The sequence below is a fragment of the Silurus aristotelis genome, assembly GCF_946808225.1.
Source record: "Silurus aristotelis genome assembly, chromosome: 15".
NCBI classification, from domain to species: Eukaryota; Metazoa; Chordata; class Actinopteri; order Siluriformes; family Siluridae; genus Silurus; species Silurus aristotelis.
Window position 1 is genome coordinate 14,280,782 of NC_139588.1, and position 71,295 is coordinate 14,352,076.

The following is a 71,295-nucleotide window of genomic DNA, read 5'->3' on the forward strand; positions in this document are numbered from 1 at the left end:
AAAAAAAAAATTTTTTTACCTTGTCTGTGTCGGGGCTTGAACCAACAAGCTTGCGGGGACCTGCTGACAGTTAAACCAATGCCTTAACACAGTGAGCTATTCTCTCACTTTTGTGCAAGCAGTCAATAAGCCCAATGAACCAACATGGCTTCTTTTCCATACTTCACTACAATATAACTCATAATAAAAAAAGGCCAAACAAGTCTTTCAAAAAAGACAAAGAAAAAAGCAATCGTTTAAACAGGTCTTTTTAATTATCAAATAGATTTTCAGTTTAATGTCACAAAGTAGACAAACTATTAGATGAAAAAAACATTTTTTTTTACCTTGTCCGTGTCGGGGCTTGAACCCACAACCTTGTGGGGACCTACTGACCTTCTCTCCCGTTTGTGCAAGCAGTCAATAAGCCTAATGACCCAACATGGCTTCTTTTCAATACTTCACTACAATGTAACTCATTATAAAAGAAGGCCAAACAAGTCTTTAAAAAAAGACAAAGAAAAAAGCCATGTTTTAAACAGATGTTTTTAATTATCAAATAGATTTACATTTTAAGTAGACAAAAAGTAGACAAACTATTAGATGAAAAAAAGGTTTTTTTTAATTTGTCTGTTTCAAGGTTTGAACCCACAACCTTGTAGGGACCTGCTGATAGATAATCCCACGCCTTAACACATTGAGTTATTCTCTCCAGTTTGCGCAAGTAGTCAATAAGCCTAATGAACCAACATTGCTTCTTTTCCATACTTCACTACAATGTAACTCATAATAAAAGAAGGCCAAACAAGTCTTTCAAAAAAGACAAAGAAAAAAGCAATCTTTTAAACAGGTCTTTTTAATTATCAAATAGATTTACAGTTTAAGTAGACAAAAGGTAGACAAACTATTAGATGAAATTTTTTTTTTTTTTACCTTGTCTGTGTCAGGGCTTGAACCCACAACCTTGTGGGGACTTGCTGATAGATAAACCAATGTCTTAACACATTGAGCTATTCTCTCCCGTTTATGCAAGCAGTCAATAAGCCCAATGAACCAACATGGCTTCTTTTCCATACTTCACTACAATGTAACTCATAATAAAGGAAGGCCAAACAAGTCTTTCAAAAAAGACTAAGAAAAAAGCAATCTTTTAAACAGGTCTTTTTAATTATCAAATAAATTTACAGTTTAAAGTCACAAAGTAGACAAACTATTAGATGAAAAAAACATTTTTTTTTTACCTTGTCCGTGTCGGGGCTTGAACCCACAACCTTGTGGGGACCTACGGACATTCTCTCCCATTTGTGCAAGCAGTTAATAAGCCTAATGAACCAACATGGCTTCTTTTCAATACTTCACTACAATGTAACTCATTATAAAAGAAGGCCAAACAAGTCTTTAAAAAAAGACAAAGAAAAAAGCAATCTTTTAAACAGATCTTTTTAATTATCAAATAGATTTACATTTTAAGTAGACAAAAAGTAGACAAACTATTAGATGAAAAAAAGTTTTTTTTTTATTTGTCTGTGTCAGGGATTGAACCCACAACCTTGTGGGGACCTGCTGATAGATAAACCAATGCCTTAACACATTGAGCTATTCTCTCCCATTTGTGCAAGCAGTCAATAAGCTTATAAACCAACATGGCTTATTTTCACTACTTCACTACAATGTAACTCATAATAAAAGAAGGCCAAACAAGTCTTTCAAAAAAGACAAAGAAAAAAGCAATCTTTTAAACAGGTCTTTTTAATTATTAAATAGATTTACAGTTTAATTTCACAAAGTAGACAAACTATTAAATACATTTAAAAAATGTTTTTTTTACTTTGTCAGGGCTTGAACTGACAACCTTGTTAGGACCTGTTGATAGTTAAACCAATGCCTTAACACATTGAGCTATTCTCTCCCATTTGTGCAAGCAGTCAATAAGCTTATAAACCAACATGGGTTCTTTTCCATACTTCACTACAATGTAACTCTCAATAAAAGAAGGCCAAGCAAGTCTTTCAAAAAAGACAAAGAAAAAAGCAATCTTTTAAACAGGTCTTTTTAATTATCAAATAGATTTACAGTTTAATGTCACAAAGTAGACAAACTATTAGATAAAAAAAATATATATATATTTTATCCGTGTCTGTGTCATGGCTTCTTTTCCATACTTCACTACAATGTAACTCATAATAAAAGAAGGCCAAACAAGTCTTTCAAAAATGACAAAGAAAAAAGCAATCTTTTAAACAGGTCTTTTTAATTATCAAATAGTCACAAAGTAGACAAACTATTTTTTTAGGTAACAACATTTTTAATTAGTTTTGTATTAATATGTATGTGTATTTGGCTGTCAAAATTCTAATTATTTTAAAGGGCACTAAATGTACTAAATGTACTAATTTAAATATTTTAAATTAGTAAACTTTTGTTTATTTCTGTGCCAAATCTCAAATCAAAGACCAAATCCACCATGTTTTACACAATTTACCCTCTTTTGTGGGTTTTTCCCTCATAATGGTGACACGAACTTAAATTACTGTCTTTATTGTTCGTACAGATAAAAACAATACATCATTAAAATCTGTAAAATGTCTATGATTATAAATATATAAAAGCTTCTTAACTTGACTTGAAGAGGTGCACTTTCTCCGGTATCACCTTATTAGCTGTCCGTGTGGAAACATAGCAAAGGCTCTTAATGATGTCCACACATCTCTGCACTGTTATAGCCTTTATATTTAATCACTGTACATATGTTTACATAAATATCACATGCTGTACATATGCTACATATTTATCTGCACTATTTGCACGATTGCTAATTTTTGCGCTTCTGGTAGATGCCAAACTGCATTTCGTTGCTGTGTACCTGTACAATGCAATGACAATAAAGTTCTATCTATCTATCTATCTATCTATCTATCTATCTATCTATCTATCTATCTATCTATCTATCTATCTATCTATCTATCTATCTATCTATTAATATGATGTGAGGTCCAGTTAACAGCTAAAACAGGTAGCAGTAATAACTACTTTTTACTTAAGTACATGTCAGAGCCAAGACTTCTTTACTTTCACTTAAGTAAAAAGGAATAATCAGTACTTCAACTTTTACCCGAGTATTTTAAAACATGAGTATCTCTACTTCAGTAAAGGATGTGTGTACTTTTGCCACCTCTGGTCACAAAGTAGACAAACAGTTAGATTGTTGTTACCTTGTATGTGTCAGGGCTTGAACCCACAACCTTGTGGGGACTTGCTGACAGATAAACCAATGCCTTAACACATTGAGCTATTCTCTCCCGTTTGTACAAGCAGGCTTCTTTTCCATACTTCACTACCATGTAACTGATATTAAAAGAAGGCCAAACCATTCTTTTAAAAAAAAAACAAAGAAAAAAGCAATCTTTCAAACAGGTCTTTTTAATTATTATCTAGATTTACAGTTTAATGTCACAAAGTAGACAAACTATTAGATTAAAAAAAAAAAGAAAAAAAAAAGTTTTTTTACCTTGAACCAACAACCTTGTGGGGACCTGCTGATAGATAAACCAGTGGCTTAACACATTGAGCTATTCTCTCCCATTTGTGCAAGCAGTCAATAAGCCTAATGAACCAACATGGCTTCTTATCCATCCTTCAATACCAAGTCTTTCAAAAAAGACAAATAAATAAAGTAATCTTTTAAACAGGTCTCTTTAAACTGTAAATCAATTTGTTAATTAAAGTGACCTGTTGAAAAGGTTGCTTTATTTATTTGTCTTTTTCGAAAGACTTGTTGGGGCTTTTATTAATAAGTTGCATGCATTTGAAGTATGGAAAAGAAGCCATGTTGGTTCATTAGACTTATTGAATGCTTGCATAAGTGGGAACTGGTAGCTCAATGGGTAAGATTTTGGTTTACCAATCAGCAGGTCCCCACAAGGTTGTGGGTTCAAGCGCCGGTAATGTCAGCGTAAAAAAAAATGCCAGCGAAATCTAATATTTTGTCTAATTTTTTATTTTAAACTGTAAATCAATTTGTTACATAAAGATTCCTGTTTAAAAGATTGCTTTACGTATTTGCCTTTTTTTTGAAAGTTTGGGCTACTTTTAATGAGTTACATCTGGTTAAGGTATAGAAAAAAAAACCCTGTTTCTTCATTAGATTAATTGACTGCACACACACACGTGGGACCTGGTAGCTCAGTGGGTAAGGTGTTGTTTTACCAATCAGCAAGGCCCCACAAGGTTGAGGGTTCAACCCCCAGCATAACCAATGTACTTTTTTTATTTCTCTTTCGAAATCTGATAGTTTATCTACTTTGTGATATTAATTTGTAAAGAGAACTGTTTAAAAGATTGCTTTATTTCTTTGGGTTCATTGAACACAGACACTGGACAGTCTGCTACATCTGACAAACATGACAGCAGAGAATTATCTTTACCCGTTTCTTCAAATGTGAAGGTCATGATGCTGAATAAGAAAACGATTGGTGGAAGCAGTTCACAGTGTGGCTTGCTTGAATGAGAAGATAAGCACTTACAAAACACCATCTTTAGCACTGAAGCTGAAAAACAACCTCAAGAAGATGGCAAATATTATTGAATGTTAGGCGATGTCAGCCTTTTTAATCCTACAAACACCCTTAGCAATGTGCAAGCCTTCAAACAAATCTGTGAAACTAAATGGAGTGAGTGTGTCTCATCCCAGGCCCTCCAAAATTTGAGCTAGGCAAAGTGGAACTCTCTGCAACTTCTTCCCTTTGCAGAAGATCAGAAAAAAATGCATCAGTATCTTGACAGACAAACGAGAGCCAAACTAAACTTGAAAAAGGTCCAAGTAACAAGCACTGGGCAGAAGTTGCAAAAGTGATACTCTGTCAGGTGATCGTGTTTAATGGTAGAAGGAAAGGAGAGGTATACAAGCTGTCTTTACTGCCTTTACAATGAGGGACACCTTACTGACTCATCCAGATGTAGCGCTCGCTCTGACAAACCTTGAAAAGAAACTGTGTAAGCACTTTCAGAACATTTTGAAAAAAGGCAAACGTGGACAGAAAGTCCCCATTGTTCTCACTCCTGATATGGTGACCTCAATAGAGTTACTTGTAAAGCCATAACTGTGATGTGCCGGATGAGAACATGTTCAAGTTTGACCAACCACAAGCACTGATTGATCAGACATTATTCCTCAGATTGTTTGAAGCTGTGGAGCAAAACACCCTGAAGCATAATTTTCCACTAGACTAAGAGAGCACATGGCCACTATGTTCAAAGTCCTTAATTTGAAATACAATGAAATGGATGACCTTGCTGACTTTTTGGTACACGACATCAGGGTGCTACAGCAGTACTACAGGCTACCTGAAGGTAGATTACAGCTGGGGAAGATAAGTAAAGTTCTTCTAGCCATGGAGGGAGGACAACTATCTTAATTCAAAGGAAGGAATCTCTATGAGATCCAGATTGATCCACAAGGTAAAACAGGCCTGAGTTAATAAAGATGTTTTAAAAATCTCAAATTCCATGTTATGATTAATAGGAACACCACCATTGGTTATAGATTATTTGATGGATGTTGCAGTTTAAAAAATATTTTTCCACTTATTTAGCTATAATCATTTTCTCTGTGGTTGCTGTGTTTACTAAAGAGAGTACTGATGGACAGTAAAGGATCAGACTCTGAAAACAAGAAAGAAAACGATGCTTCACCTCCCCCCTTAAATTATGCAGGTATGTTGTCAGAAAATGCAAGGAATTATTGGATTATATTATATGTTATGAGTCACTTTTATTACAATTACTAATTACTTTTAATTTATTCAGGATCTTCACAAAACCCACGGAGAAAGTGGTCTACAGAGGAGATCCAGGGTGTGGAAAAGACTCTAATGGACTACATCAGTTCTGGCAAGGTTCCTGGTAAAGGCCAGTGCATGGAGTGCATTAAAAAATCCCCAGCAGCACTTTAAGGGAGAGGTTGGGAGGCAGTCAAATTTGATGTAAAAATTGCATTGATTCCATGAAGCGAAAAATTTACAGGTAAAATAAAAGCTTTTGATGAATGCTTTTTTTATATGTTTGTTAAAAGCAACATGTTCAGAAACATTTTAGTTTAAGTTTTTAAGAGAATTAAGATGTCACAGATTCTTGTTTTTGTGGAAATGCCCAAATGTCCAAACTTTTCAGGTGGTTGTTAATCATGGTTGTACATCAAATATATTTTTCTTCTACCTAATATTTACATATACATATACATTATACACATATATATATATATATATATATATATATATATATATATATATATATGTGTGTGTGTATATATATATATATATATATATATATATATATATAGATCTTGCAACACGGTTGATCACATGCATGTTCTGTTTTGAATTAAAAAAGATTCCAGTATGCACAGATCATTATTTATTTTAGAACATGATGGTGTAAATGAACATGAACATTTCCTGCTTGTCATATAACATGAGTGTTCCAAAATGTGAGAATGTTCAATCAGAATTGAAGAGAATTGAATGTGTTAAATAGGAATTAAGGTAAGGCTTTTTTACTGTTTACTTTTTTAGAAATTGTCTATTCAAATACAAGAGATAATGGGAAATAGTGAAAAGCAAAATAAAATAAATAAATAAAACCAGTTAAATTCTCCCTTTTAATCAACACTTTAGTTATGGTCTGAACTTAATCTTAATGTTCCTTAATGTTATACAGTTATAATTGCATATAAATTGGATAATCTGCAGATAATTTATAATAGGGACACGTAGAGGTGGTTGGTGGTAAGACAAAATAGGGACGTCCCCACCAGAATAGAAAAAACAGACAAAAATTGAGCTCTCTATACTTGTGTATTTCTGAAAATAAAGATGTTATTTAAATGTTTAAATAAATGTTTACATGAATCATCAGAATGTAGAAAGAATGTGTCTAGGGACGAACGCACGGAAGGATAGGGATAATACTGGGTGCGCTTTGGGGAGGAAGCGCAGCCGTGAAGAGAGTGTGGAGTCCGGGAGGAGAAGACCGTACCGGGATACGCATACGAACCAACACATAACAACAATAACGGACAAGTAGTGCGGGTGAGTGAGGGCAGGGCCGCTGGAAGTAATTTTGAACAGGGGGTGCTGTGAATTGATTGATTTATTTATTTTTTGACAAAAAAACCTATGAGCCTATGGGCCTAATTAGAATACATTTAAAAAAATAACATAGGGCTGTGACGATGGCACTTTTTTTTTTTTTTTTAACCACCGCGGTGGTAGTGGACCAAATACCGGCGGTGTTGCGGTGGTTGGGGGGGGGTTGTTTTGAAATAAAAAAAAATAATAATAAATTAAAAAAAAACCAAAGAAACAACACACTAAAGCCTGTAAAGCATTAAAATAAATATCAGTAAATACTGGTAACTTACATAATATAATAAAGTTGAATTCATTAAAAAAAAAAAAAAAAAAAAAAAAAAAAAAAAGTTTTATATTTCCACACAAAGACGCGTTATAGCCTATCGCTCTGCGCTTTGAGAGGGATGTGGAACACGAGCAGGAAAGAGACCACCGATCTCTTTTTCTGATATCTTCATGTTGTTGTAAAAGGTACGAAGAGCTAATTTTATCTTCCACAAGGGCAAGGCATTTAGGCTATGTTTGCGCGCTGACAGAGAAAGCCAAACTAAAATCACCCGCGCGTGTGAAACGCGCTTTACAAATGAACTTGAAAAATCAATATAATTAAAATAATTAAATTAAAATCCTACGTGTGTCAAAATCATTTCTTAAAATATTCATAAGGAATTTATAAATTGTGCAAAATATTTTTAATAGACCTACATTAAAAAAAATCTCTCTCTCTCTCTCTCTCTCTCTCTCTCTCTCTCTCTCTCTCTCTCTCTCTCTCTCTCTCTCTCTCTCTCTCTCTCTCTCTCGCACCCCCACTTCCATGAGTGAGGGGTTTAAATAGGAGCTGGGGATGAGTGATAATGAGCCCCAGGTGTGCAAAATTGAAGTGGGGCGCTTCAGAGAACGCGGAGGCATGACAGTGATGTATATGAGTGATGTGTTATTTTCAAAAGTTTACAGATTTACTGTGTATTTGTGATATATTCAGTAAGCATTTTGTACTTGTTACCCTTGTAGTATAGTTTTATCTATAATAACTATGCAAAGTACGGCCTAATGCTATAAGCATAATGACATTATAATAATTAACCTATTTTAACCGAAATATGTCTTTAATTAGAAGTAAGCTACTGGGTTGATAGTCTGTTATTCCTCATGTAAAATATTATTATAATGTGTGAAAATGTTTTAAAAAGAAACAACACTTTTTTTTTAAGTAAAGAGTCAAACAGGATGTTATTGCTTCAAGAAAAAATATTTTATTTTAATATAATGTTGGTATTGGACTTCACAGTATGTTGTTGTGCTGTGTAAAGTGGTCTTCAGCAGTTTTAATTGTTGGCCATTGTTTGGGAAATCCAGCTGGTGAAGAGACAAACCTGTAGGAAGAATGAGAGGATTATTTATATAACAGAAACATTTAGTTTCAGTTTAGACCAGATCTGATCATATTTTAAAAGTGCTTGATTTTACCTTGGCATAAACACCAGGGTGATCTTTCTCAGCACAGCCATAACCCCAAGACACAATACCCTGCAGCTCACCATTGCATACCACAGGACCACCAGAGTCACCCTGAATGAGGAAAAGTTAACATTTTATTGCTCATTAGGCCAAAAATGTAAGCAGAGCACCTTTTGCTTCTCATCATACTTTTAGATCCCACATTACCTGACAAGAGTCCTTTCCTCCCTCCAGGAAGCCAGCGCAGAACATGGCATCAGTAATCATACCAGGGTATGAGTTGTTACAATCACTGTCAGAGATAATAGGCACCTGCAGACACTGAAGCTTGTTGCGATCAGCAGCTACAAATTGATCACACACACAAGGCAATATTAAAAAATGTATGTCAAACAGTATTATCTTATTATATACTACAAACATAGAATGCATTTTAGAAAGAAGATTTGAAACCTAAGATATGATATTCAGCCAGTGGTTTGTGGCTCATAATAATTCCAAAAAACATTGTGACATCATCATGCATTCTAAACAAATAATACTGCTGGAACCTACATCATACATTTCAGCATAATTTGTCACATTTACCACAAACAATGAAGTTATACTGGGTAAAAAAGAAATTGGACTGTACTTACTGGAGCTCATTGTGTTTCCCCATCCAGAGACTGTGCACAAGGTTCCTGCAGGAGGGCAGCTTTTAGGCAGTGCAACAGGCTGCACATAGTTGTTAAGAGTGGCAGGTTGACTAAGCTTAATGAGCATGACGTCATTGTCAATGATCCAGGAGTCATAGTTTGGATGGCGGATGACTTTGGAAGAGGAGATTAACTGCTCAGAACCCTCATTAATCTGGATGTGGTGCTCACCCAGACGAACTTCAATACGACTAGAGATGGGGCAAAAATGTTTCTAAGTTCAAGAGTTGTGTTTTTCATAATGAATCCCTTATTTATTATAAAATATTCACTTACGACTTGTAGCAGTGAGCAGCAGACACAACCCAGTTCTGATTGATCAGAGAACCACCACAGAAGTGATAGCCAGCATTCAGAGACACTTGCCAGGGCTGGGAGTTGGGTTTACACTCATACCCTCCAACAATCTTGTCATCCTCCAGAGCAACTGCAAACAGAATAAATTATTGTATATTGGAATATATTCAGAGTATGCTATAAGATCATATTGCTCAGGAGTCTGTCAAAATATTTATACTCACAACAAGCTCCCACCAGCAAAAGCAGGACCAAGGACCTCATGATTACTGTTTGTCACCTACACTGGGGATCTCATTCTACTCTCCTATTTATGTAAACCAGCAGTACCATATGGACCAATCAAGTTTTGGTACTTCAGAATAATCAAAAGTCTGATAAGTAAAAAACTTTTTTTCATTTCTGCCAAAATCTTGCAATCAGTAAATTGTCAGGGTCATTGGCAAACCTCCAGACAGACCTTTAGACCAGTAACTTAGTTGACTGAACTGGGGACCCAGGACCCTGTCACATAACTCCCACAAAAAATAAAAATTAATAATTCTATATTCAGTTTCTTTGTTCTCTATTCTGATGTTAATTTCACTCATTTTAATTTTTGTTTTAACATTAAAGTCACATTATATTTAGAATTAAATCTCTCTCTCTCTCTCTCTCTCTCTATCTATCTATCTATCTATCTATCTATCTATCTATCTATCTATCTATCTATCTATCTATCTATCGTTGTTTAGAAAACCTGATAGCGGTTGCTGTGTTTGAATTTCAGCCAAATATATGTGAAAAGGACATAACTAAACTTGTTAACATATGTGCAGATATTGCAGCACTTTATAGTTGAAAATTGTCAAAATATATGATGGGTTTTCAGATTGTACCATACTATAATAGCAATAAATAGATATGGCAACTAGAAATACTAAGCTATATGATAAAACAGCACAGTGTGGGATAATTAATTTATTTTCCAGTTGTTGGTCTGATAATCTACATAACCTTCAGTGTGTTTTCCAGCTGGGAGCCTGACAGACTCTTAACAGGTGAAAATGTTATAAATAACCTCTTGCCTCCTGCTTTTCTACCGAATAAACAAGACTGTGTGTTTTAAACATCTGGGTCCTGCTTAATTAAAGTTTAGAGTATCATTGAATACAGAGTTAAATATTATACACGTTTACTTAATGTGCCTAATGTCCTTTAATAAACCTAATAGCATGTAGCTAATGTACATACCTTTCTTTTTCAGCTCAAAGTCTGGTGAGGTCTTTATCTTCTAAAATTCAAGCAGGCATTTACAGAAAAGTATTTGCCATCAAGTATTAAAAATTACAAATTCATTTAAGAGAATGTTAGTTTGTCCAGTTTTGTTTGGTCACATTTAAAGATAGGTTGGTGCACTTGCCGCACTTGACCGCAACACAAGTAAAAGTACTGTTATTTTAATGAAATTTTACTTAAGTACAATTAAAGTTACTGGTCTGAAAATCTAATCAAGTAAAAGTAAAAAGTAGCTCATTAAAAATGTACTCGAAGTAAAAATTACAGTTACATTCTTAACAGTAGGGATGGGGTGTGGGATTCTAGTGAAGTTCAAAAAAGGACAATGGGATATAAATCTCAAACTATTATTATTATTATTATTATTATTATTATTATTATTATTATTATTATTAATGAAACACCTTTACAAATGAAAGTTAAATTTTTTTAAAGTTGTGAAGTGGGCGTGTATTTGATATTTATGCCTAGCCAGTGTATCTATCTATTATGTTAGCATTCACACAGATAAATATTTATGTAACAGTATATGACCTCATATACCTATTTACATTTAAACAGGTCTTCATTTCAATGGGATCATTAGCATTATAAACTGGGTAGAAAAGTCATATTCTGGCTACAGATTAGACAAACTAAAAAACATTTGTGAATTTGTTTACAAATTTTTACTAATATTTTTTGTTTATTTCAGTAGCAAAGAAAGCAGGCAAAAAAACCCACTACAGTCCATGACTTGTGTCTAATGTTTTATGCACTTTTGCAGCAAAAAATAAATAAATCTCCTGTTATATCATTTATGATAATGAGAGACATTGCAAATGCAGATTCTGAATTCAGACAGTGAGCTCACTCATTTAGAACAACTTTGGCTTTTTCTGCAGTGACGAATCAAATACTCTTTTTTGACACTACACGACACTAAAAACTTTGATTGTACACTACATTCTCAACAAAAGTATGTGATTGGTTATACCATAATGCTCAAATCTAATGCATACTTAGCAGATCTACTCTAAATTATAACACTTTTTCTATTAATTTCATATGGTACTTAAATCATGACACTGGTAATAGAGCTAGCTTAATTGTGCAGACAATTCCTCCCCAGTCCCTGCTATATTCCTAATGGTTTATACGTACTAAGGGCAGCAGGGTGATAGTCTTCTATTTGGATGGTTAGGATGCTAGGATTTGAACTCACATCCTTCTGGTCAGTAATGCAACATCTTAACTATTGGGATTGTAATCAGATTCCCAATAACGCCTCAATTAATGAATTAATTACTAAACAGAGACATCACTCAGAGCATCAGGTAGACTTGGTAGTTTATTTTACATCCACATTAGCTTTACCAGTTTTGGGCAATAAAGCGTTACTAGTAACTCGTTACTGTAACGCAGTTACTTTTGACAGTAACTAATACTGTAATGCATTACTTTTTAAATAAATTAACTCCTTTACCGTTACCGTATGGTGCGGTGTCCGTTACTTTTTTTAAATAAATTAATTTCGGCTAAAGTGTAGCCTACAGTCTAACCTGTTTACAGCAGAGACGCATTTTAGGATTGTAGGATGAACCAGTGTATACACGAAGAAGACGCACTGTGGGCGTGTCTCGGTTTATTCAGGTATGTGCGGCAGTAATGGCGAGTCGAGGCGAGAGCAAGACGAGTTTCTCAAAGTGGAAATATGATCATTACTTCACTTTAGTTGAGCATAAAGACAAAAACTTTTTAGTCAAATGTAAGCTGTGTTTTTCTGGTTCGAAGGTCATATCTACTGCGATAGCAGCAACTCCAATCTGTCGAAGCTCCTCCAGAAACTCCATGCCTCGACAAAGCTAGAAGCTAACCCAGTGTTATGTTGTACACTGTTGATAGTTTTTATACTTCAGCTGTGAAAGGAACATTTTAAGAGCTCAACACAACAGCTTTTATGATGCAAAAGCCACTTTAGTTTTTGATTCTGAATATATTATTCAGCTTGTTTTGTTATTTATTTCAGAAATCTGTGTGATATATTCAGTTTGTGCTGCTCTGACTTAAATAAAATAGTGTTTAAAAATTACTTTGTGTTTAAGTCAGTTTTGTGTTTGTATAGACAATAACGCATTAAAGGGCATTAATGGGAACATTAAAGAACGTTCTTTAAAAAAGTAACTAAAAAGTTACTTTTAACAGTAACGCATTACTTTTTGGTGTACGTAATCAACAAAGAAATTGAGTTTTCTTCTGTAGCACCTTGGTCTGGGTGGAACACTGTTTCATTTCAATGTGTACTGTACAACCTGTATATTATTAAACTGTCAAAAGACCCACATGGCATATACACAGACCGATACTACATAAAGTGCGCAGGTCCAAACAATATTTGTACAAACAACACAACATAGTACAATAAGAAGTGCTGCACCAACCAGTACACAGAGCTAATGTGGATGTGGAATAAAGTGCAAATATATAAATAATATTTATATATTATATATAATATATAATAATATTTCTTATTTTTTTGCAGGTTGTCACACTTTAATGTTTCAGATCACCAAACTATTTTTAATTTTAGTAAAAGATAACAAGAGTGAACACAAAATGCAGTTTTTAAATGAAGGTTTTTATTATTGAGGGAAAACAAAATCCAAAAATACATGGCCCCGTGTGAAAAAGTGTTTGCTGTGTTAAAACCTAAAAGTTAAAACTGTGGTTTATCACACCTGAGTTAAATTTCTCTAGCCACACCCAGGCCTGATTACTGCCACACCTGTTCACAATCAAAAAAATCTGTTAAATAGGACCTGCCTGACAAAGTCAAGTAGACCAAAAGATCCTCAAAAGCCTGTTAACAAACAAAAATAAGAAATCAGGACACTTTTTCACACCACTGTGTGTGTATATATATATATATATATATATATATATATATATATATATATATATATATATATATATATATATATATATATATAAGAAGGTGTTTATATTGTGTGTGTGTGTCTGAGTGTGTTTATGTACTCCAGTCTCTCTATGTTAATGAGTCTGATGACTTATGTGAAGCTTCCTGATTGTATGCTGATGAATGATGGTGTTACAGTAAATGCTAAGCTGAAATCTATGAACAGCATTTGTACATACTGTAAGTTTCTTTTTTGTCCCAGTGGTTGAGGGCCAGCTTGATTGTGGTAGCAATGGTGTTGCCTATAGAATTGTTTCAGTGGGTTAAGTTTGACTGTAGTCGTGGTAAGACACAGAACCTGGTCATGTTGGAATGCAGAATTCCAAAATGTTTGTTTCTTTGTTTTCTTTTGCTAGTGCGTTTTAAACTTGGACATGAACATAGAGTTTTGTTGGTTGCAGTTTGCAACTGCGGCATTTGATTTCTCATTTATTTAACACTGAACAAAAATTTTGCTGCAAACTGGTGAGTACCAAAAGAAGCTTATGCTTTGTTGTTTTTGGGGTAGTCATATGAAATTGTTGAATATTTTTCTTTTAAATGCATTTGTGTCTTTGATTACCAGGTTCCAGTGTGTTAAACAAAGGGAACATAGACGTTAAGTTCCCACATGAATAATGAAAATACTGCATCAACAAATAAACTTGCAACATTTATAAATACACCAGGAATATTTTAGCAGAAACACGTTTAATGTGTTTTTAGTTTTCCCTACAAATACAGGATTAAAGTGAATGTATTTTTATCAAGTTAGCTGAATGAAGAGCCATTTTATATGGTTGTACTCAATATTCTTTTTTTTTTTTTTTAAATAACTTCAGGTGTTGCGGAATTGAGCTGGAACAGATTTAATTGCTGGCCATTGTCTGGGAAATCCAGTTGGTGAAAATGCAGACCTAGAGAAAAAGTAAAAGGATTGTTAGTGTATCAGAAACGTTTGCCATACATGATGTATATTGGGTCTTATTACATTGCAACAGACAAGAGTTTGTTTACCTTGGCATAAACACCAGGGCGATTCTTCTGAGCACAGCCATAACCCCAAGACACAATACCCTGCAGCTCACCATTGCACACCACAGGGCCACCAAAATCACCCTGAGTGATAAATATCAGATTTTTTTGTTTATAAGCCTTTAGAATTTAAAAATAATGCCATTTGCTTCTGCTAGAATACATAATAATAATATATTATAATTATATTATAATAGATTAAAAATTTTTTTCATTTTTCATTTTACCTGGCAAGAGTCCTTGCCTCCCTCCAAGAAACCAGCACAGAACATGGAATCAGTGATCATCCCAGGGTAAGAGTTGTCACAAGCCTTGTCAGAGAGAATAGGCACCTGCACACACTGCAGCTTGTTGCTATCAGCAGCTGCAAGGCAAGTTTCCAAAATTAGGCAACATAAGTATAAGGCAGTCATACAGTGGTATCATATTTGCAATTCAAAATACAAATAGGATGTAAGATGGAAATTCCTTGTACTTTAAAGCTGCACTTTAACACCATCCGTCACATTTTCACAAATAAATAAATTGTCAGTGGTTTTAACAATAGACTCACTGGAGCTCATGGTGTTTCCCCATCCAGAGACTGTGCACAATGTTCCGGCAGGAGGGCAGCTTTTAGGCAGTGCAACAGGCTGCACAAAGTTGTTCAGAGTGGCAGGCTTATTCAGCTTAATGAGCATGACATCATTGTCAATGGTGGCAGAGTTATAGTTGGGATGGCAGATGACACGAGAAGAGGGAATGAACTGCTCAGTACCTTCATTAATTTGGATGTGGTGCTCACCCAGACGAACTTCCACACGACTAGAGATGGGACAGAAAATTTCTAATTTCAAGAGATGTGTTTTTCATAACGAATCACTTATTGATTATAAAATAAATCACTTACGACTTGTAGCAGTGAGCAGCAGACACAACCCAGTTCTGATTGATCAGAGAACCACCACAGAAGTGATAGCCAGCATTCAGAGACACTTGCCAGGGCTGGGAGTTGCGTGTCTGATAGTGACTAAGTAAATGAATGGCTGTAAATGACCAAAAATAACTGGGAAGCAACACATGGTTATGTTTAATAATTTCTGTAACTCAGTAATACCAAATTACTTTTTCAGATTTTTTCAAGATTGCTAGAGTTGTTCCTATTGTAAATGGTTAATTTTACAGATTTTAAGGTCAAGATGAAAGTATTTTATATAGTAAAAAAAAAATCCAGTGGAACAACAATTACATTAATACTTTATTTATTATTAAATAAATGATTATGATATTGAATATTTATAATCACAAGAGTTTAACCTTAACAACATAAATTTATATTGGATACGAACTGTACACATATTCATACTAAAATATTTTGTTATATGGCTTTTAGTTTGGTACACCCATGTACCAAATACAATTCATTTTACATTATGTGTGAAATATAGGTAAAATCTGAGCTCCTTCATTAATGTATTAGGTGGCAGACCACAAATTAGTTTAATCTCCGCCTCTTACTTTAAGTGCATTTTTTATATCAATAAACTCAAACACAACAATGCCAGGGGTATAATAAGACATTAAAGTGCAGTGTCACTGTGGCTACTCACTCTGTATTAGAAAAATGATTTGTTTTGCACATGCATGACAATGCTAAAGAATCCATATTGCTAGCTTTAGCTGCTAACCCGGAGGTGGCTAGTGGCTAATGCTAGCGCCATGGATTATTTAACGTTTTAGGACAAGCTTTAAGAATTTGTTTATAAAGGAGAAAATCCTGACAATTCCACATATTAGGGGAGTAAATGAATGAAGGATAAAAGAAATGAAGACATTTGCTAAAGTATGATGAAATAAGTAGGTCACACACACACACACACACACACACACACACACACACACACACATTTAGATTCATGTACATACATATGTTTTCTATAATTTATACTTCTTAATTTATTTACTATTTTTTTACCCATATATTCTATTCCTTTTTTTATGCTTAAAAGTTGGATGGTCATATAAAGCATTTCACTGCATGTGTACTGTTACACCCCTAATTCATACACACACACACACACACACACACACACACACACACACACACACACACACACACACACACACACACACATATATATATATATATATATATATATATATATATATATATATATATAGTTTAATAAATTAATAAATTAATGTGAACAACACAAGGTATAAAATTCAAGGTACCTGAATCTAGTTAGTTCATATGGGTTATTTTGTCATTTATCTATTGCTGGTATATGATTATACAATATGTTGTTTTCCCAGGATCATAGTGGAACGTAAAACAGTAAAGTACTACAATGCCTAAGACTACATAAAGTGTAAATACACAATAGTGTGAGACAATACTTACACAGAACAGTAAATATACATGTACAGTTGTTAAAATTGAAAGTACATCTTATTTGATTTCTATGGTTTTATGTATTAATAACATTATAAAAATCATCTTGTCCTGATGAAGTCTTAAAATTAGGTAAATACAACCTTGGATGAACAACAACATATGGCCAGAGATGGCAAAAGTACATACATCCTTCACTCAAGTAGAAGTACAGATACTCATGTTTTAAAATACTCTGGTAAAAGTTGAAATATTGACTACACATTTCCACTTAATTTAAAGTAGTTTGTCTCTGACATGTGCCTAAGTAAAAAGTAGCCATTACTTCTACCTGTTTTTGTGCCATGCTGGTAACTGGCCCTCACATCTTATTAATATAGAACACAAGCAGAAAAAAGGTGATAATGATCAGTCATGTTCACATTGCTGACTCCCTATGTCTCATCCTTGGTAATTATACTTCTTGTTGCCTTCTGCCTTGTTCGATGTTAGCTTTATAGGCTAGAATATTTCTGTGGTGTGTGATAGCCAGGAAATAAAACCTGTGGTACGTTGAAAAAGCTGCGTAATGACAAGGCATAGGTTGATGGTCTTAAAACAAAACACGGAATGAAAAAGAAAATATTGATCATGTCACTTAAAGATTCAAACTTAGAGATATTTGAGTACAAAATTTAATGAATTAAAGTAAATAGTTGTCTAAAAAATTAATACTGAAGAAAAATACTGATACCAGAAAAATCTTCTTAAGTATTTGTACTTCGTTACTTCCCATCTCTGGCCAAGGCTCATTTATGCATGTAGGGAGTGAAGGCTTGTCCGATCCAACAGACGAGCAGGTTTGTAGCTCAAATTGTTTAAGAAGTTTATGGACTGTTTCAGCAGTATAAAGGGGACCAACACAATATTAGGCAGATGAACATAATGCTATGCCTGGTCGGAGGCCATAAAGTTATGCCTGGATGGTGTGTGTGTGTGTGTGTGTGTGTGTGTGTGTGTGTGTGTGTGTGTGTGTGTGTGTGTGTGTGTGTGTGTGTGTGTGTGTGTGTGTGTGTGTAAAACTAGAGAGCAAGCTCATCACTGATCTCATTGTGTTAAAGGGAGACCTTAACACAAATTCTTCTTCACCTTCAGGTTACAAAAAAAAGCATCTTCAATTACTGTGAAAGGTTAAAAAATCAAGATGTTCGCCATGATGAGTTTATTTCCAAGGATTCTAAAGTTTTTCAATACAATACGTTTCACACTTCGCTCTCAATGTTTTTCACTGAAAGTGAAATATCTGAGTATCTTAAACAAACAAACAACCTTAAAACCGTATTCTAAAGTACATTCATTTTTTTGGTCATGTTTGCGTTGACAGCAGTTCATTTTAGATCAAATTGGTTAAAATTTGCTTTATGGCAATTTTTTTAGGATAAAACTTGATAAATTGCGTAATTTTTTGACAGGGGTGAAAAACAAAAAGAAATATCAAAGATTGTTGCATGCTGGGAACACAGTGTTTATATAAGCCTAACTTTTGTGCTTTTATGTTTTCTTTTATTTATCTGTAGAAAGACAAGCTGCACTTAGCATACTTACAGGAAGGTAAGTTACGTTACAGATGTGTATCTTTATAATGAGATCAAATTCAAAGGACAAATGGGTAATTCATTCAGGCAGAAATTGTGTAGGCTCTGAGCTGTGTGATGAATAATTTACAGTTTAACTGTAACAATTGTAAAGAGAAACCTTATTAGTGTATTTTTCAGTGTCTACAAAGACAAAGGAAAGATGAAGGATTCTGAATCCAAATGGTGGTCCTTAAGCGTAAGAACTTATTTTAACTAACAGAAAAAACTAATCTAAAACGTAGAATGTTAAATGTTACAGTTTGTGATTCATATGGGTCATTTTTTTTTTTGTATTTAGAAGAACACAATCCTAAATCCTGCAGCATTTGCTGAAAGGTAAATTACAAACAAACTACAGCTTCATGTTAATATTTAAAAACTGCAAAAGCTATTGGTTTTTAGAGATTATGTTGGCTCAGAGCCCATATTTAAAAATACAATAGGAGATAACTTCCTTATTACAAACCAGCTATTGTTCACTGGTGTATGGACTACATTGGCCCATAAATAATGGTCAATTTTGAATAAAGAGTTAATTTAAAATAACTGTCACTTTAAAAAATATATATTCATTATATTTTTTTAAACAACTTTAAAACCAATATACTAGCAGCAGTATATGTAATACACCAGATAACTTTTTAGTGGAATGATTTGTTTTTCAGTTTTTATTTCAAATGCAGGAGTAAAGTGATAAAAGCCACACAAAATGTTAGTAGTTTTATTTTAAGATGACATAAGTTGTTAGACTTTGCAGAATGACATTGCTGTATCTTTTATGAGCTGAAGCAAATTTAATTGCTGGCCATTGTCTGGGAAATCCAGTTGGTGAAAATGCAGACCTAGAGACAAGAAGATTGTTCGTGATTATCAGAAACTTTTAAAAGACATGATGTAAATCAGGTTGCAAAAAACAAAAGTTAATTTTACCTTGGCATAGACACCAGGGCGATTCTTCTGAGCACAGCCATAACCCCAAGACACAATACCCTGCAGCTCACCATTGCATACCACAGGGCCACCAGAGTCACCCTGAGTAATAAAATGAAAAAAATAAATTTTACTTTTACATTTGCTTGTGCTATAGAAGAGAAAATAATAATGCAGAAAATGTTCCTTTTACCTGGCAAGAGTCCTTGCCTCCCTCCAGGAAACCAGCACAGAACATGGAATCAGTGATCATCCCAGGGTAGGAGTTGTCACAAGCCTTGTCAGAGAGAATAGGCACCTGCACACACTGCAGCTTGTTGCTATCAGCAGCTGCAAAGCAAGTTTCCAAAATGACAGAGGAAAATTATCTTATTTTCAATTCAAAACAAATAGATAGTGTGTAACTGAATAAGTTCTGTCAGTGTTATAATACTAATCCATTCATATGATAAAGCATTTTAAGACATTAAGACTCCTTATATTTTAAAATTGCAATTTAACCGCATCTGCCACATTTTCACAAAGAAAGCGTTTATAACAATTGAAGTCTCTACTCACTGGAGCTCATGGTGTTTCCCCATCCAGAGACTGTGCACAATGTTCCGGCAGGAGGGCAGCTTTTAGGCAGTGCAACAGGCTGCACAAAGTTGTTCAGAGTGGCAGGCTTATTCAACTTAATGAGCATGACGTCATTGTCAATGGTGGCAGAGTTATAGTTGGGATGGCGGATGACACGAGAAGAGGAGATGAACTGCTCAGTACCTTCATTAATCTGGATGTGGTGCTCACCCAGACGAACTTCCACACGACTAGAGATGGGATGTAAATCAAGTTCTAGAGGTGCATTTTCCTTAATGAGTAATAAATTAATCATCAGTCAAATCACTTACGACTTGTAGCAGTGAGCAGCAGACACAACCCAGTTCTGATTGATCAGAGAACCACCACAGAAGTGATAGCCAGCATTCAGAGACACTTGCCAGGGCTGGGAGTTGCGTGTGCACTCATACCCTCCAACAATCTTGTCATCCTCCAGAGCAACTGAAAATATAAAACAGAATTTAAGCAAAGGTTGTACATCAGAATATAATAATAAATATTATACACCTTTTAATATTATATACTTACAACAAGCTCCTACAAGCAAAAGCAGGACCAGAGACCTCATTATGGCTGATAATCACCTACCATGTGTATGTCACTTTCCACTCTTATTTATGTGAACCAGTAGTCCCATATGGACCAATGAGCATTTCATACCTAAAGGTAATCTAAAGTCTGATAGGTTACTCTGTAAATGAATGACTGTACTGTAAATGACCAAAAATAACTGGGAAGCAACACATGGTTATGTTTCACAATTTCTGTAACTCAGTAATCTCTTTAAGCTTGCTTTAACTTGCTTTTACTTAGTATATAAATGTTTATAAATTTTATAAATTTTACGCCCTAATATTAAAATATAACACATAGTGACAATGCAGTGCAACTACAGTCACATCCATACTTCAACTACAATAAAACTTTATTAAATATATAATTTGAGTTTTTATGTGATTGAATTTATAAATTAATTTACTGTTGATTATCACAAAAGTTTAACCCCAATGCAATTTATGTTAATATAATAAATGCATCTGTTTGTTTATGTTAATGTCAGTGTTTGTCTGTATTAATAATATATTACACAATCCATTAACGCAAAGCTATTGAGTTATGTGATCAGCACAATGTATAATAAATAATTTATTTTTCAGTTGCTGGTCTCATAGTCTGTTTTTTCTATAAATTGGAGTCTGTTTAATGATGGTAGTCTGTCAGTCTCTTAACAGACTTCATACATATCCTTTTGCCTCCAACACGCATGATTATGCAGTTATGGCTTTAAAGTGAACAGCAAAAAAAGGAAACAAAGCAGCTCAACTATATCTGAGCCAAGTCACTTCAATGGGGTTACTTTTGTCATTTCTCTTTGGCTGATAAATAATGAAACAAAATATTTTTTCAGGACTAATCTGCAACTTGAAACTAATAATTGTGCAGTACAGAAGACTACATAAAAAGTTTAAACATACCAAATTGTTAAACAATTGTGAGACAATAAGTACCCAAAACAAAAAACACAAACATTCTGCATTCTAATTTGCTAATTTATTGATAAATGCATCTAATTTAATAGAGAGGAAATTCATCATGTAGCAAGACAATGACTGAAAACACACTGCCAAAGGCGAAAATTACATGATCAAAGGAAAAATATAGTTTTAGTTTTACAAAAGTTGGCAAATTCTTTAACACATATTAATGTTCATATCTGGAGATGAAAATGACAAATGTGACAACTCGTAAATTCTTTTAGCTTTAACACAAATGTCTTCACTGTAAAACAAAATTGTTTTATAAAGTCATGTTAATATCTGATTGCACCATAAAATGGTACCAAACACATGCTTTTGAAATACTGATTTTATTTAGATTTAAACCAGAAGTGGGCATGATGGAAAATAAAACAATCTTTCTTACTATTACCTTTTAATCCTTTATCAGTTAAAATATGAATCCTACCACTCTCAGTGAAAGAGAAGAGAACACAACTGTGAAATTAAAAAGTTCCTATTTTCTGAACCTCAGTTGAATTTTCACTAAAAATTTGCTCAGTCTAATGGAATAAATAAAAAAAATAGGTGACTGTCAGGCGAAAGAACATGCCGGAAAACCGAAGTGAAGTCCTCAAAGGTTTTAATGAAAAAATAAAGAGCAAGGCAGGTGTAGATGATTAGTAAGTAGGAGAGCTGCTGGGAGTGATAGGAGGGTTAGGTGAAGGTGTGGCTTGTGGATCCCTGACAGTGACACAGCATTTTAATAAGGTAGAAGAATTTTAAAATTTACGAATAGAATGTAAAATTCCATCAAAGGGGTGTGACATCTCAACATTGCTGGATTAATAGCCTTGAAGTAGAAGCTGCATTACATCACCCAAGAAAGAGTGTTAACAAGGTTTTTCTTCAAACATAAAATACTCAGTGGTAAAATCATGATTAAAAAAATGTGATTAAAGAGATTACGCAGAGAAGCAAAATTCTCCAACAATTAACAGGAATGTAATATAGTTGATGCATCATCATGTTTGTGGGAGGCTATTCATCCCCATGAACTGGGCCTATTGTAAAAGGTGAAAGAATAATAGATGGAGCAAAATACAAGTGCATATTACAATACAACCTGCTTCAATTTTCTATAAGAAACAAAAGCTTAGGAGTAACTTTACCATTTTCCAACAAAAAGCCTAAGCAATAGTCATTTAACATGAAATAGTGACTAAGTATTATAAAAAACAAAAAACAAAACACAAACCCATACTAAAAGACAAATAAAATGTATTCAATTATGATAATGTTTCTACTGACAGAACATTTTGCTTACACTGTGTTCATGAGAGAATGGATATTTAAAGACCAGCTTTTTTTAATGCTGGTCTTTTTCACTGCTGGTCTTTTTTTACTTCTTTCTAAAAGTATATGCATTTAAATTTTAGGTGTTGTACAATTACAATTTAAATGCATAGGCATTTAAAAAGAAGTAAAAAATTAGTTTTCAGCATAACCTGCATGGTGTCCATGATCACATGGTTATGGTGTAGATAATTTTCCTCCTCTGTTTTGACACTTTTTTTTTTTTTTCACTTAACATAATTGCAACCATTTCAAGGTCAGTTATATTGTGACTTTCACAGTTAATCTGTCTAATTTTAGAACAGCGAATTTAAAATTGTTTGGAGATGGCCTTTTAACCCCTTAAAGATTGATGAGCAGCAACAACTGCTTTTCTGAGGTCACGGCTGATGTCATTTTCTCTGGAATTATCTAAAAACAAAAGTAATTGCTTCAGCAATAGATTGTAAAAATAAATTACCTATATGCAGGTAGTCAAAAGTGGTACAGAGGTGGTTTCTATAGTAAAACATGGAATATTGCTGTAAACTGACGAGTAAGTGAAGAAGCTCTTGCTATTTTAATTTTGGGTGTAGTAGCCTAAAATTGATTGTCTATGAAACGATTTTATTTATATATATATATATATATATATATATATATATATATATATATATATATATATATATATATATATATATATATATATAAACTTTTTACTTCACTCAATAATATTTTAAATACAGCACCAACCAAAACGTATACATGCACTATATTTCAATCAAAACGTAAATGATAATAGTACAAAATTATAATTTGAGTACAATTATTTATTATTTTTTGCTATTAGAGAAACAGTTGGAAGGGTCAAATGAGTTTTATTCATTTATTTGAATCATTTTAACATAACATCAGCTGTTGACTTTGTAGAGTGACATTGCTGTGTCTTAAGTGAGCTGGAGCAGATTTAATTGCTGGCCATTGTCTGGGAAATCCAGTTGGTGAAAATGCAGACCTAGAGAAAGAGTAAGAACATTGTTTGTGTTACAAAAACATTTGCTACACATGATCTATAAAATCATATCACATAATAACTGACAACATTTAATTTACCTTGGCATAGACACCTGGGCGATTCTTCTGAGCACAACCATAACCCCAAGACACAATACCCTGCAGCTCACCATTGCACACCACAGGGCCACCAGAGTCACCCTGAGTGATAAAAAAGAAACAAATATTTTTTATTGTTTATAAGGCTTTTAAATGTAAAAATGGTGCCATTTGCTTGTGGTATAAAAGAGAAGATATTAATGCTACAAATGTTCCTTTTACCTGGCAAGAGTCCTTGCCTCCCTCCAGGAAACCAGCACAGAACATAGAATCAGTGATCATCCCAGGGTAAGAGTTGTCACAAGCCTTGTCAGAGAGAATAGGCACCTGCACACACTGCAGCTTGTTGCTATCAGCAGCTGCAAAGCAAGTTTCCAAAATGAGACCCAGAAGTTAAGAGCAGTCAAAAGGGGTGTCATTTTTTATTTTAAATACAAATACTACGTGACTGAAAAATTTTATGTTTAAATATTGCTTTTAGAACATTAGTGTTATAATAGTAATGTTTTCATAATGCAATACATTTTTAGCATTAAAATCCGAGTACTGTAAAATTGTACTGTAAAAACAGCATCTGCCACATTTTCACAATGAAATAAATAGTCAGTGTGTATAACATTTGAAGTCTCTACAGTGTATAACATTTGAAGTCTATACAGTGGTATCATATTTGCAATTCAAAATACAAATAGGATGTAAGATGGAAATTCCTTGTACTTTAAAGCTGCACTTTAACACCATCCGTCACATTTTCACAAATAAATAAATTGTCAGTGGTTTTAACAATAGACTCACTGGAGCTCATGGTGTTTCCCCATCCAGAGACTGTGCACAAGGTTCCGGCAGGAGGGCAGCTTTTAGGCAGTGCAACAGGCTGCACAAAGTTGTTCAGAGTGGCAGGCTTATTCAGCTTAATGAGCATGACGTCATTGTCAATGGTGGCAGAGTTATAGTTGGGATGGCGGATGACACGAGAAGAGGAGATGAACTGCTCACTACCTTCATTAATCTGGATGTGGTGCTCACCCAGACGAACTTCCACACGACTAGAGATGGGATGTAAATAATTCTAAGATCTAGAGGTGCGTTTTCCTTAATGAGTAATAAATTAATCATTAGTCAAATCACTTACGACTTGTAGCAGTGAGCAGCAGACACAACCCAGTTCTGATTGATCAGAGAACCACCACAGAAGTGATAGCCAGCATTCAGAGACACTTGCCAGGGCTGGGAGTTGCGTGTGCACTCATACCCTCCAACAATCTTGTCATCCTCCAGAGCAACTGAAAACAAAAAACAGAATTTAAGCAAAGGTTGTACATCAGAATATAATCATTATTATTATAAAAAATTTTAATATTATATACTTACAACAAGCTCCTACAAGCAAAAGCAGAACCAGAGACATCATGATGGCTGTTGATCACCTACCATATGGATCTCACTTTCCACTCTTATTTATGTGAACCAGTAGTCCCATATGGACCAATGAGCATTTCATACCTAAACGTAATCTAAAGTCTGATAAGTTACTCTGTAAATGAACGACTACAAATTACCAAAAATAACTGGGAAGCAACACCTGGTTGTTTCATAATTTCTGTGACTCAATAACCTTTTTTGTTTCTTTAAACTTGCTGTACAAACCCAATTCTAAAAAAGTTGGGACACTACAAATTATAAATAAAAACAGAATGTTTAACGATGTGTAAGTTTTAAATTTCAATATTTTATTCAGAATACAACATAGATGACATATCAAATGTTTGAACTGAGAAAATATTTTTCCCTTAAAATATAATTTTAAAAGAAAAAAAAATGTTGCTATTAAAATTCATGGCATCAACACATCTCAAAAAAGTTGGGACAAGGCCATGTTTACCACTTTGTTGCATCCACCCTTCTTTTCATGCTGTCACACTGTTTTTATACATGTCCTGCACCACCCTTATATACTTCTCTGCCACAAATGACTTCCTTATACAATACCAAAACTCTTCTCTTGGCACAACTCTTTTTAAAAACTACAAACACACAATGCAAATCATTATGACCTTCTCTATACTTCTCCATCAACATTCTCAACTTCCACTAATCTTTGCCATAACTTAATGGTGTGACTGATTAATTTTATTCCCTTGTAGTTACTGCAGGTCTGCACATCTCCCTTATTCTTAAAAATCTGTACCAGTACACTACTTCTCGATTTCTCAGTCATCCTCTCACCATCCAAAATTATCTTAAACAATCCAATTAAAAACCCCACTTCCAACTCTGCTAAACATCTCCACGCTTCTACTGTTATGTCTGACCTCTTCCCTGAACCTCACACTACAGACTTCCTTCTCCAGTTACACCATCTTATTCTGTTTTCATTCCTCACTCTCCTTCTTTTCTTCTTTACCTTTAATATCATCCTAGAAACCATCCGATGTTGTCTAGCTACACTGTCCACTACCAACAAATTATGGTCTCAAATCTGTTTAAGGTTGCATTTCCTACATAGAATATAGAACACTTGTGTGCATCTTCCTCCACTCTTATTCATGACCCTATGCTCCTCCTTTTTCGTAAAAAAAACAAGTATTCACTACTGCTATTTCCATCCTTTTCACACAATTTGCCTCCATCTTCTCTTCTACATTCCACTCCTTGAGGCCATACCTATGATTATGTCCTCATCAACCCTGTTCCCTTCACCAACATGTCCATTGAAGTTTGCCCAAATATTCAATCTTTCTTTCCTAGTTACAATTTCCACCACTTCACCCATGAGAATAGGTTTTCTTTTAAGTCTGGTTCCTCTCAAGGTTTCTTTCTCATAACATCTATGGGAGTTTTTCCTTGACACAGTCGCCATGGCTGCTCATCAGGGATAAATACACATCATTCACCTTAACTCTTAAATTCTGTAAAGCTGCTTTGAGACAATGTCTGTTGTGAAAAGTTCTATAGAAATCAACTTAACTTGACTTAATATCATCCAACTCACAGAAGAATCTTCTTTTACGACTATAGTTCAATACCTATCTTTATTCAGATTTTAAAAAGGAGTGGGTGTGGTCTAAACTTAATTTTTTTTTTGATGCATCATAATTTTCACATCATTATAACAGCTAACTGTAAATTGTTTTGAGATTGACTTATTACTCCTCAATGATTAATGAGCAGCAACAATTGCTTTTCTGAGGTCATGGCTGATGTCCTTTTATCTGACATTTTCTAGCCTTAAAAGTAATTGGTCCAGAAATAGATTGTCAAATGTATTACCTTTATGCATGTAGTCAAAAGTGGTATAGAGGTGGTTCCTAGTTATTCTCTTATTAGATGTGAAAATAGAGAAGGTGTACTTCTCAATGTTTTTTTTACATTTGTTTGTACAATTTACAATTGACGATACCCACTCTGCCACAAATAGCGTCAAGGTATTTAAAGAGAACATTTGATTTGTCTTAAAGAATTGCTGCAGTTCTGTTAGACAGATGCCAAAATAATACTTAGTAACTGAGATTAGTTTTAAAGTGTGGAGATACAGTTTTTGCATAGTGGAGAAATCTCTTTAATCATGTATTTTTTTTTCCAGACTTTGTTAAGGGGGTTTTGTTTTCAGTTTGCTCCTCCACTACTTCTATATGCTTTCTTATTAATAACACATGGATTATTGCTGTAAGCTGATGAGTAAGAAAAGAAGCTCTTGCTATTCTGTTTCTGGGTGTAGTTGCCTAAAATTGAAAGTCTATTAAATAATTTTATTTATATTTATGTAACCACCAATAATTCATTTACAGCACCAACTAATAAACTAGCACCAAAATAAATAACACACCAGAAATATTCAAACTAAACTTTATATTATTTTAGTACAAATTCTAAGTTGAGTACAATTATTTATTACTTTTTGTCATTAGAGAAAACGTTGGAAGAGTCATATGAGTTTTATTCATTTATTTGAATCATTTTAACGTAACATCAGTTGTTAGACTTTGCAGAGTGACATTGCTGTATTTTAAGTGAGCTGGAGCAGATTTAATTGCTGGCCATTGTCTGGGAAATCCAGTTGGTGAAAATGCAGACCTAGTTATTCTCTTAATTGATGTAAAAATAGGAAAGTTGTACTTCTCAATGTTTTTTTGTACATTTGGTTGTAAAAGTTACAATTGACGATACCCACTCTGCCACAAATAGCTTCAAGGTATAGAGGGATAATTATATTTTTCTTAAAGAACTGCTGCAGTTCTTTTAGACCAGGCGTGTCAAAATCAAGTGTAATTATATTTGGCCCGCGAGCTCATATCAAATGTGTATTAGTGCTGGCCCGCCAGTATATAGCGCATACACAGCTAATACTACAAATCCCAGAATGCTCCGCTAATACTACAAATCCCAGAATGCTTTGTTAGTGCGTTGGCGCGTCAGTCGAGACCGCTGAAAAACTCCGCCTATTCAGCGCTGAATTTACCCGGAGATTTACCGATATTAAAGCCCAGAAATGCACATTTGAACTGCTCAGTAATCCGTTTGTGGTTGACGTGGAAAGCGCACCAACCAACCTCCAAATGGAGCTGATTGAACTCCAGTGTAGAGACACGCTCAAGTCAAAGTACGACTCTGTGTGTGCTGCACAGTTTCCATGTTTCCTCCCAGACACACTGCTCCAACTCCGTGTCCAAGCTGCTCAAATCCTCTATGTTCAGCAGCACATATCTGTGTGTGCAACTGTTCTCTTTAATGAAGATGAACAAAACACCACTCAGGAGTCTCACTGATGAACATCTTCACTCTATCCTGAGGATTTCCTCAGCTCAGAGCCTAAACCCAGACATGATGCACATGTATCTAAGAAGAGATTCAGGTATCTGTCTTCAACTAATGAATTAATGTTGTCTTTATGCACTTTTCTTACTCCAAGGCATGGACTGTTAATGGTTGAAAGATTGCTTTTTTTTATTTGAAGAAAATTATTATTTTTTGTTTTTGTTGTTGACCTGTGAAAAATTATTTACATTATAAAGGAATTTGAAAGTCTATAGATAGAGAAAGACATAATAAGAAACGAATACCACTGATTTGTGTTTTATTTCAAATTTAATTTCTCATGTGTTTATAATATTAAACTTTGGTTGTTCCAGATTTAATGTTAATGCAAAACTAAAGTTTGCTTCCATATGAAAAGGTTCAACATTACACATCTAGAGAGAAGGGAAAACATGCCCAATTGCAGTAATTTATTTCAATAAATATTGAGTTTGGCCAGCGACTTTGTCCCAGTTTTTTTGGCCCACTGTGAATTTGAGTTTGACATCCCCGTGTTAGACAGATGACAAAACAAGTCCTCGTAACGGAGATTAATTTTAAAGTGTTGAGTTGTAGTTTTTGCCTAGTGGAGAAATCTCTTTACTCATATATATTTTTTTCCAAACGTTGTTAAGGGGGTTTTGTTTTCAGTTTGCTCCCCCACTACTTTTATATGATTTCTTAGTAATAAAACATGGAATATTGCTGTAAGCTGATGAGTAAGAATCTTTTGCTATTCTGATTCTGGGTGTAGTAGTTTAAAATTTATTGATATTCATGTAACCATGTTAATTCTCATAAGAATTTTAAAATTCCGCACTAACTAATAAACTAGCACAAAAATACATAACAAACCATAAATATTCAAATGAAACATTATTTTAGTACAGAATATTTTTTTTGTCATTAGAGAAAAAGTTGGAAGTGTCAAATGAGTTTTATTCATTTATTTAAATAATTTTAACATAACATCAGTGACATTGCTGTATTTTAAGTGAGCTGGAGCAGATTTAATTGCTGGCCATTGTCTGGGAAATCCAGTTGGTGAAAATGCAGACCTAGAGAAAGAATAAGAACATTGTTTGTGTTACAAAAACTTTTGCTATACAGAATCTATCAAATCATATCACATTATAACTGAGTACATTTAATTTACCTTGGCATAAACACCAGGGCGATTCTTCTGAGCACAACCATAACCCCAAGACACAATACCCTGCAGCTCACCATTGCACACCACAGGGCCACCAGAGTCACCCTGAGTGATAAAAAAGAAACAAATATTTTTTATTGTTTATAAGGCTTTTAAATGTAAAAATTGTGCCATTTGCTTGTGGTATAAAAGAGAAGATATTAATGCTACAAGATATTAATGCTACAAGATATTAATGCTACAAATGTTCCTTTTACCTGGCAAGAGTCCTTGCCTCCCTCCAGGAAACCAGCACAGAACATAGAATCAGTGATCATCCCAGGGTAAGAGTTGTCACAAGCCTTGTCAGAGAGAATAGGCACCTGCACACACTGCAGCTTGTTGCTATCAGCAGCTGCAAAGCAAGTTTCCAATATGAGGACCAGAAGTTAAGAGCAGTCAAAAAAGGGTCATATTTATTATTCTAAATACAAATAGTACATGACTGAAAAATTAAATGTTTAAATATTGTTTTTAGAACAATTTTGTTATAATACTAATGTTTTCATAATGCAATACATTTTTAGCATAAAAATCCTTTAAATTGCATTTTAACAGCCTCTGCCACATTTTCACAATAAAATAAATAGTCAGTGTGTATAACATTTGAAGTCTCTACTCACTGGAGCTCATGGTGTTTCCCCATCCAGAGACTGTGCACAATGTTCCGGCAGGAGGGCAGCTTTTAGGCAGTGCAACAGGCTGCACAAAGTTGTTCAGAGTGGCAGGCTTATTCAACTTAATGAGCATGACGTCATTGTCAATGGTGGCAGAGTTATAGTTGGGATGGCGGATGACACGAGAAGAGGAGATGAACTGCTCAGTACCTTCATTAATCTGAATGTGGTGCTCACCCAGACGAACTTCCACACGACTAGAGATGGGATGTAAATCAAGTTCTAGAGGTGCATTTTCCTTAATAAATAATAAATTAATAATTGATCAAATCACTTACGACTTGTAGCAGTGAGCAGCAGACACAACCCAGTTCTGATTGATCAGAGAACCACCACAGAAGTGATAGCCAGCATTCAGAGACACTTGCCAGGGCTGGGAGTTGCGTGTGCACTCATACCCTCCAACAATCTTGTCATCCTCCAGAGCAACTAAAAACAAAAAACAGAATTTAAGCAAAGGTTGTACATCAGAATATAATCATAATTATACACTTTTTAATATTTTATACTTACAACAAGCTCCTACAAGCAAAAGCAGAACCAGAGACCTCATGATGGCTGTTGATCACCTACCATATGGATCTCACTTTCCACTCTTATTTATGTGAACCAGTAGTCCCATATGGACCAATGAGCATTTCATGCCTAAACGTAATCTAAATTCTGATAAGTGACTCTGTAAATGAACGACTACAAATGACCAAAAATAACTGGGAAGCAACACCTGGTTATGTTTCATAATTTCCGTGACTCTAATCTTTTTTTATTTCTTTAAACTTGCTGTAGTTGTACAAACCCAATTCCAAAAAGTTGGGACACTGTACAAATTCTGAATAAAAACAGAATGGAATGATGTGGAAGTTTCAAATTTCAATGTTTTATTCAGAATACAACATAGATGACATATCAAATGTTTAAACTGAGAAAATGTATAATTTTAAGGGAAAAATTAGTTGATATTAAAATTCATGGCATCAACACATCTCAAAAAAGTTGGGACAAGGCCATGTTTATCACTTTGTTGCATCCACTCTTCTTTTCATAACAGTCTGCAAAAGTCTGGGGACTGAGGAGACAAGTTGCTCAAGTTTAGTAATAGGAATGTTGTCCCATTATTGTCTAAAACAGGCTTCTAGTTGCTCACCTGTCTTAGGTCTTCTTTGTCGCATCTTCCTCTTTATAATGCGCCAAATGTTTTCTATGGGTGAAAGATCTGGACTGCAGGCTGGCCATTTCACTACCCGGATCCTTCTTCTACGCAGCCATGATGTTGTAATTGATGCAGTATGAGGTCTGGCATTGTCATGTTGGTAAATGCAAGGTCTTCCCTGAAAGAGACGACGTCTGGATGGAAGCATATGTTGTTCTAGAACTTGGATATACCTTTTAGCATTGATGGTGCCTTTCCAGATATGTAAGCTGCCCATGCCACACGCACTCATGCAACCTCATACATCAGAGATGGAGGCTTCTGAACTGAGCGCTGATAATAAATTGGGTTGTCCTTATCCTCTTTAGTCCAGATGACATGGCGTCCAAGTTTTACAAAAAGAACTTAAAATTTTGATTCATCTGACCACAGAACAGTTTTCCACTTTGCCACAGTCCATTTTAAATGAGCCTTGGCCCAGAGAAAACGCCTGCGCTTCTGGATCATGTTTAGATATGGCTTCTTTTTTAAACTATAGAGTTTTAGCCGGCAATGGCGAATGGCACGGTGGATTGTGTTCACTGACAATGTTTTCTGGAAGTATTCCTGAGCCCATGTTGTGATTTCTATTACAGTAACATTCCTGTATGTGATGCAGTGCCGCTAAGGGCCCGAAGCTCACGGGCATCCAGTATGGTTTTCCGGCCTTGATCCTTGCACACAGAGATTGTTCCAGATTCAGATTATGCACTGTAGATGAGAATAACTATAAACTTTTTGCAATTTTTCTTTGAAAAACTCCTTTCTGATACTGCTCCACTATTTTTAGCCACAACATTGGGGATCCTCTGCCCATCTTGACTTTTGAGAGACACTGCCACTCTGAGAGGCTCTTTTTCTACCCAATCATGTTGCCAATTGACCTAATAAGTTGCAAATTGGTCCTCCAGCTGTTCCTTATATGTACATTTAACTTTTCCGGCCTCTTATCGCTACCTGTCCCAACTTTTTTGGAATGTGTAGCTCTCATGAAATCCAAAATGAGCCAATATTTGGCATGAAATTTTAAAATGTCTCAACATTTTGATATGTTATCTATATTCAATTGTGAATAAAAGAGATCTGTAAATGATTGCATTCCTTTTTATTCACAATTTGTACAGTGTCCCAACTTTTTTGGAATCGGGTTTGTAGTATTGCAGATGTTTAATTTCATGAACTCTAAAAAACAGAACTAGGAAAAGCAGAGCAGTAACAAAAAAGGAAAAAAACAGTCCAGAGTTCAAAACCAGTACCAGAGCAGAACAGGGGTCAGGAACAGGTTCAGGAAGAGGATCAGGATCAGGAACAGGAACAGGAATCCAGAGCAGGCAGAGTGGCAAGAATAATCTCAGGGGCTAGGGAGCCGGTAAGTTAATGAGCTAAAGTCTTGGGTGTCCTTAAATACCGGAAGGTGCGGGAAAAAGGGCAAGATGTGTGCCCGGAAGTGCACGCCGCAAAACCGGAAGTGCGCACTGTGTGCCCGGAAGATCCTGAAAGACTGTAAATGACCAAAAATAACTTAAATGCAAAACTTTTTTTATTTTTCCTGATTTCTTCAAGCTTGCTGCTGTTAATTTTTAAATATTTTTAATAATATGGTAGTATAGTGCTTAAGGTACTGGACCTGGTATTGGAAGGTCCCGGCCATATCAGGTTGCCACTGTTGGGCCCTTGAGCCATGCCCTTAACCCCCCATGAGTGCTCAGTTATCTGAATAGGGATAAAGCAATCTTCCATAGATTATCCCAAGCCCTGCTCCAAAAGGAGGAGAATGGGCTTTTGGGCTAGCAACCCAATCCCATAAAAATCTGCTACAGAAACAGCAAGTAATGTATCAGGCCCTTGCGACCAAATGCGCCTAATGCCACGGGAGGCCTAAACAATATACAGGTGCATCTCAATAAATTAGGATATCATTAAAAAGTTGATTTATTTAAGTAATTCAATACAAAAAGTGAAAAATTTACATTTCATTTTTAAATGTTTATTTCTTTGAATTTTGATTATTATGGCTTACACCTAATGACTGTTTGTGCACCTACTACTGTACGGAGGGCATTTTTAAGAGATCAGATCTCCCTTTCCCAGCTGCCACCAAAGTGAGGCGCATTAGGTGGGTTGAACCGAAATTCGATCTTCTGTTTGGCAAGATGGCGTTGAAGTTCTTAGCTGCAATTCTTTAAGGCATCTCTTAACTCTCTTTCTACACCCTGGAAGTTAGTGCCTTGGTCAGATATCAGTTCTAAAAGGGTGCCTCTGCATGCTATAAATCTCCTCAGAGCCATGAGGAAGGAATCAGTGTCTATAGCTGTGAGAAGCTCAATGTGTACACGTCGAGTTGTAAGACAATTAAAGCTTATTCCTCATCTTTTCTCTAAACGCCTGCCTATTTCGGTTTGGAATGGTCCAAAACAATCCATACCAGTACTGTTAAAGGGTGGTTTATGAAGTCTCAAGCGTGCTGGAGGTACGTCAGCCATTTTAGGGTTCTCGTGTTTAGCCTTCCACTTACGACATTCCATACAGTTATGTTGGGATTTTCGAATTGCTTCACGACCTCTTAGTATCCAGACACTTCTCCTCATTTCAGCAAATACTCGTTCTAGTCCTGGGTGGCACAGCTTACTATCATAGTCTTGAATGAGTAATTTGGTGGCTCGATGATGAGGGTCTCGGACAATAGGGTGAACTGTTTGGAGCTCTAAGCCTTCAGCACGACGTAGGCATCGTCATACCCGTATAAGCTGACTGGCTTTGTCGAATTCTGGGGCTAAAGTGAGCAATCTACTTGCAGGGGATACGGGCTTACCAGAGTTTAGTCGCTCATCTTGTTGAATATTATGGAAGAGGAGATGTTCTGCTGTCACATAGTCCTTAGCTGTAGGTATACTAGATTGATCTAAATCACTTTGACGTTGTTGAACTGTGGCTTCAACAAGGTCTTTCCAAGAATTGTATTCACTGGGATCTAAAGGTTTTGATGTTTGTGTGACGCCGCAGAATAAACTGGCTCTCCTTTCCACTTTATCTTCAGAGGTTTTAAGGGATGGCAGGATTGGCCAATCTGATTCATCTTGAAGTAAAAAGGGTGGATCTTGACTCCACCTGTTAGGTTTAACAAGTTCTACTAAGCTGCGCCCCTTTATTAGATCATCGGCTGGGTTTCTAGCTGTATCTACATATCGCCAATCATGTGACTCAGTTAGGTCTTGGAATTCTGCTATTCTAGTGCCCACAAAGACTTTAAAACTGCAAGATTCAGATCTTAACCATGAAAGAACTGTAGTTGAATCAGACCATAAGATCACTCGGCTGATCTTAAGAGTGAGTTCATTTTTGAGCAGCTTCGATAGTTGGGCACCAATAAGGGCTGCACATAGCTCTAGTTTAGGAATGGTTTGTTTAACTTTAGGGGCAATTTTGGATCTGCCAATCAGGAAAGCAAGCTGTATTCTACCTTCTTGATCTTTAGTTCTTAAGTATACTACGGCACCGTATGCTTGCTCTGAAGCGTCACAGAAGATTTGAATTTGTTTTGTGGTATTGGGCTTGTCCATATCTGGCGTAACATAACATCGGGGAAGTGTGACTCGAGAAAGAGTGGGAAGTTCATTTTCCCCATTCACACAAGGCTATCACTAAATCTGTGGGTAAAATAGGGTCATCCCAACCTCTTTGTTTGTTCCACAACTGCTGAATTAGAATTAGGTGGTGAAGGGAAGGATGAATTACAGGGGGTCATACTGTCTTGCTACTATCTTATAGATGTGCCACATAGTGGGTGTGGTTTTGGGTGTTGAGCGGTGTTTGTAACCGAGTATATCTAAGTTATAATTCCATCTCAGTCCAAGGGTGGATTCTTGGGGATCGATCTGGTCATGTGATAACCAAAGCTCAATGCTATCTGAACGGGCCTCTTTGGGGAGATGATTAATGACTTTTGGAATATTACAGTCACACTGTCTAATCTCAAATCCACCACTAGCAAAAAGGCCACATAACCCATCCACTACCTGCTTGGCTTCATCTGCGGTCATTAAGCTTTTGAAGCAGTTTTCTACGTAAAAGATCCTGTCTACTGTCAATCTGAGAGTATCGTTAGGTTGGGTGTTGTCGAGAACATGGCGTTGCAAGGCATAGATGGCACAACAAGTTGTGCCAAAGGGTAGTACTTGCTACTCATAAATACTGGGAAGGTTATTGGTTTGAAGGTCGCGCCATACAAAGCGAAGGAGAGGTCTGTCTTTAGGCAGTAGGCGGACCTGATAAAACATTCCCTTAATATCTCCATTTATTGCTACGGAATGTTCCCTAAAGTGCAACAGCACTCCTAAGAGGAAAGGGCTAAGTGTAGGTCCAGCAAGGAGGTAATTATTCAGATTCTGGCCTACGTGTTCAAAAGAACAGTTGAACACTACTCTTTTTTTTCATTATGTTGTACCATGTGATGTGGAATGAACCATGACTCTTCTCCGGTGTTTACAGAGTCAGTGGTGAGTTTGACTACATAGCTGCACTTCTCTAGTTTCTTAATCTTTTCGTTATATGCAACTGCCCTTTTAGGATCCTTTGCCAACCGCCGCTCTATGCTTCTTAAGTTGGGCATAACGAGTCCTTAGTGGTACAGAGTTGCGGCATATTAGCTTTCTTTAAAAGGGGGGTTGCATAACGATTATTACTTTAATTGTTCTGATTTGTAATAAATCTATTGCCACTTGATCCTGCTTTGATCGCGTGGCTAATTTTTCATTCCTGTGTGGAATAGTATCACTTTGCCAGAGTCTCTCTACGTTTCGGGATAGTTCTTCCATTTGGGGAGTGATAGAGATATGTAAGCATTGTTGAGGCTGTATCTGTTGCTGCAGAAAGCGCGTTGGACCTAGTAGTGTCCAGCCTAATCTAGTTCTAATAGCTGCTGGACCTCCAGGGGGCCCTAGGTGTACAGGCTCAACGGGTGTTATAAGGTGGGGATGATCTGCCCCTGTCAAAAGGAGCGGTTGTAAACAGGTTTAATAATGGAGACTTGTGGTGTCACACTCTAATCCAGCAAATTAACTCATAACACCTGCAAAGGTTTCCTGATCCTTCAAATTGTGTCTCAGTCTGGTTCACGCTACACAATCATGGGGGAAGACTGCTGACTTGACAGTTGTCCAAAAAAACATCATTAACACCCTGCACATGGAGGGTAAAACACAAAAGGGTCATTGCTAAAGAAGCTGGCTGTTCATAGAGTGAACAGCTTGGACAGTTGCTTGGACTGTTGCTCAGTGGCCCAAAGTCATATTTTCAGATGAAAGAATATTTTGCATTTAATTTATAAATCAAGGTCCCAGAGTCTGGAGGAAGGGAGGCACAGAATCCAAGTTGCAATGAGGTCCAGTGTAAAGTTTGCACAGTCAATGGAGGTTTGGGAAGTAATGTCATCTGCTGATGTTGGTCCACTGTGTTTTATTAGGTCCAAGGTCAGCACAGCCGTCTACCAGGAAGTTTTAGAGTGCTTCATGATTCCCTCTGCTGACCAGCTTTATGAAGATTCTGATTTAAATTTACAATAGTCTCCCTTGAGAGGCGACTGAGCATGCTCCACTCACAAGCAAACAACGCATAGATCATGTGTGTCTCCCCCCGTAATAAAACGGGGACAAGGAGGGAAACACATGCAAAAGTTTTTTTTTGCTTTGAGCCATTGCTTGCACAGATTCACACACAAAGCTTAACTGAACAAACAGAAGCTAGTGTCGCTCCACTGCTCGTGCATTTTGTAGCTTCCTGGTTCGCGTCGTTGGCCGGATTTCACACGTGATCCAGAGCGTTAGCAACGCGGAAGCATTCCCAAAGCATTGTGATGCAGCTCGAGTTCCTGAAGCGGAACTAGAAAACGTGTGCCCATGCTTTAGCAGTGTGGATCATGGCAAACACTAACCCTAGACTACACACATGAAATCTGACATATTTTGTATTCTTTTATGAACAGATATTGGGTTTGTTTCATGAACATGTTACAGCCCTGGCTGCAGGCAGGCAACTTATCCTGAGACTAGAAAACAAAAATAAATTAATCATAAAGCAAGACAATGACTGCAAACACAATGAAGCACTTTGTGAAAACAAACAATCTGAGAAAATCAGGAAGAGGAATGCAAGAGTTTTCCAATATTTTAAGTGTTATTAAATTAACTTTGTTTCATTTGCTGTAATACTATTGTTTACTTAAAAGCTTAGGTTGTTTGTCACAAAAGGTGCCAAGTTGTAACACATCTAGATGCAAATATCAGGAATATGGGAGCTGTATAAATTATAATTTATAATTGTATAATTTCATAATCATCACATAAGCTTAATCCAAAAGGTATTTGGTGTAAAGCTGAAACAAAATAACTTTTCTTTTTATTCCATTACTTTCAGAGGAGACAGTTAATCAACTTTAATAAGACTACTGACAGCAAACTCTGCTGCTGTAAAAACCGTGATGTTCCAAACTGTCATATAAAGTATCTGAATGCAGATTTAAACACCAAAAGGGTTTGATCTAAACTGAAATATAACCTATATATATATATATATATATATATATATATATATATATATATATATATATATATATATATATATATATATATATATATATATATTAAACCATACCATTAGTCTTAAAGAAGGTACAGTTGTAAAATTATAAAAGCTGCTCTCATTTTCTGAAGACTGTCAGTCTAAATGAAAAAACTTTCTTTCGGCTTCTCCCATTAGGGGTCGCCACAGCGGATCATCCGTATTCTGGCTTGTGCAACCCTAATGGCTGGGTTTGTCAGTCTAAATTAAAGAAATAAAAAAAATTTATCTAAACAGCATTCTAATGACATTAAACTAAATAAATACATAGACTAGTAAGGGAAGCCATAGCAGTGCAGATACAGATTACAGTGGTTCAGAGAAAAATGTGCATTTTTTATTAGATGCCATGTGTGCAAAGTTTCTTGTTTGCAGAAGAAAGATGAAGTGAAAATATTCTTTGTTGTGATGAGACCAAAAGGTGAGATGCCTTAGGGTATGTTTCAAAGTGCTTTGTGTAATGCATATAAAATAAATCCATATTTACAAAGACACCAGGGTCTGGTGATGCTTTTCAACCTGCTAATATTGCAAGAACACTTCACATAAAAAAAATGCTATAATCAAAACAGGATGTAGCAGAACAGAAAACAGTACGGCGGAAGCTCACTGATCAGGGCTGTCTTAAACTGATCCAATTCCAGAAGAGAAAGTGCTTTGCGACTAGGGTTAGTGGTGAAGACAATTAGAGAAGAGGCCACAAATCCCAATCAAGGATCTCATAGCCATCCTTTTTAACCACCCTGCAAATTTGTTCAACCATCCAATGCACCCACCCTCCCTGCCTGGCTGATGACTTTGCTCTGCCCCACTACGGAACAATTTCCTTGCTTGTTTTTTTTTTTTTTTTTTCTGTGTTAAAATTCGAATGTAATTTTCATATGCCTTCCCTGCTTTTTTGGATCTCCACATAACATAAGGAACAAAGCTTTTGGGAGTAACTATCATTTAGCAAGAAACAAACATAAAGGCAAAGCAGTTTATATAATTTAATAGTATTCATTATTTAATTAAAAAATATGAGAAAAATAGATCATCTTCTTCTTCTTTCGGCTGCTCCCATTGGGGGTCGCCATAGCGGATCATCCGTCTCCATACCACCCTGTCCTCTACATCTGGCTCTTTCACACCAACTACCTGCATGTCTTCCCTCACCACATCCATGAACCTCCTCCTTGGCCTTCCTCTTTTCCTCCTACCTGGTGGCTCCATCCTCAGCATTCTTCTACCAATATAATTCATGTCCCTCCTTTGCACATGTCCAAACCATCTCAATCTCGCCTCCCTCACCTTGTCACCAAAACATCCTACATGCGCTGTCCCTCTAATAAACTCATTTCTAATCTTGTCCATCCTCGTCACTCCCAACGAAAACCTTAACATCTTCAACTCTGCTACCTCCAGCTCCACCTCCTGTCTTTTACTCAATGCCAGTGTCTCTAATCCATACAACATTGCAGGTTTTACCACAGTCCTATAAACTTTCCCTTTTATTCTTGCAGATACCCTACTATCATAAATCACTCCTGTCACTCTTCTCCACCCACTCCACCCTGCCTGCACTCTTTTATTTACTTCTCTAACACACTCTCCATTACTTTGCACTGTTGACCCCAGGTACCTGAACTCCTCCACCTTTTCCAGCTCTTCTCCCTGCAACCGCATCACTCCACTGCCCTCCCTCTCATTCACACACATGTACTCTGTTTTACTCCTACTGACTCTCATTCCCCTTCTCTCCAACCCATATCTCCACCTCTCCAGGCTCTTCTCAACCTGCTCCCTACTCTCACCACAAATCACAATATCATCCGCAAACATCATCGTCCAGGGAGACTCCTGTCTGACCTCGTCCGTCAACCTGTCCATCACCACTGCAAACAGGAAAGGGCTCAGGGCCGATCCTTGATGCAGTCTAACCTTCACCCTGAACCAGTCTGTTGGACCTACTGCACACTTCACTGCCGTCACACTGTCCTTAAACATGTCCTGCACCACCCTCACATACTTCTCTGACACACCTGACTTCCTCATACAATACCACAACTCCTTTCTTGGCACTCTGTCGTACGCTTTCTCTAAATCCACAAATACACAATGCAATTCCTTCTGTCCTTCTCTATACTTCTCAATCAACATCCTCAAAGCAAATAAGGAATCTGTGGTGCTCTTCCTCGGCATGAAACCATACTGTTGCTCACAGATTGTCACCTCTTCTCTCAGCCTGGCTTCCACTACTCTTTCCCATAACTTCATGGTGTGACTGATCAACTTAATTCCCCTGTAGTTACTGCAAGACTGCACATCTCCTTTATGCTTAAAGATCGGTACCAGCACACTTCTTCCCAATTCCTCAGGCATCTTCTCACCTTCCAAAATACTGTTAAACAACCTGGTCAAAAACCCCACTGTCATCTCTCCTAAACAACTCTACGCTTCTATCAGTATCTCATCTGGTCCAACCGACTTTCCACTCTTCATCCTCTTAATCGCTGCTCTCTCTTCCTCCTTACTAATCCTATTTACATCCTGCTTCACCAACTTCACATCGTCCAACCTTCTCTCTCTCTGATTTTCCTCATTCATCAGCTGCTCAAAATACTCCCTCCACCTTCCCAACACACTCTCCTCACTAGTCAAGACATTTCCCTCTCCATCCTTTACTGCTCTAACTTGCAGTACATCCTTCCCAGCTCGGTCCCTCTGCCTGGCCAATCGGTATAAATCCTTTTCTCCTTCCTTAGTGTCCAACCTCTCATACAGCTCCTCATATGCCTTTTCCTTGGCTTTCGCCACATCCCTCTTTACCTGCTGCCGCATCTCCTTGTACTCCTGCCTACTTTTCTCATCACTCTGTCTATCCCACTTCTGTTTTGCCAACCTCTTTCTCCTTATGCTTTCCTGCACTTCCTCATTCCACCACCACGTCTCCTTGTCTTGCTTTCTATTTCCAGATGTCACACCAAGTTCTTTTCTAGCTGCCTCCCTCATCACTCCTGCAGTAGTTGCCCAATCATCCAACACCTCTTCAGCACCACCGAGCCGCTGTCTGACCTCTTCCCTGAACCTCACACTACACTCTTCCTCCTTAACCCATCTTATTCTTCTTTCAGTCCTCACTCTCTTCCTCTTCTTCTTCGCCTCCAAAACCATCCTACAGACCACCATCCGATGCTGTCTAGCTACACTGTCCCCTGCCAACACTTTACAGTCTCCAATCTCCTTCAGGTTGCATCTCCTGCATAGCACATATTCCACCTGTGTGCACCTTCCTCCACTCCTATACGTCACCCTATGAGCCTCCTTCTTCTTAAAATAAGTGTTTACCACTGCCATTTCCATCCTTTTAACAAAATCTACCACCATTTGCCCTTCCACATTCCTCTCCTTAAAACCATACCTACCCATCACCTCCTCATCACCTCTGTTTCCTTCACCTACATGCCCATTAAAGTCTGCCCCAATCACCAATCGTTCTTTCCTATGTACACCATCTACCACTTCATCTAATTCACTCCAGAAGTTTTCCTTCTCCTCCATCTCACAGCCAACTTGGGGAGCATAGGCACTGATGACATTTATCATCATCCCTTCAACTTCCACCTTCACGATCATCACCCTATCAGAAACTCTCTTCACCTCCACTACACTCTTACTGTACTCTTCCTTCATAATCACCCCTACACCATTTCTCTTTCCATCCACACCATGATAAAACAGTTTAAACCCACCTCCAATGTTCCTGGCCTTACTCCCTTTCCACTTGGTCTCCTGAACACACAACAAATCTACCTCATATCAGCTACCTCTCTCCCTTTACCCGTCATAGTACCAACATTTAAAGTACCAACCCGAACCTCCACTCTCCTACACTGCTCCTTTCCCTGCCGTCTCCGTAGACGTCTTCCTCCTCTCCTCCTCCTCCTTCGGCCAACAGTATCACAATTTCCACCGGTACCCTGTCGGCTAACGATACCTGTGGCGGTCGTTGTTAACCCGGGCCTCGACCGATCCGGTACGAAATTCTCATTTGTGACCCGTATTTGATTTGGCACATGTTTTACGCTGGATGCCCTTCCTAACGCAACCCTCCCTATTTACCCGGGCTTGGGACCGGCACTAAGAGTGCACTGGCTTGTGCATCCATAATGGCTGGGTTGAGAAAAATAGACAATGATAACTCAAAATGACACAAATGCCCCAGCTGACAGAGGATTTTGCATTCATTGTGCTAATTAGAAAATGGAAATTTAAAGCAGCTGCTTTTTATGCTTTGCAACATTTAAAATTTAAATACATATTCAATTTAAAAGAAGAATTGAAAAATGAGCTTTTCTGTGTGACCATAAATTCCCAGTGTCCATAATTATCTGGGTATGGGGGGCTTTATCAAATACAAATCAGCTGTATTGTGCATGCAGATATAATTTTCATAATTCATAAATCTTTTGTAAACCAGAAATTTTTGTTTGGCTTTATAAATAAATATACATCCCAGCCAACAAAGTTGGATCCAGATCAATTAGTACCTCAAAAATATTTAATGCATTTATGGATGGAGAATCCTTGATGTATTAAATTGTTATAAATTAAGTTTTTAATAATAAATATTTTGAGAAATCCAGTGGGTAAAAAGCAAACCCAGGGCAGTGTTTTCTCTGTGACAACTGTACCTGTTGCCTCCAAGCCTTTCAGGAGTTTTTTTCCGAGTGGTCCTTGGCTCTTGGGCTACTCTTCTTACTTACCTTTTAAAATCTCCCTAATTAGAAATCTTGAGATGAGCCCTTGTGCATGGACAGTTAATGGTGGAGTGATGTTTCTTTCACTTGCAGTTAATTGGCCCCAATGGTGTTTACAGTAACATTTTGGTGTTCCAATCTTCGTTGGTAACCGGTGCCACATGTAGCACTACTGTTTTGGTGTGAAGGTCTAGGGGGAGCTTATTGTCTTTACCCATCATGGAATGTTGGATATTTGCATTTAGATGCCTTTTTCTAACCTATCATGATGCACTAGCCTAGTTGATTAAAATTTGGCAGGTAAGAGGTAGAAATACAGTACACAGCTGCTGCCTTGCCTTGATGCACGACTTTTTCTTAGCGTGTTCAATATTTTTTTCCTTTCATTTCACATATTTATTTTTTATTTTTTAATGAGTACTAATGTCTGGTGAACAAAATTTCAACAGTCATGTGAATTGCTGCATTAAATCTGTGATTAATATAAAAATAAAGTTAATTTGTTACTTATTTTCCCCATTTTACATGCTACAGTATACATTATATCTGATCATACTGCAACAAATTTTATCTAATCATATGGCATTTGATTTTACTTTGACCGAGACACCAATGCATGTTTTCCCGGCACAGTCATAGCCCCAAGGCACAATATTCTACCATTTGTTTATTACGCATTTAGAAAGCAGAGCACTTTAATTCTATAGGATATCATGTTGCCTAATAGTCCCTGTTAATCCTGAAGCCAGGATAAAAGGCATTTAAGATCATACCTATGTAACAATTTAACACAGAGATGACAGAAAAAATTCAATATTAGAAAAGAGCAGTAAAACAAAGCTATAATCCAACACAGAAACATTTAAGAATTAAATAAGACTAAAATTATAAGTAGTGTATAATTATTTATTATTTTGTTTTGTCATTATAAGAAAATAAGTGGGAAGTTTCAAATATGTTTTATTTCTTTTATTTGAATCATTTTAACATAACATCAGTTGTTAGACTTTGCAGAGTGACATTGCTGTATTTTAAGTGAGCTGGAGCAGATTTAATTGCTGGCCATTGTCTGGGAAATCCAGTTGGTGAAAATGCAGACCTAGAGAAAAAATAAGAACATTGTTTGTGTTACAAAAACATTTGCTACACATGATCTATCAAATAATATCACATAATAACTGACAACATTTAATTTACCTTGGCATAGACACCAGGGCGATTCTTCTGAGCACAACCATAACCCCAAGACACAATACCCTGCAGCTCACCATTGCACACCACAGGGCCACCAGAGTCACCCTGAGTGATTCAAATTTATATTGCTTATAAGGCTTTCAACTGTATAAATAGTGCATTTTGTATGTGCTATAGAAGAGATCTTAATGCTACAAATGTTCCTTTTACCTGGCAAGAGTCCTTGCCTCCCTCCAGGAAACCAGCACAGAACATGGAACCAGTGATCATCCCAGGGTAAGAGTTGTCACAAGCCTTGTCAGAGAGAATAGGCACCTGCACACACTGCAGCTTGTTGCTATCAGCAGCTGCAAAGAAAGTTTCCAAATGAGGCCCAGAAGTAAAGAGCAGACAAACAGGGGTGTCAGAAGTTTTGAAAAATTACTTTCAGAGAAATAACAATAAATAATCAGTGTTGCAATACTAATGCTGTCATATTCTAATGCATTTTAATGCATTACACCATCATCTTTCACATTTTCACAAAAAAATTAATTGTCAGAGGTTTTAAAAATTGTATTCTCTACTCACTGGAGCTCATGGTGTTTCCCCATCCAGAGACTGTGCACAAGGTTCCGGCAGGAGGGCAGCTTTTAGGCAGTGCAACAGGCTGCACAAAGTTGTTAAGACTGGCAGGCTTATTCAGCTTAATGAGCATGACATCATTGTCAATGGTGGCAGAGTTATAGTTGGGATGGCGGATGACACGAGAAGAGGGAATGAACTGCTCAGTACCTTCATTAATTTGGATGTGGTGCTCACCCAGACGAACTTCCACACGACTAGAGATGGGACAGAAAATTTCTAATTTCAAGAGATGTGTTTTTCATAACGAATCACTTATTGATTATAAAATAAATCACTTACGACTTGTAGCAGTGAGCAGCAGACACAACCCAGTTCTGATTGATCAGAGAACCACCACAGAAGTGATAGCCAGCATTCAGAGACACTTGCCAGGGCTGGGAGTTGCGTGTGCACTCATACCCTCCAACAATCTTGTCATCCTCCAGAGCAACTGAAAACAAATAATGAAGTTAATTAAATTGTTGTATAGAATAGAATAGAACTGAATATTTCATTATGGTTGGCTGTCAAATCATATTTCAGTGCAACTTGTAAAAAAACAACAACTTACAACAAGCTCCTACAAGCATAAGCAGGACCAGAGACCTCATGATGGCTGTTGATCACCTACGAGTGGGTTCTAGCTTTACTCTTTTATTTATGTGAACCAGCAGTCCCATATAAACCAACCAAAAGTTCAAAGCTTAAGATAATCTAAAGCCTGATAAGTAATTCTGTAAATGAATCACTTCTCTTATGCCAGAAATAACTGTGGTACGATTTATTTTCCTTTAGTTCATGCTCGCTATTCATAAAGTAAATGCTTAATTTCAATTGTTATGGCCAAGTTAAACTGTTAAACACAGTGACAAAGCAATGCAATGAACTGCATAAAAACCTTATTTAGAATTGGTGGGGTTTTTTTATTAGCTACATAAAATGGTTCGGATATGACCTTTGTATACAACTATATATGAAATATATCTGAAAATGACATTTAAAAATATTTTTTCTAATAAAGTTTTGTCATTTTTGCCATTGTATTATATATCATTATTATGCAATATATAATGCAGAATTAAAAGTGAAGAAAAGAGAACATTTGTGAGGTTCACTCAGTCTTTTGTAACTTGGACTTTTTTCCTTTTGGAAGCCTGTCAATCTTTCAACAGCTGAAAATTTTGTTTGTATTCTCACACTTCCGACACACATCTGATATCAGTAGTGGGCCTACACATGCCTAATATCAGTGGCAGGCCGTGCATTTTACACCTAGGTCTTTAGTGGTGTCCTACATGAAATTAATCAATTTCTTAATACCCCCATTATGATGTCAAAGCTATAAAAATCATTAATGTTATACAGAAACAAAGTATTTCAGAGCACCCAAGTATCCAAAGTATGAGTTATGATGGCTATAATGTCCTATTATCACTTTTTTTTTTCAAGACTCTTGTTTAATTAACAAGTTTATGTTAAAAGACCCTAATGTTGCTCTACGCACATCAATTTATTGATAGAATGATATTAATGAGTCAAACACTGATTAATATATAATAAAATCATCCTGAGCCCTCAACCTTCATCAAAACTACTTTTTAAAAAATTGGCAAGTTAGAGTCAAACGTTTTTATTTTTCCTTATTTATTACTCTCAATGTTCTACTTAGTGTTCAACAGATGCTAAAATGTATGTGCATGCTAAGTAGATACCACCAAGGGGCAATCAAAACAAGTTTAAAACAGAGCGCGCACTCTACCCTGATGGCTTGCTGTGTGCTTGACCAGTGCAGTTTTTATCCACTCATAAATAAACTGATTTCACAAAATATAGTGAGACAAAATGTGATATATTTGACTGTGAAATGTGTTGAAGTTAAAGTAAAAATCTCTCCAAATGAAAATACAAAAGTAGAAAGTACAGATACGCGAAAAAGCTACTTAAGTACTGTATCAAATTACATTTACTTCATTACTGTCCACCACTGCTGCCACGTTACAGACAAATCTCATGCAGCGTCCCCTTTTATTGTAGCCACAACTGCACTGCCCACATACATCATCTTTAGCAGAAGCATCAATATTAACCTCGTTAAATGACCATAGGTGCTTTTGTGTGCATTTTTCCCATGTTTTTGTGCAAATTCTAGGGAAAGAAAACAGACAAGTTTATATGGTTCTTGAAAAACCTTAATAACTGTTATGAAATATTTGGCTGACCATTCTTTAAAATGTCCAGGTTTTATTTAAAAAACCTTCTTGTAAATGTCTTTGTAAGTATATCTGTGATCAGGACAACTATGATGTTTCTACACGGATGGTTATTGAGGTGATGCCGGAGAAACTGTACCACTTCTAACTTTCATACTAATTACATAATCAGAGAATATTTATTTTCTATTCATATTTTTATTGTCTGTGAGCCAAGTATTCACTGAGATTCAGTGAATGAGATTTGTGTATGAAGAGAGACAGAAGAGGGTGAAACCTATATATTTATTTTGTTACAAAAGCAAAGTGTTATGATTGTATACAAATAAAAGTAGACCCTTTACAATATCGAATGATGTATTGCTTTTATCTATACGATCAAAATTGACCATGTTATGAGGAGAAAATGCCACATATGTCGATCCCCAGAGGGTAAATTGTGTGAATGATGGCGGATTTTGGTGCTGATTTGAGACTTGGCGCATCAGCAAAACAAATGTTTACGATTAAAAATGATTTTCGGTGGAGTTTATTTATTATTATTTTTTTATATCTGAGTAAAAAAGGGCATCGTAAATAAATGTGTGTTGCGTTTAGGGTTTTAATGTAATCTCTTTTATATTGATATTCTTAATAAAAATGTTCAAACAGAAATGCATGCTGCATTAATCGCGCGTTAATAAAATTAGTGCTGTTAAAATTATTTTGCATTTTGACAGCCCTAATTAATATATTAATACAAAATGATTTTTTTTATTTTGTTACCTAATGAATGTGTCCAGGCTGAACATCCACCATATAGAACCCAAGCAGAGAAAAGATGATGATGATCAGGAATGTGCTGAAAACGACACGCAATGAAAAGAAAGAAAATATTACAATTTCCCCAAATAGCTAAAAAAATTAAGTAACACGCATGGAAAATCTACTTAAGTACAGTAAAGAAGTATTTGTTTGTACTTTAGCTATAGGTAGAGATGCAACAACATGATTGGGCTGTATGTTACTTCATGGCCACTGTAATTTTCTAGTGGTCATAGAGCCACAGTAGCAGTCATGACTTAGATACAACATACCCATATAATTCAGTAAAATTCTTAACTTTAGTCTCACAGAAATAAGCAAATGTTCCTGACTTTAATGCAACATTAAATGGTTAGATTTTAGATTTAATATTTTGTCTTTCGTAGCAACTGCTTATATTACTTATTCTGTCCCCTTTATTAAAACTTCTGGCAACAAATTCAGTTGTTTGTTTAGTTTCTACTTGGACCACAAGATGGCGCCAAACGCATGTTTTCTTTATCCAAATTCTATAAGGAATGAAGTATCTAAATTGTGCAGTCCTAGTAGGCTGTAGCGATACTGTTTCCCATTACTGTAACCAAGGGTCCCTAACATAGTAAGGAAAAGCTAAGCCTCTGTACACAAAGCAAAGGCCATTATTCCATTGTCTTCAATTGATAACAATCCTGCATATGCCAAGTTCTTTTCAGTTTTATGACAGTCATATTTGCTTCCAGATTTTTCAGATATTAAGTTTAACCATTTCTTTAATATACAGTACCTATGCAATGTCTCCTTTGCACTGGCTGCCATCAAACCCTAAATAAGAATAAATCTACCTGTTTCTTAACCATTGGAAAGATTATATTTTCCTCACATGCTGCTTTAATTTGAGATAAAGTCCATAATAATTTCTTTCAGATGATTCTTCCATCCCGATAGTGTTTGTAAAATAATAATAGTTAATCAGAAGTTAGTGAAATAATAATTAGTATAATAATTATTAAAATAAGTTCAACTGTGTATATCCCTGAGTTAATCTTAAAAAAGTCTCCATTGTATAGTGTGTTTTTGGTAGTATCATTTAATAAAAAAAAAAAAGGATATACAGACACCATTACACAGAGACATGTTCAGAAGTGAGAAGGTAGAGAAATGTAGAAAAGACTGCTTGTTAATTTTATGTAAATTTTTATGTTCTTTCATACTAGTATTTCTATTTAGTAAGTTTTATTGCCAATTTGAAAAATATATAATTTTTTCCCCCTCTTTTCTTTTACACACACACAGCCATTACATTTGTGATAGTTTAGGTTGTTCTATGGAATTTTAAGCGTTAAACACATGTTGTCCCATTAAAATTCATTTTGGGACTGTGTTTCCATTAACTGACCTGGAACCACTCGTAAACTTGGCTGTTTCTCATCTGACATTCCAACCTTCTCATTTTCTCATTTTAGCAACAAAAGGTGAGTCAGGCTTTCCACCATCGAACCAGCCTGCCCAGTCACAAAAATGACTCTTACCATGTGAACTCCTTGTAAAAAATGCCAAGCATTACGCCAGAAGAAAGAGTACTGCCACTTACTCAATATTTACTGTTTCACACGTAAAATGGCACAAAGGCATGCTGCAGTATACTGAATAATTTAATTCAATTCAATGAATGCAGGCCTTACATTCATATTAATCACAGTAATCCCCCGTTTTTTCGCAGTGGTTATGTTCCAAAACCGCCTTGCGATAAACGAAAAACCGCGATAAACAGACGCCACGCTGAAAAAGCTTTCTTTAATTGTTTAAGCAGTAAATTATCCTCCCACACACTTTAAACACAGAAAACATTTGCAAGAATATAGCAAGATGAATTTTGTGTAAATTGTAAAAATACAATTTACTGTAAAACACTATCACATTTTTAGTGAGTACATGTACTGTATAATATACAGTTCTGTCGTAGCGTAGCAGTGCATAGATTCTCTGTCTGTTTACTGGTTGAAGTGTCCTATGACGTCAAAAAAGAGGCTGAGTTAAAGATACACATCACTGCATTTTTCACTTTCTGTACTGTATTACCATTTTACTTAATTTTATAATTAATAATTATATTTTTATTAATAAATGTCATTATTTTAACATAATACTAGCCGGCGAGAGACCGGGAAAATCAGCGGAAAAAAATTGGTTATGTGGCAAATGCAATTCCGCGATAAACCGGGGGCACGAGATTCCAAACGCGGTAAAGCAGGAGCTAATTGTATATTCTAATCTATTTCATCTTATTTTTTTATTTGTATAGCGCTTTTAACAATAGACATTGCCTCAAAGCAGCTATACTCAGAAAAATAGACGCTAGCATGATAATAGCTTGCTCTTAAATCTTAAAATCTTAGCAATATCTTTGCTATTATATGAACACATTTTCCATCTCATTAGTATTACATATTTGCTCTTTCTGTCCCATCATGAACATTCAGACAGGAGTATTTGGATTATTCCCAAGCAATATATAAATATTTTTTTATTATGTACAGAGGCATGGTGAGTTTTTCATTAAAGATGACATGAAACATGTTACTAAATAACTATAGAGCCTGTATATTGAATATACTGTTTGCCAATCCTAAACACTTAACTAATTTTAACTAATTAACCCACTCTTCTGATTCATCTTGCCAATAGGGAATTTCCCTCTACAAAGCCCATTGGATGTCTATTGTTGTGCATGAATAAGTCAGGATTTAAAATATTTGAAAAAAATAATGCAGGTGAAAAAAAAAATACAACATTGTCACAATTAGTTGCTTTAAAAACCCTAAAGAAATTTGACCAACTTGTTGCAGTTTATGCACATAATGCTGTCACTGTTTAGATAAACTCTAATGTCTTATTATGTGATACCATGTGATACCAAATATATAATGACAGAAGTTTACAAAATATAAATGTATATGAAATGGAAATGACTACAAAAAACACTTGCAGTTGGTGTTGGTCAGCACTACTACACTTGTTATTTATGTAAAAAAAATACCCAAAATTTACCTGGCTTTAATGCCCCTAATTGAATTGTTGCAAAATCTTGTAAAACTCAACCACTAAGTCAGAACCTTGTATCATACATCAGATAACAGAAGCACTTTGTTAGCTGCAGCCCTACAAACAACAGAAAATTCTGTCTCAAACCCTAGTTTTATAGAGGTAGTAATGCAATTTAGGTTCACAATTTCTTTTAATGGCTTTGACCTAAAACATAAGTATTGGACTTAGTGCTCTCACGTAAGCCTCCTCATTATAGCCTGCTCAAAAACCTCAATATAACTACAGTAAACTTTGGCTAGTAACTTTTATCCTCAACTTGTTTTAAAGCCTGCATTGTAAAATTTGAACAGCATTTCAATGAATAGGCTGCAATATCCTGAGCATTGCATGTGAATATAAAATATTTTCACCCCATCAAAACAATACATTTCATTCAGAAATGGCTTAAGGAAATGTCATCATTTTTTTAATTCTATGGAACTGCTTTGGATGCAAATAAAATGTGGTCTCCAGATTGAGCCTTTCAAATAGAAGGTTCTGGAGGAACATTCTTATTTCACTGTATACTGCATCAACTAAATTTGGTAGAAATGACAATAAAAACTTTTTGATGTGACTTGACTTGAAACAAATTTAATTGTTGGTTGAATTAAAAACTAAATGTAAGATCTCAAATTAATTGCTTACAGTATTACTGTATAGTAAACACAATTAATTTAGGAAAAGTTTCAAATCTAATTAAGAAAAAAATCTAATTTGGAAATTAGATTTAGATTTTCTTAACTTTTGAATTCTGCACAGGATTTTTTTTGTATGAATAAATATATATCATACATGCAGAGCTTGTTATTTACAAATGGATTAGTTGAAGATACTGTTTTCATAGTAAAGCAGTTATGTTCTGGACTTTGTATTTTAAGAACAAACCAGCCTATTAGTGGGAGGAAACCCTCTGAAGGGTTTAAATTTAAGAGTTTTGGGAGGCCTTTCTTTTTGACCAGATAGGCCAGAGGATCAGGAATATGCTTTATAGATGTTCTCAGAATTATATGTTCAACCAGTGTTTTCTGAATGAGCTTTAAAAGTAAGCATAGTAGTAGTATGGCACTGGGTAATGATGAGTGCCTTCTTCAAAATGTAACCCTGACATTATAATCAGTAACACCTAAGCTGAACTTTCATCCATCATGCCTGCAAAAAGAGAACCTCTGAAATCTTTAAAACAAAATCACGCTAGTGCCCTATTATTAGCATACAGGCTGTCTTCAAGTGTAGCCTGTTAGTGTGGTAAGGCTCTTGCTTACTGTGCTTGTGGCGATGTGTTATTTTGGAGAGGGTGTTGTATTTAAAGGCTGGTCTGGCAAAAGGATTGTGGGTGGTGTGGGGGAGCGCCATAGTGGCGTCTGAATTATGGAGCCCTCTGCAGAGATACCAATGGAGAAATTGCACTGCAACATTTCACTGGTTCTGCAAGAAAATAATACAAATTCTAGAACTGGTAAATTTCTGTGTCTTCTACAAGTACAGAAACTTTAATGTTATGGTGTTATTGTTAGATTTTAACTGGACCCAAAGCATTAAAGCAAATTTGTTCAGAGAGATTTTTTTTCTGATTCTTTCAGCTCCAAAGGTTGTCAGATGGCATAAATTCTTTATATACTGTTTATATACAAGTCAAAAATTCATTACCTGACAATGTAATTAATACTACATATTGCTGTTTATAAGCTAATCTGACTCATGAGTCATGCAGGTTTCACCTAAACAATATCAGGTGGATCTGGCAGTTTCTGTCTATATATGCCAATCAGGTGATCAATGAGATGTAGTTTAGACTAGTGCAGTTCATTCGTAGCAATTCTTCCTCTGCATACAATTTAACTTCTGCAATTGATAAGAGAATGCAGCTGCACATTTGTCTAAAATCCTCCCACATCATCCCAACCTGCAAAAAAATCTCCCACACTGATGCTTAACTCCAAAGCCAAAGAAAGACCTACCCTCAATTACATAAAGACACTGAATGTACTGACTTGCTGTACTAATATTTTTATAAAATAGTTTTATTTAGATAGTATTCTTAGATTCTGCTCTAATGAAGAACACACACACACACACACACACACACACACACACACACACACACACATATATATATATATATATATATATATATATATATATATATATATATATATATATATATATATATATATAAAACAGCATTTTAAACATGTTTAGTTTTAAATCCTTTGATAGTTTAATTTGGACATTTGGTCATTTGGACGACTGATAAATGGGGCATTTTGAAAGAGGTTAACAAATCACAAATAACAAGTATGCAACAATAGTCTGTCTATAGGTGTTGGCAAAAAAAAAAAAAAACGCATTTTTTACTGATTCTTTTTTCAGAATTGGAGGACTATAGGATAATTGTGCAACAGGTTGTATAGTGACTTTTATAATTGTACTTTGATTACCATGTGATAATGAATTGAAATCAATGCATTCTTTTTTTAAACCCCTTGTAATAATGGAATAACCCCATTGTAAAAAAAAATTCGAATTTGGATTATAGTCATAATGAGGATTTTGACTCCTAGCAGAAAATAAGACAGGCATCTAAACAAATATGCTGAAATAGTTTTGCTGGACCAGTAATCTAAAAATAATAATGGAAAACAGAAATACTCCATTGATGAACAACACATGGCTGGAAAAATATATATATATATATATATATATATATATATATATATATATATATATATTTTGAATGCTATTATAAAAAGCATGTTTGAGTTAATAATGTTGTTCCCTTTCAGGAACTTGTGCTGCGTCGGAACGCTTTGAGAACTCGACTGCGTTGTCCATGCTCTAAGTAATGAGTCTAATCAGTCAAAATTGAAGACAGGCTGTCACAAGCAGGGTGACATCACGACCAGGGAGTATAAAGCCTACCTGGAGAGAAGACTGCTTCAGCTCCTGTTTGTTCATGAAGCGATCGGTGTGAATTTGAATGTTTTTCTGTTTTGTCAAAAGAATGAAGGCATCTAAGAAAACCAAGCACACGTTTTGGCTGTGTGCTTTTCCCTGTCCTTGTTTCATTACAGGAAGGAATACACACAGTCTGTGTGTGGTTTGTTTGGGAGCGAAGAATGCGATTTTGGTTTTCAAAAGAGCCGATTGCCAGCACTGTGCTCGCATGCCTATGCGGCTGCTCCGCTTCCGGCGGGGGCTCTTTGAGGAGACTCCTCACAGTTCAGATTCCGCTCTCGCTGAGGAGGAGCGGCGCTCTGATTCCCCGGGTTGGTGCTTAAGAACCCGATAGCGAGGAGCTACTGGAAGATGTGACATGCGCCGTTCAGAAGCTCGATTATGCCTGGAGCCTGGTGAGTATAAAGCCCCTCCCTCGAGCAAGCTTAATGAGTGTTTTTTGCTCCTGGCGTCACAGCCTCCGTTTCGGGGCTTGCCATTTTTACCTGAGCTGCACAACGAGGTGTCCAGGTCCTAGGCACGGCCTTTCTCATCCCGCCCCTTCAGCCCCAAGACCGCAATTTATTCCAACGTCTCTGGCCTTAGGGATTATGCTATAGTGTCATGCCGCGGGTTGAAGAGACGCTAGCACGCTATCTCTTCCCTGGTGTGGCATCTTCCCTAAATCCCCCTGCGCACTACCTCGGTGCTGGTGGGTAAGGCTTACGCCTCAGAAGGTCAGGCCGCTGGATGTTTGCACACCATGTCGGTACTGCAGGCATACTGGAGGGATCCTTTGAGCGGCCAGTTTTCTGAAATCTGGCTCTACGGGGCACAAAGGAGACCGCTAAGGTGATCAGCCGGTCTATGGCCGCCCTAATAGCCATTGAGAGACATCTCTGGCTTACCCTGTCCGAAATATCGGAAAGGGAGAGGGTCGTGCTGCTGGACACCCCACTCTCTCCTTCAGGCCTTTTCGACAATGCCATTGAATCGATAGTTAACAGGTTCCAGGAGTACAAGAGACATTCAGCGGCATTCCAGTGGTATCTCCCACGCTGCTCTCATTGGGCTGCTCGGCGGGCACAGCCCCAACCCCGACCCAGCACTTAGTACCACCAAGTGCAGAGACAGAGCGTTGCGACACGCTCACCCTGTGCGGTATCCTGTGCGTCGCCCTGGGTCAAGCCCTGTAAAGTGACAGATCTGAGGACTGTCATCTCCGAGAAGAGTGCTACACCCAAAAAGGTCCTTACCCAACCTGTCGAAGAATGACCAGGGGGCGTGTAGCACCACTTTTCTCGGTGCCTGTTTCACCCCGGCCCCTTCAGGGACCTGGTTTGTTAAGCTTTGTTGCAGACTAGGAGGGCTCATTTCTAGAGCCGCGTCTGGGCACTGCCCCGGCTCTAGACACACCAGAGGTCAGTCTCGAGCAGCCTGGATGGCTTTGCCAGATGTGTCCCAGTGGGTCCTGCGCACTGTAGAACAAGGCTATGTGATTCAGTTTGGGTCTTGCATGCACTGGTTCAACGGGCTCTCTCTCACTCTGGTGAGAAGCGAGCAGGCTCTGGTCCTGGAATGAGAAGTAGATACTCTCCTGAGAAAGGAGGCAATCGAGGTGGTCCCTCAGTCACACAGAGCCCTGGTTCTACAGTTGGTACTTTATAGTTCCCAAAAAGGACAGTGGGTTGCATCCTATCCTAGATCTACGTCAGCTAAACCGCTTTGATGAGGCTCCAGTTCAGAATACTGAAGCAGGTTGTGTCTCAGATCAGATCTGAGGACTGGTTTGTCCAGTAGGTCTAAAGGATGCGTACTTTCACGTACCCATCCTCCCTTCTTACAGGAAGCTCCTGAGGTTTGCTTTCGGGGTCAAAGCATTCCAATATCTGGTCCTTCAATTCAGCCTTGCCCTTTTACCCCGCACCTTCACAAATGGTCGCTGCAGCTCTGGCTCCCCTAAGACCTCAGGGCATTTGTATCCTCAATTATATCAATGATTTGTTTATATTAGCTCAATCAGAGCACTTAGCGGTTCGGCATTGAGATGTCGTTCCCACTCACATGGGCTGGGGTCTCACCTACCACCTATCTCGGCTTCATTTGAGTTTCGGCGACTATGAGCGTGCAGCTTTTCTCTGCACGCATAGCATCCCTCCTCACGCCGGTCAGAGAAGGGCGATCACTCACTGTCTAGCAGTTCCAGAGACTGCTCAGGCTCATGGCAGCAGTGTCCAGTGTCATTCCACTTGGACTCCTGTACATGAGACCCCTTTAGTGGTGGCTCAGAGCCTGGTAGTTCTCTCGGAAGGGCAATCCCCTCCGCACGATCTGGGTCACACGGCGATGCCTATATGCCTTAGATGTGTGGAAAGATCCCGAGTTCCTCCCTACCAAGGCCCCGTGTTGGGAGTTTCTGGTCATTGCATTGTGCTTACGACGGATGCGTCCCTCACGGGATGGGGAGCGTTCACTAATGGCTGCTTTGCACAAGGTCTATGGGACAGTGTCTTTGAGGAAACTAGACGCTGCCTCTCTAGCCACACTTCTGACGCCCCTTTAGCGATTCCTTCATGGTTACAAAAGCTGAAGCAGTCTACTCCCCAGGTGTGCTGTATACTCCCTGGTCCTGACGTCACCCCGCCGGTGACAGCCTGTCTTAAATTTTGACTGATTAGACTCATTACTCAGAGCATGAACAACGCAGTCGCATTACCAAAGCGTTCCGACACAGCATCTCGTTCCCTCAGGGAACTAGGGCTACACATGTAACCTAGAGACATTCCTGTTGATGGTATTAAGAAAGTATAAAAATCGTTAAAAATATGATTATGGAATCCAGCAAGGTGAGAAAGGTATAACCCCCACAAAGAAAATACAACGCTTGTTTCCCTATACTGTTTTTTTTTACATGCAATTTCAAAGGGTTTCTTTCTTATGTACATACTTTCCAGAGCTTACTAGTGTTTTTGAAAAGAACATTACATTATGAAAATATCACTTCAGCAATATTGTTGGGGCCACAATCACATAAGTAAAGCTGGTAATAGGAAATGCTAAATAAAGTAGAGAAACTCCACTTAAACCAGATGTTTACACAAAAATCTATGACCTACTGTATAATCGTGGTCAGCTAAGTATGACCCTCATGTTAAAAAGTGGAACTATTTACCATTACTCTATGGTCGGATAGGTAAGAATAGAAGCCAGACGAGATGAAATCATGTTTCACCCAGACTTAGCTTGACTATTTTGATCAAATGTCAAGAACCAAACCACTTAAATGTGAAATGTACAATTATTTTTAAAATACACTAGTGACCAAAATGACATATTTGAATGTATACATACATGGGTTATCCTGGCCCATCGGATGTTTCAGGACATGCTACTCAAACAGATCTATATTTGGACTGAAAACATGCGGATTCAGCCAAAATATTTGTTTATTTTGAAGACCCCAATAATATGTAAAAGTGATACCTTTTGCCAGAGCTTTGACAGTGGTTTATTTTTCTCATGGTAAAAATAAACACTGAACATCTTTGATTTAATTTTATAGTCACTGATAATGGCTTGAAAATAAACTAACTTAAACAAATGTCTAAATGTGCATTTTCCTATGCACAGCTCCATAGTCTTTTAACCTTTAGAATTGTGTAGATTGAATGGAACACAGGGTCATTACACAGTGACACATTCGTCAGCTGTTTGCTTTAGTTTACCACACAAAGTTTGGGCTGCTACATGTCTTGATACTGAGATTGGGTAAATTTGATGTGTGTCCCAAAAGCTTTGGTTGCCAGGATTCGAAAAGGAATGTTTTGTGGACAATGGACATCTGGAGCCTGACTTTTGCATTTGTTACTTTTGAAGCTAACACAAAATAATTGTTTTACTATCGTCTAACTACACATTCAATGTGTAGTTAGAAGATAGTAGAACAATTATTTTGTGTTTGTTCCTTATCAACCATTTATAGTACAACAGCTGAGAATACTTCCAAGTGACAATTTAGTTAATAAAAGTCTATGACATGGTCACTTAATTTAGATGTACATCTGTATTTCTATTAACAATACAAATAAAAACAGTAATTTCTCATTTCAGGTTTAGAGATTGTGTAATTGTTTGGATAGTTGCAGACTTGACCGTGTATTATTGAACATTGGTATTTGGTTAATATGTGCAATAAGTCCTTTTTTGCTGCTACTTATAAATATATAAAACCTGGAATTCTTTTTTATCATATAAAATCTTGTGGAATTACATGTAAGCCATTTTGTTTTGGCAATTGGACATAAGAAATTAAGTAATTTCCAAAGGGATCAATAGCTGTTCGGTAAGTAAATATACATTAGAAATGTGCATTTCTTTTAGCTCTGTGTGTATAAAGAATATTAACATTGTCGTATTTGCTGTTATATGATATGCCTATATATGCCTTTTTTGCTGAAACAAAATCTGATAGCACAATCACTGTATGTAAAAATGCACACCTAAAAAACAAATGGATGATGCTGATTTTCTCCCTTGTAGATTATTACAGAATACCACTGATACAGGGAAGCACACCCTAGCTTTGGAGTTAATTTATTTAAAGCAGTCCTATAATGCATCATCACCATTAAATCTAAAGGGTAAGCAAAAGGTTAACTATTTTTTAATAAATATTTTTTAATTTGCATAGAAAATATATTACCTTTGGAAGACCACCCTGCAAATGATTGTTTCCTGGTGCCTTTTTTTTTCTTTACAACTAAAGGAATATACAGTATATAATTCAACAGTGTTGTTGTCATTGTGTGACCAAAAGTATATAACATTTTTATATTTATTATTATCTGAACCTATAAGCTTCAGTTTTTGTTTAACAATTTGTGCAGCATTTTATCACAACTTAAGGCATTAATTCTTTCACACTTCTGCTTACCATGCTGTATTGGCATAGGTATCTTGTTTTACTGCATGCCCAGACTGTAATTTTTTGCCCCTCCAGTTACAAAGCAGCTCCATTAGTCTGTAAATGTGTTTTAAGAACAAGGCAAGAAAACATAAACATAGTCTAGACCATGTTTGGCTAGACACTTTGACACTTTGCCATTCTTTGTCTATCTTCTGTCTGCACCCCCCAAGCCTCCATTACCATTTATGTGCAAGCATGTGTGCAAGTTTGTATCTTGTTAAGTTTTCTTTTCTAGTTGACCAACGTACGTAGAAATTGCGGCTTAAAGGTGGGTCTTGTGTGTATTATTCTCTCTTGGGTTTTAGCAGTTATTTCTTTTAGGAGACATCACTTCACATAAAAAAAAATTATTTCATTGTAAGCTGTCAATCCCTAAGTAAAGAGCAAAATAAGATATTACTTTAATGTATAATTATGCATCTTGGTGTTGGCTGAAAGTTCTGAAAATAACGTTTCTTTGTTTAAAACTAATTGTTTAGAGAACTCTATGCTCCGGGGGTCCCTTACGAGGGACATATCAAGGTCTGTGACGTCGGAGTGACATGGGGCCGCCTTCCCGTGGGCTCACCACCTGCAGGAGGGACCGTAAGGGACGGTGCTGTGAGGATTGGGCAGCAGTCGAAGGCGGGGGCCTGCTTAGACTGCCGCCCCCGCGACCTGGATTACGGATAAGTGGGAGAAAATGAATGAATGAATGAATGTTTAGAGAACTTTTCCTTCCGTCCACAATTGTGAATATTCCATTGGTCAAACTTGGCTCCTGTTGTGATTTTAGACTATACATGGCTGTTCTTGATGTGCTGTTGCAGTTGCATATTCAATGTCAGGATGTAAGAAATAAAGGAAAATAGGTTAGCCACAACACCACTGATTGATGTGTAGATTAGCTGTCACATTTGTGTCCACTATGGCACAGCTGAAATCTTTCTACATTATTACCTCTATCTGACAGTCACCTTTTGTTTTTTTTGCATCAATTTACCTAAGGCAGCATGGCTCACAATTTACTTATAGCATTTAAAGTATTGATGTTTATTTACTACATGTACATGGATATCCAATATGTGCATATTAATGCAACCACACATCCTATTATTTATGAGCTGACTAGAAAGTTTTAAAATGTGACCAGGTTCAGACAAATCTAAAAAGTAATTCTGGGGAATGTGGTATACTGTTTTAACTGATTGACAATTTGGGCACCCAGAGTAACTATTGTACTATTTATATACATTAATAATAATATAAACTTCAGCCTAAAAAAAAACTGAGCAAGAATTCAAGAAGTAGGCAGAAGTAACAGTTGTAAATACATAGAAATTGAACATAATAGCACAATGCAACTGGAACATGTTTTTAAACAGTAATTACAAAGCATTTGTTTCTAATCAATGTAGTAGCAGAATGTATATAAGACATATAGGCCTTTTCAAGTCCCTAGTAAATTGAAGTGTTTTATAAAAGGGTAATATACACTTCTTTTAACAGAGCTTCTGTAATTACCAACTGTTTCTGTAATACTTGTAAACTGTGAAAGTCCATTTACAGAAGATAGCTTACTTGCTTTGGGTAAACCCTGGGTCATCCAGTTAGACCTCTGTTCATGTGATTGTGTAAAGAATGTATGGAGTGATTGCAGTGTTTTTATTGCCCTAGGTTATAAATATGCTTGGCGAGAGTAAGAGTTTCAGTAGCGTAGTGGTGACACTATAGAAGTAAAGATGAAAGCCATAACTGCATAGATCATTACTGCACCCCCAGGATCTGTCAAATGCTTCACATGATCAAAGCTCTGTAATTTGGACATATACTCTACTCTAGATGCTGTGTACAATTATGGCTCATAATTGTAGCTCATAGTACTGATAAGTGACAAGAATACCCAGAGAAAGTTGGACAGACATCATAAACCTTTAAAGATAATTTAGCCCTCTTCACAAATAATTTTTAAGTATGGTCTTATAGTACTGTAAGATTTAAGTTACTCAGGAACATTTTCTTGTGTTAAGTATCATATTTACAATATACCTTTGTTAAAAGTTATATTTACCACCATCAATATATTTCTTGTTTTCTTATGTTAAAACTGTTCTTGTTTGTAATGAGTTTTTGTCAGTATGATGTGCAAAAGAAAAGTCAAAGAAACACTGTGTGCATCTAGATTTCAGATATTAGCAAATACTTTTTATTCATCAATTTGTGTTGCTACTTCTTGTTTCTAGACACAATCCAGTGCCTTTTACAAAACCTCTTGTGGCTACACACATTTTTGTGTCAGTACACATGTGCATGGTCATGTAGGCATGTTCAGAGAAATTCTATAATATAAAGAAACTGAAAAATAGCCTTCGTGACAATGTTCTATCATGTCCAAGGTTGTACATACAGTCCATAAACATTGTAAATGAAGTCACAAAAAAGATTTGGACTGTGTAAATAAGTAGAAAAAGCAGAATAATCTATTTAGATGTTGCTCTTTGGTGAAGCTGAAAAGCAGAAGCCGAATTCCATATGACCATGAATAGTTTAAGGATCATGACTAGTGTTTTGTATGACCAGATCTTGACCAGATTATTTGTGCCACTTGTTTGTGTACTCAACACTTTGTCCAACCTCTTTTCTTCTTGTCCATGACCATCAGCACTTCCCCCACAGTCTGCTACTTGGCAGTATACAGCCATTTACTTAGGAAAGCACCATTTCTCTGTGTAACAACATAACAACTCATAATAAGGATTCTGAAAAGTAGCCTGCAAGATCCCTGAGGAATGCTAGTAATTTGCTGGATAATCACTGGCTCTGGGGGAACCTGTGAAAAAAAAAGAAAAACAGCTTTAGACAGAATCACTGTAATATGAATGCTAGTGTGTGTGTGTGTGTGTGGGTGTGGGTGTGTGTGTGTGTGTGGGTGTGTGTTACAGCACAAAGCACACCCAAAATATAGCCAACACCCGAACAATTTCATATAAAAAAAATAAAAAAAAATAATCTAAAGATAGATACATTACACAATTTAATTGTAGCTACTTTTAATGTTGTGAAATGGCCATTAAATAAGGCACTTCCTGTACATTAGTAATAGCTGTAAACAGTTGCTCCCTCAGTGGCCTCACTTTCTTTTCTCTCTTGATGATAGTAAGACGAAATAGAATGCACTCTGTTATGTTACTCAAAAAGTGCAAAGGCCAAAAGTGTATTGTCTTTTGTGTATTGAAAAACCTAAAGTTGCACAAATTCTTGAGAAATTTGTCTGATCTGTGCTGTTACAGAAAATTATCTTCTGACCAATCAAAATACAGCATTAAAGAGAATGTGACAAGTTTGATTTATTTGATTAATACTTTCTGGAGAAGACACAAGATATGTGGCAGAGTTTTTAATCTGTAAAACAACTGAACAGTAGATGGTGCTGAACAGTGGCATGAACCAGGTATTTATTTCTTAGGGCAGCAAAATTCCTGGTGTTGTATGAAACTAATAGGCACTGTTATTTTGTTACTTTTTCAGTAAACAACAAGTGTTCACAATGACAAAGCTCTCATGTTTAGTTTGCCAGTGAGAGCTAGAAGAGGGTCCTATGTATGTGTGTGTGGTTCACTATCGCTAACACATCTAGCTAGGAGCAATGTTTGAGGTGTACACTCCAATCATTGCTCAGAAGGGAGTAAAGGAGCTTATTCATAGGAGGCTTGGGGCTCTGATTTCTGTGCGCTTTTTGTCTGTCCTTGCTAGGAGTGTTCCTGAAATTGGGCTATGCGCAACCCAATACCAGCCCTTACATGAACTCACTGGCCCCTGTTTATCTCAACATTAGAGCAGAGAAAAGGTGAAATTGTAGTAGTGCAGCAAGTTTTAGTGTTAGTGTTAGTGTTAGCTGAATTTGTATTGAGGCCTTTTAAACAGCTGTTAAAACACATACTGAGTTCTATCAAAAAATTAAGAGTAAAAAATGAGAAGAACATGAGTGATGACACATCAAGGCCTCTGTTTTGGTTCTTGTTTTTCTCTCTTTGCCATGACCATGGGATACCTGTTCTAAGGAACACAAGCTGTATAAGAATATATTTATAATTTATGAATATATAATTAGTTCATAATATATAATTATATAAGCTATGACTAACCGACCAACCCAACCCAATCCTTTTTTTTTTTTTTTTTTTTTACATAATAATGATCCCTAAAATATTGTTGTTCTCACTCCTGACCATCATTTATAGTAAATAAAAATCAGGAAATTGTGACTTCTAAATATTATTCATGGAGAAGGATTTAAGAATGTGTCTGCAGTGAAATAAAATGTAAAGCCTTCATGCTAACTAAATTATGTTGGGATCCCTGATGTTTATTCCCTTCTCTTGCCATAAGCCCGGTGTTTGTTAATGCCACTATACCTAATCATAGACATAGAATGACATTTCCATTGGAAAGTTGCAATTCACTTTAGTTTTAACTACAATGAAACAAAAAGTAATTTTTCATATTAAAATGCATTTGTCGCAGAACTAAAAATCTATAATTCATCTGAAAAGGAGCCTTGGCTCTGTCACTGTGTGTAGACAGCACAAAAATCCATACATTTCATCTAAAATCAGTTGTGCCTTGCAAACATACAGTACCTACTTAATAATATATTGCTTGTTGGCACTAAGATCATGAAATTGGAGGATGAAGAGTGTAGACACACAGACTCAAGACAGGGATGGGATGGTTTTGAATTGGAAATAATAGGCAGGAAATTGCTACACAAACTACACAAATGACTACATTTCACCACTAGCCAGCTCCTACAGTAGAACAGTATCCCTAGTTTGATCGTTGGGATAAAAATTTGAATAGTTGCAAAGCTATTATTTCAATCATTTTTACAGAACTGCAGATTTAATTTGATTATATATAAATCCAAACAGGAGAACAGTGTAGAAATTACCCCCACTAGTTATGGGGCAAAAGCAAATTAAACGATTGACTGCACAGCTGTTTCATGTTCAGGTGTGTTTTATTTTCTTATTATTTCCCTTGCACAAAAGCAGATGAGGCGTAGATTTGATTTGAAGTGTGGTATTTGCAACTGGAATATGTTGCTGTTAACTCTTAAAATTAATTTCAATGAGCTGTCACTGACAGTGAAGCCAGCAATCATTAGGTTGAAAAATAAAAATAAACTCATTATACAGACCGCAAAACTGGTGTGGTCAGCTCAATTATTTGGTATGTTGCAACAAAGAAGGAACATATTAATGAGCTAAGGACCCACTGAAGACCAGGAAGAATACTGAAACAATTATTAATAAATGAGAGAAAGGTTCTATCCCTGGTAAAAAAAAAAAAAAAAAAAAAAAAAAAAGAAAAACATATCAAGAAACCCTCTAAGAGGTTTGTATACCTGTGTTAAAGTTAACATGCAAGAGAAGACTTTACCAGACAACATACAGAGAATTTAGCACACAATGTACATTGGTAAGCTTCAAAAGCAGCCATATTTCCAGATTAGGATATGACAAGTTTCAAAAGTTTGCCCGCAAACAACATCCTATCGATAGAAGGGTCAATCAATTAAAGGAAGGAACTCTTTATATTCCAAAGCCTTATGCTGTGGGCATGTGTAGAGAACTTTTGTATTTATTTGCGATTATTAATTATGAGCAGGATGAATTAATAAGTGTATAAAGCTATTTTTGTTGACCTGAAGCACACAGGTAATAATTTTTTTTTTTTTTGTGAATGGAAAAATGTTCTGCAATGGCAATCACCAGACCTGAATTCTGGGCATGCACTTGTTAGGCAAAACAAGCAGGAACTGAAGCTAGTTGCAGTAAGAGCCTGACAGAGCATCACAAGGAAAGAAATCCAGAATCTTTGGAAGTTGACTGCAGAAGAATTGCAACCAGGAATTAAATTAACCATTTATTTTATGATCATTGTTTTTTTTTTTTTGTTGTTGTTGTTGTTGTTGTTGTTTTGTTCCCTTAAAAATAGAGCTAAATATAAAAAGTATTGTAATTTCTATAGCATTCACCAATTTTAAATACTCTTAAATCAATGAAAAAGTTTGTTAAATTAATGTAATATTTATTTATTAATTATTTTATTTCTACTTTCCAGTTTTTTCACAAAAAAAAAATACCTTTGCTTTTGTCAATTGTGCCAAGTTAAAAATAAAGCTTTATTAACAAAAGTGTATTAATTAAAAGCTATATCAATATACAAGAGTAATGAAAGTGCTGTGGCAGCATCTGGAAAATTTATTTAATACTAAAATGTAGTTGATCACGGCATGTGAAATATGAGTCAGAGATGAATTCTTTGGTTTAACATAAGCATCTCTCATATTACTGTTAAATAGCACAAAAATGAGGTTCAGAATGAATGCGCTTTATTTCACTGGTTGCACTTGTGTTTAATTCTGCTTAAAACCAACAGACTTTCATTTTCGTTTCCTCTCACAGTTCTATTTAGTGAATACAGCTGATTCACCTTTATTAATATATTGAATAACAAATGTATTTTGAATTAATAGATTTTAGATTTTTTTTTTATCATTCTTTCAGTGCTTCTATCACATTACCTGCACTTGACCCTAAAAGGAAAAAAACACCACACATTTTGACGTAAATAGTGGTGCCTTTCATGCAATGCCATTGCGAAAAAATTCACTCAACATGAGAATCTATGTATGTAGCAGGGAAGCCTGATATTTCACACATCCCTGAAGACACTGTGCAGTTGTCTGTGGGTGCTGTGTGTTTACTGTGGCCTCAGACTTCCTTTAACTGAAGCATGTTAATAGAAAGTCCATCATTAAATGATACACTTTAAAGTATTGTTTTACTTAAAAAGAAAAGTAGACAATAATAGTAGACATATTTGAGGAAATGTGAAAAGAGGAAATTAGGATGTAATTACTGACTACAGTGGTCTAAAGGTAAGTTGGTCTTCCTTCCAGTGAGAAACTGATGTACTTGGACTGTCTAAATCTAAATTTTCTCTGATTAACTTGCTCTTCAGAATGCAACATTTCACCATTTACTGTTACAAATATCATGGATAGGTGTGCAGATTGATTTAAATCAATCATAATTAGTAATAGTTAAAATTTATAGTAAGGTTTTTTTACTTAGGTCAAAATATAACAGACTTGACAGTCAGACGGTTTGCTCTAAGTTGAATTTTTTACTATTAGAACTAATACAGTAGATGAAATTTCATGAATTACAGGGTTCCCTTTAACCATGAGTTAAAAAGGAGGCACCAAGCTTGCTCACTCTAGGAAATTAAAAGCTAAGGCAGCTTCCTTTTAACTTCGGTGTGCCCTCTCATCTCCTGCCAGTGCTAAAACATACAGTACATGATCAGTTGTTTGTTTCTTTCTTTTCCTCACACAGTTAACATTGTATGTTTATGCTGCAGAGTGATGTTTAATAACTGATCACAGTAGACAGTCACACTTTCCCTCTCTGGAGTGTGTTTATAGAAATGCTTCAGCTTTTTTTACTGATAATATGCAAAGTTAAATAAATAAAAAAACATTAGAGATTTAATTTTTAAATGAAATTTGATTATTTTACAAACCATCTTTTTTCAAATCATCTTTGCCCTAATGGACTATGGTACTTGCATAAGATAAAATATAAAAACCAGTGGTGGACAGTAACAAAATAAATGTAATTCCTTACTGTACTCAAGTAGCTTATTTGTGTATCTGTACTTTAATGAAATATTTTCATTTGGAAATTTAAATATATTTCCATTATTATTCTATTATTAGTTTGATGTGCTAAGAGTAACATTAGAGTTTTTTCACATGAACTGAGTTGCTTAAGCAAGAGTCTTGTGACAAACCATCTGACTGTCAAGTTTATATACCAGAATATATCAGAAACTTTTACTGGAGTAATATTTTACCTAGTGTATCTCTTATCACTGCATATTACTTAATAATACTTAGTAATGATTAACTGCAATTAATGGACATTTGATTCCACCCAGATGAGGATGGGTTCCCTTTAGAGTCTGTGTCCTCTCAAGGTTGCTCGGGCTTGCTTTTTAGAGCTGGTTTGAAACATTGTCCATTGTTTAAAGCACTGTTGACTAATTGACAATTGACAATTGTCTAATATTTTTTAACTTATATTTCCTATTACATATTGTTAATTGGTTTCAAGGAGTTTTGCATACAGTTTATTAATATTTGGCTTTGCTTTTCAATTGTTTAATTTGAATCAAACACTATGGGTAGCCCTTAACAAGCTTCTCATAATATTTTACTAAGATAAACTGTGCCCATTAATCTAAAAAAACAACAACAATGTTACTTAGTTTTAGAGATCAGTATTTCTAGCTGATGCCCCTTTGTCAGGATGTCATCTCTTTTCTGAAAATAAAACACCACCATAGAATGAAAGTGTGTTTATCCCTGGATTTTAATTTGTGCCTCTTTCTTGAATGTTGTTTTAGATTTCCTTACAATTGGGTGTACAGCTCATGGTTCTTTCCATCGTTTGGAAATTGCTCCTAGGGAGAAACCGGACTTGTGGAAGGACAAGTATATTTAAGTTCATATTTAAGTTCTGTATTCATAATTTCTAAGAGTTGCTTGGATTTTTCCATGGCATCAAAGCTATTAATGCATTGACTCTAAGGGTACACAGCACAGGTGTGCCAATTATGCTTCTGGCTCACCAAAATCTCCTAAATGTCTTTAGAAATGTACATTTCTGGAATCTTCATGACTGACAGTTTATTTCATGTAAACTTTTGACCACAGTAAACTAAAGCTAAAATAACGCCATCTCTAGTTGATTGTTTTAAAATACACAGTATAGCCATAAGAATGTGAACACCTGACCATTGCAGCCATATCGGCATATTCCAAACTATTGTCACAAAGTATGAAGGACACAGTTGAATAGAATCTCTTTGTATGCTGTTGCAGATTCCTTCCACCTTCCACCAAAAGTAGTAAGCAGTAAGAAGAGATTCAATGCTCTGCATATATCAGCCCCAGAAACAGGTGGAATATACCATCTGTTCACCATGCAGATTCTTTATGGAAAAAATACGGCTGACTTTGTCGATTTTCTAATAATAACTTCAAAATGGTAAATAGTTTCCTTTAACATATGCAGTATTTAGTCTGTTTGAATCGAACCCTGGTGTGTTTATTCCCTTGGTATGGTTCTATGGGCGGGTGTAAACACAGTCAGGTATGGACCAGGACTGTATGTGGGAGGTATTATCCACTTCCAAGTAAACCTTACTGTGGTTTAATTGTAGTGAGAGCACAATTTAACTTTGATTTAACTTGTTCTCAGTAAGTAAACGATTCATGCTGCATTATAGTATAGAAAGCAGACATTGTAACTTACTTGAACTGGCTAAAGATTATAAATGGGTAAGAGAATATAGACCTAAAGTGCTGTAGCAGTGCATTGTATTTTAAATAAACAATACAATTGATGACAGCATATAATTTATTTTTTAGTATAAACCAAAAAAATTTCATTTGAAAATGTAAAGTGGTTTCAATGGTCCAGTCACATATCATGCGTTTACTGCACCCTCCAACCAAATACATCATGCCATAGAGAACTGAATATGTGAATTATTTAAAACTAGTTTGTATTATTAATATAATCTGCTTCATTAAGTGTGGTACAGTAGATGTACACTCTGAGTTCTGCTCTCCATTTGCCATAGTAAAATATTACTTTTCACAAGCATCTGTGCAGACTTGTACAAAGAGCACTACATTTCAGGCTCAGGCTTTTATCAGATCATTCTTTGGCCACACATTCCATACTTCTTCAAAAGGAAGGCTTATGAAGCTCATAAAAGAGCAAGCACATGAGTATTTTATTTTAATTATTTTATTTAATTATTATTATTATTATTATTATTATTTGCATTTGCATTTGCATTTGCATTTCCATTTGCATTTTTTACCAAATGATACAAGTGATGCACCACAAGCTAAAATGTACAGCATGTGGACACGTTACCCTAAAACCCATGCATGTTTTCCCCCAAACTGTGGCCACAATGTTGGAAATTGGAAAAAATATATAAAGAATAATGTAAAATTATTTATATAAAAACTAAGAGGTTCAAACCTATTTCAGCAAGACAATGCCCCTATGCACAAACATTCATAAAAACATGGTTTGCCAAGGTTGAGTTGGAAAAGTAGCCTCAGCTGAACACCACTGAGGTGAAATGCAAAACCAATTTTGCACCAGGCTGTCTTGTCAGGCATCAGTACCCAACTTCTTAAACTCTTGTGGCTGAAGCCATTTGCCAATATTGCAATTATAAATCTGGTAACTTCTTAAACTTGTGGTTTATTACCCAGTTATTCAAAGCATCTAATTCTGTAAATACTACAAATTATTTATTAACCATAGTTAACTAATAAGTACAGCAAGCTAAGATTTTGAGGAATATGTTCTTAACTGATCAATATCTAATCCGTTAAAATTAAGAAGCAACTGAATACAGACTTTAGTTTTTAAATATATTTATTTTTCTGCAGTACATACCAAAATATTTGCTATATGATAAAAATAGCATTTTATTGTACACCTAAGTAAAAATGTTTACAGACAAGCATCGCTAGTTTTACACAAAAAATGGTAAAAACAATAAAGAACAGAACATCCTCACGTCAGTGTGCAAACCATTTATACAGATGGATATGCCCCCTGAGGCTGCATTCCATGATAAATTATTTAAATAGCATTTATCTACACACACACACACACACACACACACACACACACACACACACACACACACACACACACACACGCACACACGCACACACACACACGCACATGTACATACATGTATTCTCATTTGACACATGGTCTTAAAGACAACAAACAGTACAATAATTTATCTGTTTAAAAAGTACTGGACACTGAGAAGCACTAATATAATAAAACAAAAATTAAACAAAACACTTTTTATCTTTGTTTATTAAGCAAATCCGAGGCTGTATTCTATCTGAAGAAGGAATGTAACACTATTTACAGCTTGTGCTACAGTAGCATTAGGAGACCATTTTGCTTTTCAGCATAATAAAAGTAGAAATAGGTTTATTTGATCAAATTTGATGACGATTTTGAGGTAATATTTGTACATCAAAGTTTTCCTTACTCTCTCTCTTTCCATCAATGAATGTGGTCTAAAAATGCAGAACAGAGTGTGTTCAGCAGATAGCTATGACCAGGGACACTGCAAATTTTTGGGAAGCAGTCTGTCTTAAGAATCAGATGTTTTAAAACGGAATTAGAATATATTATTCTATTATAAATGATAAATAAGTTACATTGAATTTTTACGAACAGCACAAGAATATTCTCGCACAAGAATGAATGCCACCTATTCATTAACTAATGTGTAATGAAGAATTCAGAGTCCATCATCCCAACACATATTTTGCAAGAGTTTTTTACTTTTCAGCTCTCACTGTATATGTAATTTACAGATTTATATAAACTGTTTAGTTTTATAAAGTTACTAAAAAATTAAATGCTGATTTTGAACTCTGGCTCTTTCCAAGCCTTCTTCAGTCTCCTTCTTAAAGTTTTGGCCAAAATCCAGTCTCACTCTAAAAAAACTAATTTAACTAATTTTAGTTTTCCATATTTACCGATGTTTAATTTAGTACATTTAGTAAATGAAATTTTAGTTTGAAGCACTGCTAACCCAATTACTGTGCATTCATTGGTTCAACTTAAGGGTCTTGGTGTTGGTAAATTTTTTGTTGTTGCTGCTATTATTTTAAGCACAATTAAAATGTATAATCTTAAATTTTGTATGTTCCACAAATGAATATTATAAACATCATAATATCTGCATGGAAAATGTGCTATTTAGCAATTCGTCCTAGCATAATAAACTCTCTATACCCTGTTTAAACTGTTCAAAGTTGTTGTGGTAAAGTGATCTTGAGATAATAATAAATACTGGGCAAATTTCAAAGAATATAAGAAATGATCCCATCTTTTGGCATCCACACAGGGGAAAAAAATTAT

General features: G+C 36.0%; 7 protein-coding genes and 2 long non-coding RNA genes across 9 annotated transcripts in view; 1 reads left to right on the forward strand and 8 right to left on the reverse strand.

Moving 5' to 3' along the window:
- Window positions 1-8,349: 8,349 nt before the first annotated feature.
- On the reverse strand, window positions 8,350-9,881 carry LOC310737683 (trypsin-2-like). The gene is made up of 6 exons (XM_083562166.1): window positions 9,784-9,881; window positions 9,539-9,689; window positions 9,203-9,453; window positions 8,772-8,908; window positions 8,574-8,675; window positions 8,350-8,479 (listed from the first exon to the last, which is right to left on the reverse strand). Exons 1-6 carry the CDS (start codon window positions 9,821-9,823, stop codon window positions 8,432-8,434), a joined length of 729 nt encoding a protein of 242 aa, XP_083418292.1. The 5' UTR covers window positions 9,824-9,881; the 3' UTR covers window positions 8,350-8,431.
- A 4,744-nt stretch (window positions 9,882-14,625) lies between these two features.
- On the reverse strand, window positions 14,626-16,315 carry LOC310738460 (trypsin-2-like; the record flags this gene model as incomplete). Its single annotated transcript, XM_083563437.1, has 6 exons — window positions 14,626-14,689; window positions 14,790-14,891; window positions 15,035-15,171; window positions 15,361-15,611; window positions 15,697-15,852; window positions 16,305-16,315. 6 exons carry the CDS (start codon window positions 16,313-16,315, stop codon window positions 14,642-14,644), a joined length of 705 nt encoding a protein of 234 aa, XP_083419563.1. The 3' UTR covers window positions 14,626-14,641.
- A 3,189-nt stretch (window positions 16,316-19,504) lies between these two features.
- On the reverse strand, window positions 19,505-20,955 carry LOC310737506 (trypsin-2-like). The gene is made up of 6 exons (XM_083561854.1): window positions 20,856-20,955; window positions 20,618-20,768; window positions 20,286-20,536; window positions 19,921-20,057; window positions 19,728-19,829; window positions 19,505-19,639 (listed from the first exon to the last, which is right to left on the reverse strand). Exons 1-6 carry the CDS (start codon window positions 20,893-20,895, stop codon window positions 19,592-19,594), a joined length of 729 nt encoding a protein of 242 aa, XP_083417980.1. The 5' UTR covers window positions 20,896-20,955; the 3' UTR covers window positions 19,505-19,591.
- A 3,075-nt stretch (window positions 20,956-24,030) lies between these two features.
- Window positions 24,031-25,740, reverse strand: LOC310737535 (trypsin-2-like). The gene is made up of 6 exons (XM_083561885.1): window positions 25,643-25,740; window positions 25,404-25,554; window positions 25,067-25,317; window positions 24,494-24,630; window positions 24,272-24,373; window positions 24,031-24,173 (listed from the first exon to the last, which is right to left on the reverse strand). Exons 1-6 carry the CDS (start codon window positions 25,680-25,682, stop codon window positions 24,126-24,128), a joined length of 729 nt encoding a protein of 242 aa, XP_083418011.1. The 5' UTR covers window positions 25,683-25,740; the 3' UTR covers window positions 24,031-24,125.
- Window positions 25,741-27,665: 1,925 nt separating this feature from the next.
- LOC310737497 lies at window positions 27,666-30,116 on the forward strand. The gene is made up of 2 exons (XR_014536835.1): window positions 27,666-27,838; window positions 29,717-30,116. It is a non-coding gene; the product is annotated as an uncharacterized lncRNA (long non-coding RNA).
- On the reverse strand, window positions 29,929-31,546 carry LOC310737496 (trypsin-2-like). The gene is made up of 6 exons (XM_083561841.1): window positions 31,448-31,546; window positions 31,213-31,363; window positions 30,881-31,131; window positions 30,476-30,612; window positions 30,222-30,323; window positions 29,929-30,123 (listed from the first exon to the last, which is right to left on the reverse strand). The coding sequence occupies exons 1-6, from the start codon at window positions 31,485-31,487 to the stop codon at window positions 30,076-30,078; spliced, it is 729 nt and encodes a 242-aa protein (XP_083417967.1). The 5' UTR covers window positions 31,488-31,546; the 3' UTR covers window positions 29,929-30,075.
- A 12,885-nt stretch (window positions 31,547-44,431) lies between these two features.
- LOC310737498 (trypsin-2-like) lies at window positions 44,432-45,947 on the reverse strand. The gene is made up of 6 exons (XM_083561842.1): window positions 45,849-45,947; window positions 45,578-45,728; window positions 45,242-45,492; window positions 44,882-45,018; window positions 44,675-44,776; window positions 44,432-44,576 (listed from the first exon to the last, which is right to left on the reverse strand). The coding sequence occupies exons 1-6, from the start codon at window positions 45,886-45,888 to the stop codon at window positions 44,529-44,531; spliced, it is 729 nt and encodes a 242-aa protein (XP_083417968.1). The 5' UTR covers window positions 45,889-45,947; the 3' UTR covers window positions 44,432-44,528.
- A 12,949-nt stretch (window positions 45,948-58,896) lies between these two features.
- Window positions 58,897-62,131, reverse strand: LOC310737693. The gene is made up of 2 exons (XR_014536871.1): window positions 59,969-62,131; window positions 58,897-59,742 (listed from the first exon to the last, which is right to left on the reverse strand). It is a non-coding gene; the product is annotated as an uncharacterized lncRNA (long non-coding RNA).
- Window positions 62,132-69,756: 7,625 nt separating this feature from the next.
- The window catches only part of thbs1b (thrombospondin 1b), a 9,404-nt gene continuing 7,865 nt past the window's right edge, over window positions 69,757-71,295 (reverse strand). The window contains exon 22 of the mRNA XM_083562835.1: window positions 69,757-71,295. This exon is cut by the window's right edge and continues 349 nt beyond it. The gene's annotated coding sequence lies outside the window, so the exon portion shown is untranslated.

Excerpts from the sequence above, each read along its gene's own strand:
- LOC310737535 (XM_083561885.1), bottom strand. The coding sequence starts at position 25,682 with ATGATGTCTCTGGTTCTGCTTTTGCTTGTAGGAGCTTGTT. Across the intron at positions 25,318-25,403 it reads GCTGCTCACTGCTACAAGTC|TCGTGTGGAAGTTCGTCTGG; the intron begins GTAAGTGATTTG and ends TCCCATCTCTAG. Across the intron at positions 24,374-24,493 it reads GAGGCAAGGACTCTTGCCAG|GGTGACTCTGGTGGCCCTGT; the intron begins GTAAAAGGAACA and ends TTTATCACTCAG.
- LOC310737496 (XM_083561841.1), bottom strand. The coding sequence starts at position 31,487 with ATGAGGTCTCTGGTTCTGCTTTTGCTTGTAGGAGCTTGTT. Across the intron at positions 31,364-31,447 it reads TTTGCTTGTAGGAGCTTGTT|TTGCTCTGGAGGATGACAAG; the intron begins GTAAGTATAAAA and ends TTTTGTTTTTAG. Across the intron at positions 30,324-30,475 it reads GAGGCAAGGACTCTTGCCAG|GGTGACTCTGGTGGCCCTGT; the intron begins GTAAAAGGAACA and ends TTTATCACTCAG.
- LOC310737498 (XM_083561842.1), bottom strand. The coding sequence starts at position 45,888 with ATGAGGTCTCTGGTCCTGCTTATGCTTGTAGGAGCTTGTT. Across the intron at positions 45,019-45,241 it reads GGGAAACACCATGAGCTCCA|CTGCTGATAGCAACAAGCTG; the intron begins GTGAGTAGAGAA and ends CTTTCTTTGCAG. Across the intron at positions 44,577-44,674 it reads GCCCTGGTGTCTATGCCAAG|GTCTGCATTTTCACCAACTG; the intron begins GTAAATTAAATG and ends TTTTTTCTCTAG.
- LOC310737683 (XM_083562166.1), bottom strand. The coding sequence starts at position 9,823 with ATGAGGTCCTTGGTCCTGCTTTTGCTGGTGGGAGCTTGTT. Across the intron at positions 8,909-9,202 it reads GGGAAACACAATGAGCTCCA|CTGCTGATCGCAACAAGCTT; the intron begins GTAAGTACAGTC and ends ATCAATTTGTAG. Across the intron at positions 8,676-8,771 it reads GAGGAAAGGACTCTTGTCAG|GGTGACTCTGGTGGTCCTGT; the intron begins GTAATGTGGGAT and ends TTCCTCATTCAG.
- LOC310737506 (XM_083561854.1), bottom strand. The coding sequence starts at position 20,895 with ATGAGGTCTCTGGTCCTGCTTTTGCTTGTAGGAGCTTGTT. Across the intron at positions 20,769-20,855 it reads TTTGCTTGTAGGAGCTTGTT|TTGCTCTGGAGGATGACAAG; the intron begins GTAAGTATATAA and ends TTATATTTTCAG. Across the intron at positions 19,830-19,920 it reads GAGGCAAGGACTCTTGCCAG|GGTGACTCTGGTGGCCCTGT; the intron begins GTAAAAGGAACA and ends TTTATTACTCAG.